The 72,089-nt window shown below is 46.2% G+C and overlaps 2 protein-coding genes across 2 annotated transcripts; both read right to left on the bottom strand.

Annotated features, from left to right (window-relative positions):
• Positions 1-10,196: 10,196 nt before the first annotated feature.
• LOC139575137 (A-kinase anchor protein 13) lies at positions 10,197-18,804 on the bottom strand. Its single transcript, XM_071400140.1, has 6 exons — positions 18,772-18,804; positions 15,884-16,037; positions 13,047-13,198; positions 12,755-12,920; positions 11,894-12,071; positions 10,197-10,395 (listed from the first exon to the last, which is right to left on the bottom strand). The coding sequence occupies exons 1-6, from the start codon at positions 18,802-18,804 to the stop codon at positions 10,197-10,199; spliced, it is 882 nt and encodes a 293-aa protein (XP_071256241.1).
• A 15,353-nt stretch (positions 18,805-34,157) lies between these two features.
• sv2ba (synaptic vesicle glycoprotein 2Ba) lies at positions 34,158-64,327 on the bottom strand. Its single transcript, XM_071400171.1, has 12 exons — positions 63,568-64,327; positions 50,694-50,874; positions 46,941-47,092; positions 44,509-44,642; positions 42,460-42,549; positions 41,307-41,420; positions 38,069-38,157; positions 37,665-37,829; positions 37,405-37,538; positions 35,402-35,605; positions 34,979-35,138; positions 34,158-34,677 (listed from the first exon to the last, which is right to left on the bottom strand). The coding sequence occupies exons 1-12, from the start codon at positions 64,043-64,045 to the stop codon at positions 34,494-34,496; spliced, it is 2,085 nt and encodes a 694-aa protein (XP_071256272.1). The 5' UTR covers positions 64,046-64,327; the 3' UTR covers positions 34,158-34,493.
• Positions 64,328-72,089: the final 7,762 nt, after the last annotated feature.

Here is a 72,089-nt window from a genome sequence, read left to right as displayed (position 1 = left end):
GTGTAACAGGCTTCCTGACAGCTGTCTGCTTCCCTCCCCACATAGCTCTTACCTTCCTGGAGACACTCCTTCAGGTCTGTGTCTGAGTGATCTGAGTTAGCCTCGTCTCCCAGGGACTGAGTGTGTCCCATGTCTTCTGTTGTCGCTGTGTCTCCACCGAGGCCAGATGGATCTCTGTGATCTGTGTCTCCACCGAGGCCAGAAGGATCTCTGTGATCTGTGTCTCCACCGAGGCCAGATGGATCTCTGTGATCTGTGTCTCCACCGAGGCCAGATGGATCTCTGTGATCTGTGTCTCCACCGAGGCCAGATGGATCTCTGTGATCTGTGTCTCCACCGAGGCCAGATGGATCTCTGTGATCTGTGTCTCCACCGAGGCCAGATGGATCTCTGTGATCTGTGTCTCCACCGAGGCCAGATGGATCTCTGTGATCTGTGTCTCCACCGAGGCCAGATGGATCTCTGTGATCTGTGTCTCCACCGGGGCCAGATGGATCTCTGTGATCTGTGTCTCCACCGAGGCCAGATGGATCTCTGTGAACTTTGTCTCCACCGAGGCCAGATGGATCTCTGTGATCTGTGTCTCCACCGAGGCCAGATGGATCTCTGTGATCTGTGTCTCCACCGAGGCCAGATGGATCTCTGTGATCTGTGTCTTTCTCCTCCTCCCCCCTTCCAACTGTGCTCTCCTCATCTCCTTCCTGGATCTGCTGTTCCTGGTAAGGTAACAAGGTACCAGGGGTAGAGGTAGAGTAGTGTTAGGGTGGTAAGGTACCAGGGGTAGAGTAGTGTTAGGGTGGTAAGGTACCAGGGTAGAGTAGTGTTAGGGTGGTAAGGTACCAGGGGTAGAGTAGTGTTAGGGTGGTAAGGTACCAGGGGTAGAGTAGTGTTAGGGTGGTAAGGTACCAGGGGTAGAGTAGTGTTAGGGTGGTAAGGTACCAGAGGTAGAGTAGTGTTAGGGTGGTAAGGTACCAGGGGTAGAGTAGTGTTAGGGTGGTAAGGTACCAGGGGTAGAGTAGTGTTAGGGTAGGAGTACCAGGGGTAGAGTAGTGTTAGGGTGGTAAGGTACCAGGGGTAGAGTAGTGTTAGGGTGGTAAGGTACCAGGGGTAGAGTAGTGTTAGGGTGGTAAGGTACCAGGGGTAGAGTAGTGTTAGGGTGGTAAGGTACCAGGGTAGAGTAGTGTTAGGGTGGTAAGGTACCAGGGGTAGAGTAGTGTTAGGTTGGTGAGGTACCAGGGTAGAGTAGTGTTAGGGTGGTAAGGTACCAGGGGTAGAGTAGTGTTAGGGTGGTAAGGTACCAGGGGTAGAGTAGTGTTAGGGTGGTAAGGTACCAGGGGTAGAGTAGTGTTAGGGTGGTAAGGTACCAGGGTAGAGTAGTGTTAGGGTGGTAAGGTACCAGGGGTAGAGTAGTGTTAGGGTGGTAAGGTACCAGAGGTAGAGTAGTGTTAGGGTGGTGAGGTACCAGGGGTAGAGTAGTGTTAGGGTGGTAAGGTACCAGGGGTAGAGGTAGAGTAGTGTTAGGGTGGTAAGGTACCAGGGTAGAGTAGTGTTAGGGTGGTAAGGTACCAGGGGTAGAGTAGTGTTAGGGTGGTAAGGTACCAGGGGTAGAGTAGTGTTAGGGTGGTAAGGTACCAGGGGTAGAGTAGTGTTAGGTTGGTGAGGTACCAGGGTAGAGTAGTGTTAGGGTGGTAAGGTACCAGGGGTAGAGTAGTGTTAGGGTGGTAAGGTACCAGGGGTAGAGTAGTGTTAGGGTGGTAAGGTACCAGGGGTAGAGTAGTGTTAGGGTGGTAAGGTACCAGGGTAGAGTAGTGTTAGGGTGGTAAGGTACCAGGGGTAGAGTAGTGTTAGGGTGGTAAGGTACCAGAGGTAGAGTAGTGTTAGGGTGGTGAGGTACCAGGGGTAGAGTAGTGTTAGGGTGGTAAGGTACCAGGGGTAGAGGTAGAGTAGTGTTAGGGTGGTAAGGTACCAGGGTAGAGTAGTGTTAGGGTGGTAAGGTACCAGGGGTAGAGTAGTGTTAGGGTGGTAAGGTACCAGGGGTAGAGTAGTGTTAGGGTGGTAAGGTACCAGGGGTAGAGTAGTGTTAGGGTGGTAAGGTACCAGAGGTAGAGTAGTGTTAGGGTGGTAAGGTACCAGGGGTAGAGTAGTGTTAGGGTGGTAAGGTACCAGGGGTAGAGTAGTGTTAGGGTGGTGAGGTACCAGGGGTAGAGTAGTGTTAGGGTGGTGAGGTACCAGGGGTAGAGTAGTGTTAGGGTGGTAAGATACCAGGGGTAGAGTAGTGTTAGGGTGGTAAGGTACCAGGGGTAGAGTAGTGTTAGGGTGGTATGGTACCAGGGGTAGAGTAGTGTTAGGGTGGTAAGGTACCAGGGGTAGAGTAGTGTTAGGGTGGTAAGGTACCAGGGGTAGAGGTAGAGTAGTGTTAGGGTGGTAAGGTACCAGGGGTAGAGGTAGAGTAGTGTTAGGGGGGTAAGGTACCAGGGGTAGAGTAGTGTTAGGGTGGTAAGGTACCAGGGGTAGAGGTAGAGTAGTGTTAGGGGGGTAAGGTACCAGGGGTAGAGTAGTGTTAGGGTGGTAAGGTACCAGGGGTAGAGTAGTGTTAGGGTGGTAAGGTACCAGGGGTAGAGTAGTGTTAGGGTGGTAAGGTACCAGAGGTAGAGTAGTGTTAGGGGGGTAAGGTACCAGGGGTAGAGGTAGAGTAGTGTTAGGGTGGTAAGGTACCAGGGGTAGAGGTAGAGTAGTGTTAGGGTGGTGAGGTACCAGGGGTAGAGTAGTGTTAGGATGGTAAGGTACCAAGGGTAGAGTAGTGTTCGGGTGGTAAGGTACCAGGGGTAGAGTAGTGTTAGGGTGGTAAGGTACCAGGGGTAGAGTAGTGTTAGGGTGGTAAGGTACCAGGGGTAGAGGTAGAGTAGTGTTAGGGTGGTAAGGTACCAGGGGTAGAGGTAGAGTAGTGTTAGGGTGGTGATGTACCAGGGGTAGAGTAGTGTTAGGATGGTAAGGTACAAAGGGTAGAGTAGTGTTAGGGTGGTAAGGTACCAGGGGTAGAGTAGTGTTAGGGTGGTAAGGTACCAGGGGTAGAGTAGTGTTAGGGTGGTAAGGTACCAGGGGTAGAGTAGTGTTAGGGTGGTAAGGTACCAGAGGTAGAGTAGTGTTAGGGGGGTAAGGTACCAGGGGTAGAGGTAGAGTAGTGTTAGGGTGGTAAGGTACCAGGGGTAGAGGTAGAGTAGTGTTAGGGTGGTAAGGTACCAGGGGTAGAGGTAGAGTAGTGTTAGGGTGGGAAGGTACCAGGGGTAGAGTAGTGTTAGGGTGGTAAGGTACCAGGGGTAGAGTAGTGTTAGGGTGGTAAGGTACCAGGGGTAGAGGTAGAGTAGTGTTAGGGTGGTAAGGTACCAGGGGTAGAGTAGTGTTAGGGTGGTAAGGTACCAGGGGTAGAGTAGTAGGGTGGTAAGGTACCAGGGGTAGAGTAGTGATAGGGTGGTAAGGTACCAGGGGTAGAGTAGTGTTAGGGTGGTAAGGTACCAGGGGTAGAGTAGTGTTAGGGTGGTAAGGTACCAGGGGTAGAGTAGTGTTAGGTTGGTAAGGTACCAGGGTAGAGTAGTGTTAGGGTGGTAAGGTACCAGAGGTAGAGTAGTGTTAGGGTGGTAAGGTACCAGGGGTAGAGTAGTGTTAGGGTGGTAAGGTACCAGGGGTAGAGGTAGAGTAGTGTTAGGGTGGTAAGGTACCAGGGGTAGAGTAGTGTTAGGGTGGTAAGGTACCAGGGGTAGAGTAGTGTTAGGGTGGTAAGGTACCAGGGTAGAGTAGTGTTAGGGTGGTAAGGTACCAGGGGTAGAGTAGTGTTAGGGTGGTAAGGTACCAGGGGTAGAGTAGTGTTAGGGTGGTAAGGTACCAGGGGTAGAGTAGTGTTAGGGTGGTAAGGTACCAGGAGTAGAGGTAGAGTAGTGTTAGGGTGGTAAGGTACCAGGGGTAGAGTAGTGTTAGGGTGGTAAGGTACCAGGGATAGAGTAGTGTTAGGGTGGTAAGGTACCAGGGGTAGAGTAGTGTTAGGGTAGTAAGGTACCAGGGGTAGAGTAGTGTCAGGGTGGTAAGGTACCAGGGGTAGAGTAGTGTTAGGGTGGTAAGGTACCAGGGATAGAGTAGTGTTAGGGTGGTAAGGTACCAGGGGTAGAGTAGTGTTAGGGTAGGAGTACCAGGGGTAGAGTAGTGTTAGGGTGGTAAGGTACCAGGGGTAGAGTAGTGTTAGGGTGGTAAGGTACCAGGGGTAGAGTAGTGTTAGGGTGGTAAGGTACCAGGGTAGAGTAGTGTTAGGGTGGTAAGGTACCAGGGGTAGAGTAGTGTTAGGGTGGTAAGGTACCAGGGGTAGAGTAGTGTTAGGGTGGTAAGGGACCAGGGTAGAGTAGTGTTAGGGTGGTAAGGTACCAGGGGTAGAGTAGTGTTAGGGTGGTAAGGTACCAGGGGTAGAGGTAGAGTAGTGTTAGGGTGGTAAGGTACCAGGGGTAGAGGTAGAGTAGTGTTAGGGGGGTAAGGTACCAGGGGTAGAGTAGTGTTAGGGTGGTAAGGTACCAGGGGTAGAGGTAGAGTAGTGTTAGGGGGGTAAGGTACCAGGGGTAGAGTAGTGTTAGGGTGGTAAGGTACCAGGGGTAGAGTAGTGTTAGGGTGGTAAGGTACCAGGGGTAGAGTAGTGTTAGGGTGGTAAGGTACCAGAGGTAGAGTAGTGTTAGGGGGGTAAGGTACCAGGGGTAGAGGTAGAGTAGTGTTAGGGTGGTAAGGTACCAGGGGTAGAGGTAGAGTAGTGTTAGGGTGGTGAGGTACCAGGGGTAGAGTAGTGTTAGGATGGTAAGGTACCAAGGGTAGAGTAGTGTTCGGGTGGTAAGGTACCAGGGGTAGAGTAGTGTTAGGGTGGTAAGGTACCAGGGGTAGAGTAGTGTTAGGGTGGTAAGGTACCAGGGGTAGAGGTAGAGTAGTGTTAGGGTGGTAAGGTACCAGGGGTAGAGGTAGAGTAGTGTTAGGGTGGTGATGTACCAGGGGTAGAGTAGTGTTAGGATGGTAAGGTACAAAGGGTAGAGTAGTGTTAGGGTGGTAAGGTACCAGGGGTAGAGTAGTGTTAGGGTGGTAAGGTACCAGGGGTAGAGTAGTGTTAGGGTGGTAAGGTACCAGGGGTAGAGTAGTGTTAGGGTGGTAAGGTACCAGAGGTAGAGTAGTGTTAGGGGGGTAAGGTACCAGGGGTAGAGGTAGAGTAGTGTTAGGGTGGTAAGGTACCAGGGGTAGAGGTAGAGTAGTGTTAGGGTGGTAAGGTACCAGGGGTAGAGGTAGAGTAGTGTTAGGGTGGGAAGGTACCAGGGGTAGAGTAGTGTTAGGGTGGTAAGGTACCAGGGGTAGAGTAGTGTTAGGGTGGTAAGGTACCAGGGGTAGAGGTAGAGTAGTGTTAGGGTGGTAAGGTACCAGGGGTAGAGTAGTGTTAGGGTGGTAAGGTACCAGGGGTAGAGTAGTAGGGTGGTAAGGTACCAGGGGTAGAGTAGTGATAGGGTGGTAAGGTACCAGGGGTAGAGTAGTGTTAGGGTGGTAAGGTACCAGGGGTAGAGTAGTGTTAGGGTGGTAAGGTACCAGGGGTAGAGTAGTGTTAGGTTGGTAAGGTACCAGGGTAGAGTAGTGTTAGGGTGGTAAGGTACCAGAGGTAGAGTAGTGTTAGGGTGGTAAGGTACCAGGGGTAGAGTAGTGTTAGGGTGGTAAGGTACCAGGGGTAGAGGTAGAGTAGTGTTAGGGTGGTAAGGTACCAGGGGTAGAGTAGTGTTAGGGTGGTAAGGTACCAGGGGTAGAGTAGTGTTAGGGTGGTAAGGTACCAGGGTAGAGTAGTGTTAGGGTGGTAAGGTACCAGGGGTAGAGTAGTGTTAGGGTGGTAAGGTACCAGGGGTAGAGTAGTGTTAGGGTGGTAAGGTACCAGGGGTAGAGTAGTGTTAGGGTGGTAAGGTACCAGGAGTAGAGGTAGAGTAGTGTTAGGGTGGTAAGGTACCAGGGGTAGAGTAGTGTTAGGGTGGTAAGGTACCAGGGATAGAGTAGTGTTAGGGTGGTAAGGTACCAGGGGTAGAGTAGTGTTAGGGTAGTAAGGTACCAGGGGTAGAGTAGTGTCAGGGTGGTAAGGTACCAGGGGTAGAGTAGTGTTAGGGTGGTAAGGTACCAGGGATAGAGTAGTGTTAGGGTGGTAAGGTACCAGGGGTAGAGTAGTGTTAGGGTAGGAGTACCAGGGGTAGAGTAGTGTTAGGGTGGTAAGGTACCAGGGGTAGAGTAGTGTTAGGGTGGTAAGGTACCAGGGGTAGAGTAGTGTTAGGGTGGTAAGGTACCAGGGTAGAGTAGTGTTAGGGTGGTAAGGTACCAGGGGTAGAGTAGTGTTAGGGTGGTAAGGTACCAGGGGTAGAGTAGTGTTAGGGTGGTAAGGGACCAGGGTAGAGTAGTGTTAGGGTGGTAAGGTACCAGGGGTAGAGGTAGAGTAGTGTTAGGGTGGTAAGGTACCAGGGGTAGAGTAGTGTTAGGGTGGTAAGGTAACAGGGGTAGAGTAGTGTTAGGGTGGTAAGGTACCAGAGGTAGAGTAGTGTTAGGGTGGTAAGGTACCAGGGGTAGAGAAGTGTTAGGGTGGTAAGGTACCAGGGGTAGAGTAGTGTTAGGGTGGTAAGGTACCAGGGGTAGAGTAGTGTTAGGGTGGTAAGGTACCAGAGGTAGAGTAGTGTTAGGGTGGTGAGGTACCAGGGTAGAGTAGTGTTAGGGTGGTGAGGTACCAGGGGTAGAGTAGTGTTAGGGTGGTAAGGTACCAGGGGTAGAGTAGTGTTAGGGTGGTAAGGTACCAGGGGTAGAGTAGTGTTAGGGTGGTAAGGTACCAGGGGTAGAGTAGTGTTAGGGTGGTAAGGTACCAGGGGTAGAGGTAGAGTAGTGTTAGGGTGGTAAGGTACCAGGGGTAGAGTAGTGTTAGGGTGGTGAGGTACCAGGGTAGAGGTAGAGTAGTGTTAGGGTGGTAAGGTACCAGGGGTAGAGGTAGAGTAGTGTTAGGGTGGTAAGGTACCAGGGGTAGAGTAGTGTTAGGGTGGTAAGGTACCAGAGGTAGAGTAGTGTTAGGGTGGTAAGGTACCAGGGGTAGAGTAGTGTTAGGGTGGTAAGGTACCAGGGGTAGAGTAGTGTTAGGGTGGTAAGGTACCAGGGGTAGAGTAGTGTTAGGGTAGTAAGGTACCAGGGGTAGAGTAGTGTTAGGGTAGTAAGGTACCAGAGGTAGAGTAGTGTTAGGGTGGTAAGGTACCAGGGGTAGAGTAGTGTTAGGGTGGTAAGGTACCAGGGGTAGAGTAGTGTTAGGGTGGTAAGGTACCCGAGGTAGAGTAGTGTTAGGGTGGTAAGGTACCAGGGGTAGAGTAGTGTTCGGGTGGTAAGGTACCAGGGGTAGAGTAGTGTTAGGGTGGTAAGGTACCAGGGGTAGAGTAGTGTTAGGGTGGTAAGGTACCAGGGGTAGAGTAGTGTTAGGGTGGTAAGGTACCAGGGTAGAGTAGTGTTAGGGTGGTAAGGTACCAGGGGTAGAGTAGTGTTAGGGTGGTAAGGTACCAGGGGTAGAGTAGTGTTAGGGTGGTAAGGTACCAGGAGTAGAGGTAGAGTAGTGTTAGGGTGGTAAGGTACCAGGGGTAGAGTAGTGTTAGGGTGGTAAGGTATCAGGGGTAGAGGTAGAGTAGTGTTAGGGTGGTAAGGTACCAAGGGTGAAGTAGTGTTAGGGTGGTAAGGTACCAGGGGTAGAGTAGTGTTAGGGTGGTAAGGTACCAGAGGTAGAGTAGTGTTAGGGTGGTAAGGTACCAGGGTAGAGTAGTGTTAGGGTGGTGAGGTACCAGGGGTAGAGTAGTGTTAGGGTGGTAAGGTACCAGGGTAGAGTAGTGTTAGGGTGGTGACGTACCAGGGGTAGAGTAGTGTTAGGGTGGTAAGGTACCAAAGGTAGAGTAGTGTTAGGGTGGTAAGGTACCAGGGGTAGAGTAGTGTTAGGGTGGTAAGGTACCAGAGGTAGAGTAGTGTTAGGGTGGTAAGGTACCAGGGGTAGAGTAGTGTTAGGGTGGTGAGGTACCAGGGGTAGAGGTAGAGTAGTGTTAGGGTGGTAAGGTACCAGGGGTAGAGTAGTGTTAGGGTGGTAAGGTTCCAGGGGTAGAGTAGTGTTAGGGTGGTAAGGTACCAGGGTAGAGTAGTGTTAGGGTGGTAAGGTACCAGGGGTAGAGTAGTGTTAGGGTGGTAAGGTACCAGGGGTAGAGTAGTGTTAGGGTGGTAAGGTACCAGGGGTAGAGTAGTGTTAGGTTGGTAAGGTACCAGGGTAGAGTAGTGTTAGGGTGGTAAGGTACCAGGGTAGAGTAGTGTTAGGGTGGTAAGGTACCAGGGGTAGAGTAGTGTTAGGGTGGTAAGGTACCAGGGTAGAGTAGTGTTAGGGTGGTAAGGTACCAGGGGTAGAGTAGTGTTAGGTTGGTAAGGTACCAGGGTAGAGTAGTGTTAGGGTGGTAAGGTACCAGGGTAGAGTAGTGTTAGGTTGGTAAGGTACCAGGGTAGAGTAGTGTTAGGTTGGTAAGGTACCAGGGTAGAGTAGTGTTAGGGTGGTAAGGTACCAGGGGTAGAGTAGTGTTAGGGTGGTAAGGTACCAGGGGTAGAGTAGTGTTAGGTTGGTAAGGTACCAGGGTAGAGTAGTGTTAGGGTGGTAAGGTACCAGGGTAGAGTAGTGTTAGGGTGGTAAGGTACCAGGGGTAGAGGTAGAGTAGTGTTAGGGTGGTAAGGTACCAGGGGTAGAGTAGTGTTAGGGTGGTAAGGTACCAGGGGTAGAGTAGTGTTAGGGTGGTAAGGTACCAGGGGTCGAGTAGTGTTAGGGTGGTAAGGTACAAGGGTAGAGTAGTGTTAGGGTGGTAAGGTACCAGGGGTAGAGTAGTGTTAGGGTGGTAAGGTACCAGGGGTAGAGTAGTGTTAGGGTGGTAAGGTACCAGGGGTCGAGTAGTGTTAGGGTGGTAAGGTACCAGGGGTAGAGTAGTGTTAGGGTGGTAAGGTACCAGGGGTAGAGTAGTGTTAGGGTGGTAAGGTACCAGGGTAGAGTAGTGTTAGGGTGGTAAGGTACCAGGGGTAGAGTAGTGTTAGGGTGGTAAGGTACCAGGGTAGAGTAGTGTTAGGGTGGTAAGGTACCAGAGGTAGAGTAGTGTTAGGGTGGTAAGGTACCAGGGTAGAGTAGTGTTAGGGTGGTAAGGTACCAGGGGTAGAGTAGTGTTAGGTTGGTAAGGTACCAGGGTAGAGTAGTGTTAGGGTGGTAAGGTACCAGGGTAGAGTAGTGTTAGGGTGGTAAGGTACCAGGGTAGAGTAGTGTTAGGGTGGTAAGGTACCAGGGTAGAGTAGTGTTAGGTTGGTAAGGTACCAGGGTAGAGTAGTGTTAGGTTGGTAAGGTACCAGGGTAGAGTAGTGTTAGGGTGGTAAGGTACCAGGGGTAGAGTAGTGTTAGGGTGGTAAGGTACCAGGGGTAGAGTAGTGTTAGGTTGGTAAGGTACCAGGGTAGAGTAGTGTTAGGGTGGTAAGGTACCAGGGTAGAGTAGTGTTAGGGTGGTAAGGTACCAGGGGTAGAGGTAGAGTAGTGTTAGGGTGGTAAGGTACCAGGGGTAGAGTAGTGTTAGGGTGGTAAGGTACCAGGGGTAGAGTAGTGTTAGGGTGGTAAGGTACCAGGGGTAGAGTAGTGTTAGGGTGGTAAGGTACCAGGGGTAGAGGTAGAGTAGTGTTAGGGTGGTAAGGTACCAGGGGTAGAGTAGTGTTAGGGTGGTAAGGTACCAGGGGTAGAGTAGTGTTAGGGTGGTAAGGTACCAGGGTAGAGTAGTGTTAGGGTGGTAAGGTACCAGGGGTAGAGTAGTGTTAGGGTGGTAAGGTACCAGGGTAGAGTAGTGTTAGGGTGGTAAGGTACCAGGGGTAGAGTAGTGTTAGGGTGGTAAGGTACCAGGGTAGAGTAGTGTTAGGGTGGTAAGGTACCAGAGGTAGAGTAGTGTTAGGGTGGTAAGGTACCAGGGGTAGAGTAGTGTTAGGGTGGTAAGGTACCAGGGGTAGAGTAGTGTTAGGGTGGTGAGGTACCAGGGGTAGAGTAGTGTTAGGGTGGTAAGGTACCAGGGGTAGAGTAGTGTTAGGGTGGTAAGGTACCAGGGGTAGAGTAGTGTTATGGTGCTACCAGGGGTAGAGTAGTGTTAGGGTGCTACCAGGGGTTCACAGCTCACCCTGACCAGGGGTCTCAGCTCCTCCACCAGTCTCTGGAGGGTAGGGGGGGCTGTGCCCGGTGCTGTGCCCACTGTCAGGGTGTGGGTGTTCAGCCTGGGAAGGTTACACACCACCCTGGAGCCGGTAGAGGATGGATGGACCTTCCCTCTGTATGTCTTTGTCTCCGCTCTGTGTGGACCAAAATAAACAACAGGAAGACTCTGGGTCATGTGATTGGCCAACACAGCGGGGGAGGTCATGTGATAGGCCAACACAGCGAGGGGAGGTCATGTGATAGGCCAACACAACGAAGGAAGGTCATGTGATTGGCCAACACAGCGTGGCAGGTCATGTGGACGGATCACCACCTCAAGCTGAACCTTGACCAAGCTGAACCTCGGCAAGACGGAGCTGCTCTTCCTCCCGGGGAAGGACTGCCCGTTCCATGATCTCGCCATCACGGTTGACAACTCCATTGTGTCCTCCTCCCAGAGCGCTAAGAACCTTGGCGTGATCCTGGACAACACCCTGTCGTTCTCAACTAACATCAAGGCGGTGGCCCGTTCCTGTAGGTTCATGCTCTACAACATCCGCAGAGTACGACCCTGCCTCACACAGGAAGCGGCGCAGGTCCTAACCCAGGCACTTGTCATCTCCCGTCTGGATTACTGCAACTCGCTGTTGGCTGGGCTCCCTGCCTGTGCCATTAAACCCCTACAACTCATCCAGAACGCCGCAGCCCGTCTGGTGTTCAACCTTCCCAAGTTCTCTCACGTCACCCCGCTCCTCCGCTCTCTCCACTGGCTTCCAGTTGAAGCTCGCATCCGCTACAAGACCATGGTGCTTGCCTACGGAGCTGTGAGGGGAACGGCACCTCAGTACCTTCAGGCTCTGATCAGGCCCTACACCCAAACAAGGGCACTGCGTTCATCCACCTCTGGCCTGCTCGCCTCCCTACCACTGAGGAAGTACAGTTCCCGCTCAGCCCAGTCAAAACTGTTCGCTGCTCTGGCCCCCCAATGGTGGAACAAACTCCCTCACGACGCCAGGACAGCGGAGTCAATCACCACCTTCCGGAGACACCTGAAACCCCACCTCTTTAAGGAATACCTAGGATAGGATAAAGTAATCCTTCTGACCCCCCCCCCCCCCTTAAAAGATTTAGATGCACTATTGTAAAGTGGCTGTTCCACTGGATGTCATAAGGTGAATGCACCAATTTGTAAGTCGCTCTGGATAAGAGCGTCTGCTAAATGACTTAAATGTAATGTAAATGTAAATGTGATTGGACAACACAGCGGGGCAGGTCATGTGATTGGACAATACAGTGGGGCAGGTCATGTGATTGACCAACACAGCGGGGCAGGTCATGTGATTGACCAACACAGTGGGGGGAGGTCATGTGATTGGCCAAAACAGTGTGGGGAGGTCATTTGAAATGCCAATACATCAGGGGGAAGGTCACGTGATTCTCCAACACAGCGTGAGGAGGTCATATGATTGGCCAACACATAGTGGGAAGGTCGTGTGATTAGCCAACACAGCGCAGGTCAGCAGCCAGCAAGTAGTGTTATTAATTGTCTGGTTTTACTGGGATTCTGTCCGTTAGTCTGACTGGGATTCTCTAAATTGTCAGACATCACCACAACATCCAGCTGGGAGAAACAACAACACCATCTGTCCTTACTTTGTGAGGAGGCTGTGCAGGTCTCGGTGGCTCCGCTGCTGAGCGATGCTTGCAGGTGTGGCCCCCTGTCTGTTGGTCAGTCTGAGGGCTTCAGGGGCCCCTGGTTGCAGTAGGAGCCACACAGCTACCCTCTTAAGACCCCGCCGTGCTGCAAAGTGGACCAAAGTCTCCTGGGGCTCTGCAGGGATGGAGAGAGGGAAGGAATGAGACAAAGGGGAGGGAGAGGTCAAATATACTTCATCAAACCATTTGTCATTGTTGTTCATTTTCTTAGATTGTCTGCTTGACATTTTTAGATTTGATAGGGAAGGTGAGAGGTCAAATATACTGTTTACGTTTTCTACTGCCAAGTTTACACCTTCACTATTACAGTGAAACATTTAGTCCAGGAAATTGTCGAGAAGGGATTGAATTTGTTGTTGCCCAATTGTTTTTAGGTAGGTTTCCAAACTACTTTCCTTCCATCTATAGCATTTCTTAATATTATTCAGGTCATTTGTGCCCGTGTGAATGATGATGTGGCTGGGGGACCCTAGTCTGTCCTCTGACAACAGCTCGAGGGCATGCTTAGTGTTTAGGCACCTGAGTTTAGCCACTTTGTGTTTGGGAAAAAGTTAGTCCTCTTGAATGTATTTGCCATTTGAATCAATGAGGGTCTCTCTCTCTCTCTCTCTCTCTCTCTCTCTCTCTCTCTCTCTCTCTCTCTCTCTCTCTCTCTCTCTCTCTCTCTCTCTCTCTCTCGCTCTCGCTCTCTCGCTCTCTCGCTCTCTCTGATAAACCAAGTAAATGTTGACTGCGATGTTATACTGTAGGTGCTACCTTGAAATACATACAGTCCCTCCCTCCCTCTCTCACCCGTGCTGTTCCTGAGGTGTGTCCCCAGTAGGTTCCACCCATCAGGCAGGTCCAGGTGTCTCAGTGCCAGGGACAGACTCTCATCCAGTCTCTCACATTCCTCCAGAGGTATCTGACATTCATCGAGTAACAGCGCCCCCTCAAGGCCGTCTGGCCTCCCTGCAGTGCTCACCTAGGTTGAAGACACCAGGACAATGTTATATTAGCGTGCAGAAAGCTTTAATAAACAGATTCATGGGACCAGCTTTGTTCTAAATACTCTTGACTCAATCTTGATATTTTCAACCTTGATGCTCACCAGAAACTGGGCCATGTCGAAGGCCAGGTCCTGGACGAAGTTGAACCGCTGCTCCGCCACCGCCACCACAGACACCGGGGGGTCACAGGCCGGGGGGTGGCCGGGTCGGGCCCTGCACAGGGTGACCTGCACCGCCTCACAGCAGTCATGGGCTGGGGGACAGAGATGAGGAGAGTGTTAGAGATGAGGATAGGAGAGAGGAGAGAGACATATGGGGGAAGAAATATGAGGAGAGGAGAGAGACATATGGGGGAAGAGAGATGAGGAGAGTGTTAGAGATGAGGATAGGAGAGAGACATAGGGGGGAAGAGAGATGAAGAGAGGAGAGAGACATATGGAGGAATAGATATGAGGAGAGAGACATATGGTGGAAGAGAGATGAGGAGAGAGACATACGGAGGAAGAGAGATGGAGAGAGACATACGGAGGAAGACAGATGAGGAGAGAGACATATGGTGGAAGAGAGATGAGGAGAGAGACATACGGAGGAAGACAGATGAGGAGAGGAGAGAGGAGAGAGACATACGGAGGAAGAGAGATGAGGAGAGAGACATATGGTGGAAGAGAGATGAGGAGAGAGACATACGGAGGAAGAGAGATGAAGAGAGGAGAGAGGAGAGAGACATACGGGGGAAGAGAGATGAGGAGAGTGTTAGAGATGAGGATAGGAGAGAGGAGAGTGGAGAGAGGAGAGAGACATATGGGGGAGAGAGGAGGAGGAGAGGAGAGAGGCATATGGGGAAATAGATGAGGACAGGAGAGAGGAGAGTATTTATTCCTCATATTATAACTTTTCTATTATTTCTCTTTTTCTCTCTCTGTATTTGTATTTATTATGGATCCCCATTAGTTCCTGTCAAGGCAGCAGCTACTCTTCCTGGGGTTTATTATGGATCCCCATTAGTTCCTGCCAAGGCAGCAGCTACTCTTCCTGGGGTTTATTATGGATCCCCATTAGTTCCTGCCAAGGCAGCAGCTACTCTTCCTGGGGTTTATTATGGATCCCCATTAGTTCCTGCCAAGGCAGCAGCTACTCTTCCTGGGGTTTATTATGGATCCCCGTTAGTTCCTGCCAAGGCAGCAGCTACTCTTCCTGGGGTTTATTATGGATCCCCATTAGTTCCTGTCAAGGCAGCAGCTACTCTTCCTGGGGTTTATTATGGATCCTCATTAGTTCCTGCCAAGGCAGCAGCTACTCTTCCTGGGGTTTATTATGGATCCCCATTAGTTCCTGCCAAGGCAGCAGCTACTCTTCCTGGGGTTTATTATGGATCCTCATTAGTTCCTGCCAAGGCAGCAGCTACTCTTCCTGGGGTTTATTATGGATCCTCATTAGTTCCTGCCAAGGCATCAGCTACTCTTCCTGGGGTTACATCACACAGTGCATTCGGAAAGTATTCAGACCTATTGACAATTTCCAATTTGTTTTTACATTACAGCCTAATTCTAAAATGGATCAAATAATTAAAAAATCCTCAGCAATCTACACACAATACCCAATGATGACAAAGCAAAAACTGGTTAAATTTTTTTGGCAAATGTATTAATAATAAAAAACAGATATACCTTATTTACATAAGTATTCAGACACTTTGCTATGAGACTCAACATTGAGCTCAGGTGCATATTGTTTCCATTGATCATCCTTCAGATGTTTCTACAACTTGATTGGAGATCACCTGTGGTAAATTCAATTGATTGAACATGATTTGGAAAGGCACACACCTGTCTATATACAGTCCCACAGTTGACAGTGCATGTCAGAGCAAAAACCAAGCCATGAGGTCGAAGGAATTGTCCGTTGAGCTCCGAGACAGGAATGTGTTGAGGCACCGATCTGGGGAAGGGTACCAAAACATTTCTGCAGCATTGAAGGACCCCATCATTATATCATTCTTAAATGGAAGACGTTTGGAACCAGCAAGACTCTACTTAGAGCTGGCCGCCCGGCCAAACTGAGCAGTTGGAGGAGAAGGGCCTTGGTCAGGGAGGTGACCAAGAACCCAATGGTCACCTTGACAGAGCTCTGGAGTTCCTCTGAGGAGATGGGAGAATCTTCCAGAAGGACAACCATCTCTGCAGCACTCCATCAATCAGGGCTTTATGGTAGAGTGGCCAGACGGAAGCCACTCCTCAGTAAAAGGCACATGACAGCCCGCTTGGTGTTTGCCCAAAAACCTAAAGACTCTTAGACCATTAGAAACAAGATTTTCTATTCTGATGAAATCAAGATTAAACTCTTTGGCCTGAATGCCAAGTGTCACGTCTGGAAGAAACCTGGCATTATCCCTACGGTGAAGCATGGAGGTGGCAGTATCTTGCTGTGGGTTCGTTTTTCAGCGGTAGGGACTGGGAGACTAGTCAGGATCGAGGGAAAGATGAACGGAGCAAAGTAGAGAGATCCTTGATGAAAACCTGCTCCAGAGCGCTCAGGACCTCAGACTGGGGCAAAGGTTCACCTTCCAACAGGACAACGACCCTAAGCACACAGCCAAGACAACGCAGTTGTAGCTTCGGGACAAGTGTCTGAATATCCTTGAGTGGCTCAGCCAGAGCCAGGACTTGACCCAAATCAAACATCTCTGGAGAGACCTGAAAATAGCTGTGCAGCAACACTCCCCATCCAACTTGACAGAGCTTGAGAGGACCTGCAGAGAAGAATGAGAGAAACTCCCCAAATACAGGTGTGCCAAGCTTGTAGCGTCATACTCAAGAAGACTCAAGGCTGTAATCGCTGCCAAAGGTGCTTCAACAGAGTTATGAGTAAAGGGTCTGAATACTTATGTAATAATTATGTAATGGTCTGTGTGATTAATAAAGTGTATTCAAAGTCTTACCGGGACAGAGGGTGCGCAGGGTGTCATGGCCGCTCCACAAGGCACTGGTCAGGTGACTCTGGGAGGACCCAGAGAACAACAGGAAGTACTCCTCACCCTCCTCATCCTCAGTCTGCTCTTCATCACATAGCTGTACTGTTATCACAACCTTACCCTGCAGAGAAGGAGAGGACGGGTTAAGGTTACCTTGCTTGACTGCTTAAAAGTGCAGAAATGCCAATGAGATTTTACAGTTGGTTTTTGTAAGTTTTCCACAAAAAATGTGAGAGCTGTTTAGCTGACAGAAAATGTCCTGTTGTGATTAAATTTTTCATTTTATTCAGATATTTTTTAGCCTAAGTTAGAAAAACAAAAAAAGCAAAGTAAAAGCACAAAAACACAAACAAAGATCCTATTACCTATACATATTACGAGTTAAATCCCCCAGCTCCTCCCCCCTCCACCCACTTAGGAATTTTAATACATAACACAAACTCAGCAAAAAAAGAAACGTCCTCTCACTGTCAAATGTGTTTATTTTCAGCAAACTTAACATGTGTAAATATTTGTATGAACATAACAAGATTGAACAACTGAGACATAAACTGAACAAGTTCCACAGACATGTGACTAACAGAAATGGAATAATGTGTCCCTGAACGAATGGGGGGGTCAAAATCAAAAGTAACAGTCAGTATCTGGTGTGGCCACCAGCTGCATTAAGTACTGCAGTGCATCTCCTCCTCATGGACTGCACCAGATTTGACAGTTCTTGCTGTGAGATGTTACCCCACTCTTCCACCAAGGCACCTGCAAGTTCCCGGACATTTCTTGGGGGAATGGCCCTAGCCCTCACCCTCCGATCCAACAGGTCCCAGACGTGCTCAATGGGATTGAGATCCGGGCTCTTCGCTGACCATGGCAGAACACTGACATTCCTGTCTTGCAGGAAATCACGCACAGAATGAGCAGTGTGGCTAGTGGCATTGTCATGCTGGAGGGTCATGTCAGGATGAGCCTGCAGGAAGGGTACCACATGAGGGAGGAGGATGTCTTCCCTGTAACGCACAGCGTTGAGATTGCCTGCAATGACAACAAGCTCAGTCCGATGATGCTGTGACACATCTATTTAGATGACATCCTGATTTTTTCCACGGACCCTGAGGCTCAACAGCAACACGTTCGCCAAGTTCTTCAACGGGTGTTGGAGAATAAGCTTTTTCTTAAAGCTGAAAAATGTGAGTTCTATGCTGCCATAGTGTCCTTCCTGGGATATATCATTGCACAGGGACAGTTATATATGGACCTGGGATATATCATTAGACAGGGACAGTTACATATGGACCTGGGATATATCATTACACAGGGACAGTTACATATGGACCTGGGATATATCATTGCACAGGGACAGTTACATATGGACCTGGGATATATCATTACACAGGGACAGTTACATATGGACCTGGGATATATCATTACACAGGGACAGTTACATATGGACCTGGGATATATCATTACACAGGGACAGTTACATATGGACCTGGGATATATCATTACACAGGGACAGTTACATATGGACCTGGGATATATCATTAGACAGGGACAGTTACATATGGACCTGGGATATATCATTACACAGGGACAGTTACATATGGACCTGGGATATATCATTAGACAGGGACAGTTACATATGGACCTGGGATATATCATTACACAGGGACAGTTACTGCAGCCACCCCAGACCCTATTCACACTACTAATATACTACAGCCACCCCAGACCCTATTCACACTACTAATATACTACAGCCACCCCAGACCCTATTCACACTACTAATATACTACAGCCACCCCAGACCCTATTCACACTACTAATATACTACAGCCACCCCAGACCCTATTCACACTACTAATATACTACAGCCACCCCAGACCCTATTCACACTACTAATATACTACAGCCACCCCAGACCCTATTCACACTACTAATATACTACAGCCACCCCAGACCCTATTCACACTACTAATATACTACAGCCACCCCAGACCCTATTCACACTACTAATATACTACAGCCACCCCAGACCCTATTCACACTACTAATATACTGCAGCCACCCCAGACCCTATTCACACTACTAATATACTACAGCCACCCCAGACCCTATTCACACTACTAATATACTACAGCCACCCCAGACCCTATTCACACTACTAATATACTGCAGCCACCCCAGACCCTATTCACACTACTAATATACTGCAGCCACCCCAGACCCTATTCACACTACTAATATACTACAGCCACCCCAGACCCTATTCACACTACTAATATACTACAGCCACCCCAGACCCTATTCACACTACTAATATACTACAGCCACCCCAGACCCTATTCACACTACTAATATACTACAGCCACCCCAGACCCTATTCACACTACTAATATACTACAGCCACCCCAGACCCTATTCACACTACTAATATACTACAGCCACCCCAGACCCTATTCACACTACTAATATACTACAGCCACCCCAGACCCTATTCACACTACTAATATACTACAGCCACCCCAGACCCTATTCACACTACTAATATACTACAGCCACCCCAGACCCTATTCACACTACTAATATACTGCAGCCACCCCAGACCCTATTCACACTACTAATATACTACAGCCACCCCAGACCCTATTCACACTACTAATATACTACAGCCACCCCAGACCCTATTCACACTACTAATATACTACAGCCACCCCAGACCCTATTCACACACTACTAAAATACTGCAGCCACCCCAGACCCTATTCACACTACTAATATACTACAGCCACCCCAGACCCTATTCACACACTTCATGGGATCAAAGACCAGGAGTAATATACTAGTACTATAATACTTACATATAACGGAGCTTGATGTGGATTCAGTTTCATGACACTGGAAAGAATGAAAACAAAATCAGTTGATCATACAGAAAAACGTTGGTATCTTTCTACCTTGATAAGGAACCCAGGTATCACCTGTCTACCTGGTATCACCTGTCTACCTGGTAACACATGACCAGAGCCTAAAACCCCTGTTAAAGTTGGGATCGTCCTACCTTAAGAAACCCAGGTATCACCTGTCTACCTGGTAACACATGACCAGAGCCTAACAACCCTGTTAAAGTTGGGATCGTCCTACCTTAAGGAACCCAGGTATCACCTGTCTACCTGGTAACACATGACCAGAGCCTAACACCCCTGTTAAAGTTGGGATCGTCCTACCTTAAGGAACCCAGGTATCACCTGTCTACCTGGTAACACATGACCAGAGCCTAACACCCCTGTTAAAGTTGGGATCGTCCTACCTTAAGGAACCCAGGTATCACCTGTCTACCTGGTATCACATGACCAGAGCCAAACACCCCTGTTACACTGTCATGGTTTTGTCAGGTATGACACTGGATTTAACAATCAAAGAGGACTGTCTGTTTGTTGCCTCCTCCCCCTCCTCCTCCTCCTCCTACAGTCTGAGCCGGCCAGTCTATTGGGATATAGCCAAGTCTCAGCCTGTCCTAATTCGCTCCCTAGCCCTCCCCCTTGGCCCTATCCCTTCGACGTGGGATGTCTCTAAGGTGTATTAGCATGAGTTTTACCAATACACTGCTTAGACCTATCTAGAGACCCTTGAGATCTGCAAACATTGAAGGGTAAGGGCCAAGGGGAAGAGGTAGAGAATGACTTGGGATCAGCTGGCAGCGGCCTAGTCTCCTACAGGACAGTGTCCCACTAAACAGACTGGAATATTCCTCTGGCTGAAGTCACAGTGGAGAGAAATACAGTCCTCCTTGTGCTCTGAACTGAAGAGAGACAGTTGGTTTGACAAGACGATACCTTCCTGTTCGGTGTGTCTGTTGTCAGACGATACCGTCTTGTTTGATGTGTCTGTTGTCAGACGATACCGTCCTGTTTGGTGTGTCTGTTGTCAGACGATACCGTCCTGTGTTCGGTGTGTCTGTTGTCAGACGATACCGTACTATGTTCGGTGTGTCTGTTGTCAGACGATACCGTTCTATGTTCAATGTGTCTGTTGTCAGACGATACTGTCCTGTTCGGTGTGTCTGTTGTCAGACGATACCGTCCTGTTCGGTGTGTCTGTTGTCAGACGATACCGTCCTGTTCGGTGTGTCTGTTGTCAGACGATACTGTCCTGTTCGGTGTGTCTGTTGTCAGACGATACCGTCCTGTTCGGTGTGTCTGTTCTCAGGAGAGATTTTAAAAAGGAACATGGACTGCTTATGAGGCCAGCTAATACAGAGCATGAGGACAAGTCAAGACAGTACAGGTTATTACTTATGAGGCCAGCTAATACAGAGCATGAGGACAAGTCAAGACAGTACAGGTTATTACTTATGAGGCCAGCTAATACAGAGCATGAGGACAAGTCAAGACAGTACAGGTTATTACTTATGAGGCCAGCTAATACAGAGCATGAGGACAAGTCAAGACAGTACAGGTTATTACTTATGAGGCCAGCTAATACAGAGCATGAGGACAAGTTAAGACCGTACAGGTTATTACTTATGAGGCCAGCTAATACAGAGCATGAGGACAAGTCAAGACAGTACAGGTTATTACTTATGAGGCCAGCTAATACAGAGCATGAGGACAAGTCAAGACAGTACAGGTTATTACTTATGAGGCCAGCTAATACAGAGCATGAGGACAAGTCAAGACAGTACAGGTTATTACTTATGAGGCCAGCTAATACAGAGCATGAGGACAAGTCAAGACAGTACAGGTTATTACTTATGAGGCCAGCTAATACAGAGCATGAGGACAAGTCAAGACAGTACAGGTTATTACTTATGAGGCCAGCTAATACAGAGCATGAGGACAAGTCAAGACAGTACAGGTTATTACTTATGAGGCCAGCTAATACAGAGCATGAGGACAAGTCAAGACAGTACAGGTTATTACTTATGAGGCCAGCTAATACAGAGCATGAGGACAAGTCAAGACAGTACAGGTTATTACTTATGAGGCCAGCTAGTACAGAGCATGAGGACAAGTCAAGACAGTACAGGTTATTACTTATGAGGCCAGCTAGTACAGAGCATGAGGACAAGTCAAGACAGTACAGGTTATTACTTATGAGGCCAGCTAATACAGAGCATGAGGACAAGTCAAGACAGTACAGGTTATTACTTTTGAGGCCAGCTAATACAGAGCATGAGGACAAGTCAAGACAGTACAGGTTATTACTTATGAGGCCAGCTAATACAGAGCATGAGGACAAGTCAAGACAGTACAGGTTATTACTTATGAGGCCAGCTAATACAGAGCATGAGGACAAGTCAAGACAGTACAGGTTATTACTTATGAGGCCAGCTAATACAGAGCATGAGGACAAGTCAAGACAGTACAGGTTATTACTTTTGAGGCCAGCTAATACAGAGCATGAGGACAAGTCAAGACAGTACAGGTTATTACTTATGAGGCCAGCTAATACAGAGCATGAGGACAAGTCAAGACAGTACAGGTTATTACTTATGAGGCCAGCTAATACAGAGCATGAGGACAAGTCAAGACAGTACAGGTTATTACTTATGAGGCCAGCTAATACAGAGCATGAGGACAAGTCAAGACAGTACAGGTTATTACTTATGAGGCCAGCTAATACAGAGCATGAGGACAAGTCAAGACCGTACAGGTTATTACTTATGAGGCCAGCTAATACAGAGCATGAGGACAAGTCAAGACAGTACAGGTTATTACTTATGAGGCCAGCTAGTACAGAGCATGAGGACAAGTCAAGACAGTACAGGTTATTACTTATGAGGCCAGCTAATACAGAGCATGAGGACAAGTCAAGACAGTACAGGTTATTACTTATGAGGCCAGCTAATACAGAGCATGAGGACAAGTCAAGACAGTACAGGTTATTACTTATGAGGCCAGCTAGTACAGAGCATGAGGACAAGTCAAGACAGTACAGGTTATTACTTATGAGGCCAGCTAATACAGAGCATCAGGACAAGTCAAGACAGTACAGGTTATTACTTATGAGGCCAGCTAATAGGAACGCTCTGTAACAAACAAGACTGACCACAAATGATTACAGCAAATAGGATGAGATACAGTACATAGGAGTCATGACAGGCTCATGAGGACAAATAATATGATATGACATGATGTCTTTATTGTCCTCGAGAGGGGAAAGTAGGACAGTGAAGGGTGGACACACAGCTGGTAACAGGAACAGGAACAACCAGCTTTCATATTCACAAAACAATCTGGACAGGAGCCTGTAAAAAATTGGATCCACTAACAACTGTAAATCGCTCTGGATAAGAGCCTGGATAAGAGCCTGGATAAGAGTCTGTAACATGTTTTAAATGTAAAGTAGAAGTGTAATTGTTTGGCTGTGCCCATAGCGATGTTAGAAGAAGAGGTTGGATAAATCAATAGAGAAAGCTTACCCCCAAAGTTTTCCAGAGAACAATGAACAGAGATCCTTAACTATATCCACATTAGACACAGCAGGTGTGTTGATAATGCGGGTAATGTGTGTTTCCTAGTATTAGACCACCTGTTAGTCAGGCCTCTCTCCCCTGGCTCATGGCTCATTACTGGGAGATAAATCTATCTTTGTGCTGCTCGCGGCCGGAGACGGTGGGGGGGGGGGGGGGATAAAAGACGGATTAAAGCTGTGATGTCACAAGTGGAGGGAGGAGCAGGGGAGAGGAGCAGACTACAGGTCAGGTGTCTCTGTACATACAGGGAACTGCTACAGAGATGCCCCACCTAGCCTCCTTCACTGTCTATGTAACAACATGTTAGTGTTATGTGGTTACTAGGGAGCTGCTCCACCTAGCCTCCTTCACTGTCTATGTAACAACATGTTGGTGTTATGTTGTTACTAGGGAGCTGCTCCACCTAGCCTCCTTCACTGTCTATGTAACAACATGTTGGTGTTATGTTGTTACTAGGGAGCTGCTCCACCTAGCCTCCTTCACTGTCTATGTAACAACATGTTGGTGTTATGTTGTTACTAGGGAGCTGCTACATCTAGCCTCCTTCACTGTCTATGTAACAACATGTTGGTGTTATGTTGTTACTAGGGAGCTGCTCCACCTAGCCTCCTTCACTGTCTATGTAACAACATGTTGGTGTTATGTTGTTACTAGGGAGCTGCTCCACCTAGCCTCCTTCACTGTCTATGTAACAACATGGTGTTATGTTGTAACTAGGGAGCTGCTCCACCTAGCCTCCTTCACTGTCTATGTAACAACATGTTGGTGTTATGTTGTTACTAGGGAGCTGCTCCACCTAGCCTCCTTCACTGTCTATGTAACAACATGTTAGTGTTATGTTGTTACTAGGGAGCTGCTCCACCTAGCCTCCTTCACTGTCTATGTAACAACATGTTAGTGTTATGTTGTTACTAGGGAGCTGCACCACCTAGCCTCCTTCACTGTCTATGTAACAACATGTTGGTGTTATGTTGTTACTAGGGAGCTGCTCCACCTAGCCTCCTTCACTGTCTATGTAACAACATGTTAGTGTTATGTTGTTACTAGGGAGCTGCTCCACCTAGCCTCCTTCACTGTCTATGTAACAACATGTTAGTGTTATGTTGTTACTAGGGAGCTGCTCCACCTAGCCTCCTTCACTGTCTATGTAACAACATGTTGGTGTTATGTTGTTACTAGGGAGCTGCTCCACCTAGCCTCCTTCACTGTCTATGTAACAACATGTTGGTGTTATGTTGTAACTAGGGAACTGCTCCACCTAGCCTCCTTCACTGTCTATGTAACAACATGGTGTTATGTTGTAACTAGGGAGCTGCTCCACCTAGCCTCCTTCACTGTCTATGTAACAACATGTTGGTGTTATGTTGTTACTAGGGAGCTGCTCCACCTAGCCTCCTTCACTGTCTATGTAACAACGTGTTAGTGTTATGTTGTTACTAGGGAGCTGCTCCACCTAGCCTCCTTCACTGTCTATGTAACAACATGTTAGTGTTATGTTTTTACTAGGGAGCTGCTCCACCTAGCCTCCTTCACTGTCTATGTAACAACATGTTAGTGTTATGTTGTTACTAGGGAGCTGCTCCACCTAGCCTCCTTCACTGTCTATGTAACAACATGTTAGTGTTATGTTGTAACTAGGGAGCTGCTCCACCTAGCCTCCTTCACTGTCTATGTAACAACATGTTAGTGTTATGTTGTTACTAGGGAGCTGCTCCACCTAGCCTCCTTCACTGTCTATGTAACAACATGTTGGTGTTATGTTGTTACTAGGGAGCTGCTCCATCTAGCCTCCTTCACTGTCTATGTAACAACATGTTAGTGTTATGTTGTTACTAGGGAGCTGCTCCACCTAGCCTCCTTCACTGTCTATGTAACAACATGTTGGTGTTATGTTGTTACTAGGGAGCTGCTCCACCTAGCCTCCTTCACTGTCTATGTAACAACATGTTAGTGTTATGTTGTTACTAGGGAGCTGCTCCACCTAGCCTCCTTCACTGTCTATGTAACAACATGTTAGTGTTATGTTGTTACTAGGGAGCTGCCCCACCTAGCCTCCTTCACTGTCTATGTAACAACATGTTAGTGTTATGTTGTTACTAGGGAGATGCTCCACCTAGCCTCCTTCACTGTCTATGTAACAACATGTTAGTGTTATGTTGTTACTAGGGAGCTGCTCCACCTAGCGTCCTTCACTGTCTATGTAACAACATGTTAGTGTTATGTTGTTACTAGGGAGCTGCTCCACCTAGGCTCCTTCACTGTCTATGTAACAACATGTTAGTGTTATGTTGTTACTAGGGAGCTGCTCCACCTAGCCTCCTTCACTGTCTATGTAACAACATGTTGGTGTTATGTTGTTACTAGGGAGCTGCTCCACCTAGCCTCCTTCACTGTCTATGTAACAACATGTTAGTGTTATGTTGTTACTAGGGAGCTGCTCCACCTAGCCTCCTTCACTGTCTATGTAACAACATGTTGGTGTTATGTTGTTACTAGGGAGCTGCTCCACCTAGCCTCCTTCACTGTCTATGTAACAACATGTTGGTGTTATGTTGTTACTAGGGAGCTGCTCCACCTAGCCTCCTTCACTGTCTATGTAACAACATGTTAGTGTTATGTTGTTACTAGGGAGCTGCTCCACCTAGCCTCCTTCACTGTCTATGTAACAACATGTTGGTGTTATGTTGTTACTAGGGAGCTGCTCCACCTAGCCTCCTTCACTGTCTATGTAACAACATGTTAGTGTTATGTTGTTACTAGGGAGCTGCCCCACCTAGCCTCCTTCACTGTCTATGTAACAACATGTTGGTGTTATGTTGTTACTAGGGAGCTGCTCCACCTAGCCTCCTTCACTGTCTATGTAACAACCTGTTAGTGTTATGTTGTTACTAGGGAGCTGCCCCACCTAGCCTCCTTCACTGTCTATGTAACAACATGTTAGTGTTATGTTGTTACTAGGGAGCTGCTCCACCTAGCCTCCTTCACTGTCTATGTAACAACATGTTAGTGTTATGTTGTTACTAGGGAGCTGCTCCACCTAGCCTCCTTCACTGTCTATTGTAACGGTTTTGACTTGAGGTTATTTATAGGGGTGCCAGGTAGGTTGTGCCTACCAGAGAAAGCATTGGTTTCTCCTTTTAGTTTGGGAGGGAATGAGTCCCATCTGGTCCGTCAAGTCACACCAATACAAAGGACTTATGTAAAAGTCAAGATGGAAATATACTTTTCATAAACCCCTTAAAACATTGGAAAGAACTTCAAACAAGTGTATTCTTTTGCGTGGTTGTATTAACAACATAAATGATCACACACACAACAATATAACAAATCAATGCACTTATGTTCATTTAGAAATGTCCTGTACCTCGGGCATAAAAAGAGTCCAGCCCGGTAAAAAAGTTCAGTGACTCAAGTGACCTTAGTCACGCAACGTTTGTCCGTAGCATAAACCCAGTATATTCATACACTCAAAATAACACTTATTTTGCAACACAACTAGAAAGCGTATCAAAGACTAATCAAAGAATAATACGTCTTAACAACTAGATAAGTCACAGTATACATCACCCCAAACAAATGAAATACCGTGTACAAAAAGTTGTAGTCAGTCGGTCAGTCAGACAATCCGCCAACAGATCTCCAGCGGAGAAAAGGCCCCGAAAACCAACGGAGAGTTGTAGTCCACAGACGCACAGAGTGGATCCAATCCTGGGTAAACTCGTTTTAAGGCTACAAAACACACTGCAAGGCAACAAACAAACGTAATAGCGTAATAACTCTGATGCTATCTGTATGGATGTGTGATCTCTGTGGTAACTGATGATAACTCTGATGCTATCTGTATGATCTCTGTGGTAACTGATGATAACTCTGATGCTATCTGTATGGATGTGTGATCTCTGTGGTAACTGATGATAACTCTGATGCTATCTGTATGGTCTCTGTGGTAACTGAGGATAACTCTGATGCTATCTGTATGGATGTATGATCTCTGTGGTAACTGATGATAACTCTGATGCTATCTGTATGATCTATGTGGTAACTGATGATAACTCTGATGCTATCTGTATGGATGTATGATCTCTGTGGTAACTGATGATAACTCTGATGCTATCTGTATGGATGTGTGATCTCTGTGGTAACTGATGATAACTCTGATGCTATCTGTGTGATCTCTGTGGTAACTGATGATAACTCTGATGCTATCTATATGATCTCTGTGGTAACTGATGATAACTCTGATGCTATCTGTATGATCTCTGTGGTAACTGATGATAACTCTGATGCTATCTGTATGATCTCTGTGGTAACTGATGATAACTCTGATGCTATCTGTATGGATGTATGATCTCTGTGGTAACTGATGATAACTCTGATGCTATCTGTATGGTCTCTGTGGTAACTGATGATAACTCTGATGCTATCTGTATGGATGTGTGATCTCTGTGGTAACTGATGATAACTCTGATGCTATCTGTATGATCTCTGTGGTAACTGATGATAACTCTGATGCTATCTGTATGGATGTATGATCTCTGTGGTAACTGATGATAACTCTGATGCTATCTGTATGGATGTGTGATCTCTGTGGTAACTGATGATAACTCTGATGCTATCTGTATGATCTCTGTGGTAACTGATGGTAACTCTGATGCTATCTATATGGATGTATGATCTCTGTGGTAACTGATGATAACTCTGATGCTATCTGTATGATCTCTATGGTAACTGATGATAACTCTGATGCTATCTATATGGATGTGTGATCTCTGTGGTAACTGATGATAACTCTGATGCTATCTGTATGGATGTGTGATCTCTGTGGTAACTGATGATAACTCTGATGCTATCTGTATGGATGTGTGATCTCTGTGGTAACTGATGATAACTCTGATGCTATCTATATGATCTCTGTGGTAACTGATGATAACTCTGATGCTATCTGTATGGTCTCTGTGGTAACTGAGGATAACTCTGATGCTATCTGTATGGATGTATGATCTCTGTGGTAACTGATGATAACTCTGATGCTATCTGTATGGATGTGTGATCTCTGTGGTAACTGATGATAACTCTGATGCTATCTGTATGATCTATGTGGTAACTGATGATAACTCTGATGCTATCTGTATGGATGTGTGATCTCTGTGGTAACTGATGATAACTCTGATGCTATCTGTATGATCTCTGTGGTAACTGATGATAACTCTGATGCTATCTATATGGATGTATGATCTCTGTGGTAACTGATGATAACTCTGATGCTATCTGTATGGTCTCTGTGGTAACTGATGATAACTCTGATGCTATCTGTATGATCTCTGTGGTAACTGATGTTAACTCTGATGCTATCTGTATGGATGTGTGATCTCTGTGGTAACTGATGATAACTCTGATGCTATCTGTATGGATGTGTGATCTCTGTGGTAACTGATGATAACTCTGATGCTATCTGTATGGATGTGTGATCTCTGTGGTAACTGATGATAACTCTGATGCTATCTGTATGGATGTGTGATCTCTGTGGTAACTGATGATAACTCTGATGCTATCTGTATGATCTCTGTGGTAACTGATGATAACTCTGATGCTATCTGTATGGATGTGTGATCTCTGTGGTAACTGATGATAACTCTGATGCTATCTGTATGGTCTCTGTGGTAACTGATGATAACTCTGATGCTATCTGTATGATCTCTGTGGTAACTGATGATAACTCTGATGCTATCTATATGGATGTATGATCTCTGTGGTAACTGATGATAACTCTGATGCTATCTGTATGATCTCTGTGGTAACTGATGATAACTCTGATGCTATCTGTATGGATGTGTGATCTCTGTGGTAACTGATGATAACTCTGATGCTATCTGTATGGATGTGTGATCTCTGTGGTAACTGATGATAACTCTGATGCTATCTGTATGATCTCTTTGGTAACTGATGATAACTCTGATGCTATCTGTATGGATGTGTGATCTCTGTGGTAACTGATGATAACTCTGATGCTATCTGTATGGATGTGTGATCTCTGTGGTAACTGATGATAACTCTGATGCTATCTGTATGATCTCTGTGGTAACTGATGATAACTCTGATGCTATCTGTATGGATGTGTGATCTCTGTGGTAACTGATGATAATGTGGTAACTTGTATCTGTACAGGGGGAACTCTGATGCTGTCTGTATGGATGTGTGATCTCTGTGGTAACTTGTATCTGTACAGGGGGAACTCCCAATGACTCTATTAGGCAAAGGGGTTTTATTGTCCTCTAAGGAGTTATGTCTTATTTCCATTGGTCTCATCCCCTCATCACACAAGCCTTTAAACGCTGTCACACCCTATGGAGATTGGGCCTGGGAGTGTTTAGGTTACTGGAAACTAGGTCTCGTTTCATTTGTTCATGCTTAGAATGCCTTGTATTGCTTATTAATCATGCCTTGTATCTTATGCTTTATGACTTGTATCTTATGCTTTACGACTTGTATATTATGCTTTATGACTTGTATATTATGCTTTATGACTTGTATGTGAGTCCATTGGTTTTACAAAGTAATTAAATCCACTTGTATTTAGACTCCAGTCTCAGACCTTTCTTCATCGTCTATTACTGCATCTCAACCATAGTCTCTGGTATATTGCTAATTATCTTTATGGAGTCAGATAAACATTTTTATATAGACCAATTGCTTAGTCTTATTACGAGTGGCACGTGAGGTACAGTATTTATAATATCATACATACTGTATATACACATTTTAAACACATTACTGCCCACTAGAATGATGGATAAGCTCCAGACATACTACAGCATTTCAACTCCACAGAGACAGAAACGAGACACACATTACAACACAATTTAATTGTTTTACCATCACAAAACAAAACAAAACAAAAGGTTAGTATGTTTTCTTGTCTACCATCTCATAGTGGTCCTTCCTTGGGGTCGGGGGGGGGGGGGGGTTCTGCAGGTCAGGGTTATAATAATGGGTTAAGGCTGACTCCAAATAACACATCTGGCTGCAGCTATCCTGAAGAAACTAGCTATTACCTAAAAAGACGATGTTTGTTAATGTAAAGTTGAGTTCTGTCCTGAAGAAACTAGCTATTACCTTTAAAAGATGAGGTTTGTTATAGTCAACTTTAGTTCTGTACTGAACTTCCCTCCTTTTACTAGGACGCTGTTGTTCCTTTTGTGAATCAAGACATTGAGTAAAGTGAAGTGAATGTGTCCTGATATGACTAAAGTGAACAGATGTGTCCTGATATGACTGTACCACCATGAAGGGTTGATGTGACTTATATCATACAGCTTTTATTTTACAACTGGTCTAATATTGTACAACAACAAATACAACATTGGTCGTCAAACTAAAGTATTTACTAAAACAGACAGCATTTGGATTTAAAATACACACACACACACACACACACACACACACACACACACACACACACACACACACACACACACACACAGCTCAATCAAGTCAAAAAGTACCATTCTCCTTAGAAATGTGGATACAGGTTTTTGATGTAAATATAGCATCAACAACCTGGGGTGTACTGGAGGACCAGGGTTGGGGGTACAGAAGGACGAGGGTTGGGGGTACAGGAAGACCAGAGTTGGGGGGTACTGGAGGACCATGGTTGAGATGTTGGGGTGTACTGGAGGACCAGGGTTGAGATGTTGGGGTGTACTAGAGGACCAGGGTTGGGGGGTACTGGAGGACCAGGGTTGGGGGGTACTGGAGGACCAGGGTTGGGGGGTACTAGAGGACCAGGGTTGGGGGGTACTGGAGGACCAGGGTTGGGGGGTACTGGAGGACCAGGGTTGGGGGTACTGGAGGACCAGGGTTGGGGGTACTGGAGGACCAGGGTTGGGGGTACTGGAGGACCAGGGTTGGGGGGTACTGGAAGACCAGGGTTGGGGGTACTGGAGGACCAGGGTTGGGGGGTACTGGAGGACCAGCGTTGGGGGGTACTGGTGGACCAGGGTTGGGGGGTACTGGAGGACCAGGGTTGGGGGTACAGGAAGACCAGGGTTGGGGGTACAGGAGGACCAGGGTTGGGGGTACAGGAGGACCAGGGTTGGGGGGTAATGGAAGACCAGGGTTGGGGGTACTGGAGGACCAGGGTTGGGGGTACAGGAGGACCAGGGTTGGGGGTACTGGAGGACCAGGGTTGGGGGTACAGGAGGACCATGGTTGGGGGTACAGGAGGACCAGGGTTGGGGGTACAGGAGGACCAGGGTTGGGGGTACAGGAGGACCAGGGTTGGGGGTACTGGAGGACCAGGGTTGGGGGTACTGGAGGACCAGGGTTGGGGGTACTGGAGGACCAGGGTTGGGGGGTACTGGAGGACCAGGGTTGGGGGTACTGGAGGACCAGGGTTGGGGGGTACAGGAAGACCAGAGTCGAGATGTTGGGGTGTACTGGAGGACCAGGGTTGGGGGGTACAGGAAGACCAGGGATGGGGGTACAGGAGGACCAGGGTTGGGGGTACAGGAAGACCAGAGTTGAGATGTTGGGGGGTACTGGAGGACCAGGATTGGGGGTACAGGAGGACCAGGGTTGGGGGTACAGGAGGACCAGGGTTGGGGGGTACTGGAGGACCAGGGATGGGGGTACAGGAGGACCAGGGTTGGGGGTACAGGAAGACCAGAGTTGAGATGTTGGGGGGTACTGGAGGACCAGGGTTGGGGGTACAGGAGGACCAGAGTTGAGATGTTGGGGGGTACTGGAGGACCAGGGCTGGGGGTACAGGAGGACCAGAGTTGAGATGTTGGGGGGTACTGGAGGACCAGGGTTGGGGGGTACAGGAGGACCAGAGTTGGGGGTACTGGAGGACCAGGGTTGGGGGTACTGGAGGACCAGGGTTGGGGGTACTGGAGGACCAGGGTTGGGGGTACTGGAAGACCAGGGTTGGGGGTACTGGAGGACCAGGGTTGGGGGGGTACAGGAAGACCAGGGTTGGGGGGTACTGGAGGACCAGGGTTGGGGGTACTGGAGGACCAGGGTTGGGGGGGTACTGGAGGACCAGGGTTGGGGGTACTGGAGGACCAGGGTTGGGGGGTGCTGGAGGACCAGGGTTGGGGGGGTACTGGAGGACCAGGGTCGGGGGGTACTGGAAGACCAGGGTTGGGGGGTACTGGAGGACCAGGGTTGGGGGGTACTGGAGGACCAGGGTTGGGGGGTACTGGAAGACCAGGGTTGGGGGGTACTGGAGGACCAGGGTTGGGGGGTACTGGAGGACCAGGGTTGGGGGGTACTGGAAGACCAGGGTTGGGGGTACTGGAGGACCAGGGTTGGGGGTACTGGGTAAATGATACTTAGGGACTTTAAAAATAGAGTAAAATATAATCATGTCTAAACTCACATTTTCACATAATTATTGAAAAGAAAATATCTTACATTGTCATGGCAACCAAGACAGGATTTAATAGAATCAGTATCTAGAACACAGCTCTTCTGGAAAAGGAGAGACTGAACACAGACTAGACAGGATTTAACAGAATCAATATCGTTCTACTGGAAAAGGAGAGACTGAACACAGACTAGACAGGATTTAACAGAATCAATATCGTTCTACTGGAAAAGGAGAGACTGAACACAGACTAGACAGGATTTAACAGAATCAATATCGCTCTACTGGAAAAGGAGAGACTGAACACAAACAATACAACAAACATATTGGTATGTCAACAGATGCATCCACTGTACAGCAGATGATCGTCCTGGTTAACTTGTTATGGCTGCAGGGGGCGTATTGAGTAACTGGAAAGAGGTGACCATTTTCAAACGGCCTCGTACTCAATTCTTGCTCGTACAATATGCATATTATTATTACTATTGGATAGAAAACACTCTCTAGTTTCTAAAACCGTTTGAATTATTTCTCTAAGTGAAACAGAACTCTTTTTACAGCCCATTTCCTATCCGGAAGTGAGATTTCCAAAAGCGAGGTCTCTCTTCAAGAGCTTGTCTATAAAAGGGCATGTCACTTATGACTGTAGAAACACGTCATACACCTTCCCCTGGGTGTCATGCGGAAGTGAGAGCAGAAATGACTTGATTATCTCGTTCTGGGATTGAATACAACCTCTTGGAGTGAGAGGTCCGCCATTATTTTTTTTTGGAAGGCGCGAAGTTGGACCTGGAATCGCCTCCTGGAAAACCGTCGTTATAGGTGAATATGATCTCCGGCTTCGATTTTATTTGATACATGTCACAATATCATCCTAAAGTATGTTTTTTCAATATAGTTTAATTATATTATTGAAATTTATTCGGGACTTTAGACGTGATACGTTGCAAGAATTTGTTCAAGAAGGAGAGGTTAGCGCCGCACGGCCAGTGTGCTTGCTAATTCAAGAGGGAAATAGTTCGTTCTGGATCCAAACAAAGACGGTTCTGAACAAAGGACCCCTTGTACAACATTCTGATGGAAGATCAACAAAGATAAGGACCCAATTTGGGATGCTATTTCATATATCTGTCGAACTGTGCTATCACTACCGTTTGCCCTGAATCAATGCTGCTGTGTGTTAGCTATTGTAGTAAGCTAATATAACGATATATTGTGTTTTCGCTGTAAAACACTTAAAAAATCTGAAATATTGGCTGTATTCACAAGATCTTTGTCTTTCATTAGCTATCCACCATATATTTTTCTGAAATGTTTTATGATGAGTAATTAGACGTTGGTGTCTGTATTTACTCTGGCTACTCCCGTGCGATTTCTGACTGTAGCTATGATGGTAGCTATGATGGTAGCAGTAATGTAAAACTGATTTATAGCTCAAATATGCACATTTTTCGAACAAAACATAGATTTATTGTGTAACATGTTATAGGACTGTCATCTGAGGGAGTTTTTTCTAGGTTATTTAGGTTGGTTCTAGGTTAGTTAGGTTGGCTTTGTGCATGCTACCTGCATGCTACCGTTGCTGTGAAAAATGTCTGTCCTCTTTTGTATTTGGTGGTGAGCTAACATAAATATACGTGGTGTTTTCGCTGTAAAACATTTTAAAAATCGGACATGTTGGCTGGATTCACAAGATGTTTATCTTTCAAATGCTGTATTGGACTTGTTAATGTGTGAAAGTTAAATATTTAAAAAAAATAGATTTTGAATTTCGCGCCCTGCACTTGAGCTGGATGTTGTCATAAGTGTACCGGTGTCGGGCTTGCAGCCATAACAGTTAATAGATACAACAGGAGATGAAGATGCTGAGCGATACAAAGGGATGAATATATATAACTAGAGTCCTTGGAGAGAAGAGGGATGTGGAATAGAACAGAGGGGATTCTGGACCACATTCAGTGTCATGACCAGCTGGGAAGTTAAGGGCAAAGAGGAAATGGGACAATTCAAACACCTGGCTGCCCTGGATGAAAGCTCTTATCACAAAATGGAATGGAACAAGGACAATTCAAACACCTGGCTGCCCTGGATGAAAGCTCTTACCACAAAATGGAATGGAACAAGGACACTGGGAAATTGGTTCTGAATCGTACAATAGCGTTCCGTTGAAACCTTAGCCGTCGTTGAATTCCAACCCGAATGTCAACCCAATACCTTTCCTGAACTGTTGGTTTCAAATCAAAAGCACAACATGGTTCAACTGGCTGTCGTCTTCCAAGTAGATATATTCCTCATCTCTCCTATTCTTTCATTTTCATTTAAAATAATTTAAAACACATTTTAAAACATACCAAATACAGAGTGACTTGTCCTGCACTAATGGGGGAGTGGTATTTTAAGGTGCACAGAAGAGAAACACAATTTCAAACAATGTAAAATGGTGACAAGTCTTGATGAGGGTACCATTCGTTCTTTACATCCCCATGGGAACAGAAAGCCCATCCCCTTATTCTGTCACACACACAGCTCACATCACATGTGGAAGTCTCCCAACTGGACCACTCTATATGTACAGACAGCTTTATTTGGCCGTGACGTTGTAAAGGTTTGCAAAATTCCACTAACTTTCCCCAAATCCCCACGTTTAAGCAGGAAGTCCTCCAACCAAGATGTTTTGAAAACCTGTGGAAAGTTACAGGAATTTTACAACCCTTGATGCCGTAGATGTTTGTCTGTTTTCACTCCAGGATCTTCTCCCGCGTGTCGGGTAGTTTAGTGGCCAACAGACCTCCGCAGGCCAGCGCTGCGAACGCCAGGAAAATGGGGACGATCTTTGTGATGCCGATGAACTTGGCAAAGACGACGCTGCCAATAATGGCTGCCAGCTTACAGGTACCGTTCAGCACTCCGAACGCTGTGCATCTGAGGAAGAGAAAGGTACAGACATCGGTGGGTTTAGGACGGGTGCTTAAAGGACAGTTTACAACAGTGGTTCTCAACCGGTGGGTCGGGAGGTTTTCAATGGATCACGGGTGTCTGAGTAAAAACTACCTGGTTCAATTTCAAACAGCCTGAAAACCTTTGGTTTATAGTATTTATCCACAAAACTCTTTCAATTATTCACAATTTCCAAAGACCACCTAAATCCCTCATCATGACTGACACTGACATCAGTCTGATACCAGGACATTGACATGGGGATTGGGATTGTGGTTCTCTGTACCTTTTAGCAGAAGGGTAGATTTCTACTGTGATAACCTCCAGTCCGTTCCAGGCCGCGACGCTGGTAGCGTAGAAAAGGCACTGAAATAATATAACTGCCCCCTGACTGAAGCTGAGGAGCAGGAGGAACGTACAGACTGCTGAGATCAGCATAGAACCACCTGGTGGAGAGAGAGAGGAGGGAGAGAGAGAGAGAGTGAGGGAGAGAGAGAGACAGACCGAGAGAGAGGGAGGGGACAGAGAGGGAAACAGAGAGTGAAAGAGACAGAGAGGGAAAGAGACAGAGAGTGAAAGAGACAGAGAGGGAGAGAGAGAGAGAGAGAGAGAGAGAGAATGATTTCAGAGTTGCTGCCATAGTTTCAGTTTGTTTTGTACCATTGATTATTTTCCCATTGAGCCACATACGTGTCTTCACTTCCCTCACCTATAATTTTGATCCTTCCTATCTTGTCCATGAAGAGGGCTGACAGGATGTTGCCTGGCAGTGTCGCTAGACTCCCCAGGAAGCTGACCATGTAGATGACAATGTCGTTCTCCTCCTGGAAGTTCAGATGGCAGCCTTTCTTCGGATGGAGAAACGTGGCGTTCTCCATCCGACAGTCTATAAACTTAGAGTCTTCCCAAAGGTCTGCCAATCACAGAGATAAAGGACAAATGAGATCATAAGGGGGATCTGTGCTATGTTCAATGTCCACATCTCATTTACATTCAGAAAGAATTCAGACCCCTTAACTTTTTCTACATTGTGTTACATTACAGCATTATTCTACAATATGTTTTTAATTCCCTGGTCAATCTACACACAATACACCAGAATTACAAAGCAAAAACAGGTTTTAAGAAATCTTTGCAAATGTCTTAAAATTAAAAAATGGAAATATCACATTTACCTAATTATTCAGACCCTTTACTCAGTACTTTGTTGAAGCACCTTTGGCAGTGATTACAGCCTTGACTTGTCTTGGGTATAAAGCGCTTGGCACACCTGTATTTGGGGAGTTTTTTCTCTGCATATCCTCTCAAGTTCTGTCAGGTTGGATGGGGAGTGTTGCTGCTCAGCTATTTTCAGGTCTCTCCAGAGATGTGAGTTCAGGTTCAAGTCTGGGCTCTGGCTGGGCCACTCAAGGACATTCAGAGACTTGTCCCCGAAGCCACCCCTGCATTGTCTTGGCTGTGTGCTTAGGGTCGTTGTCCTGTTGGAAGGTGAACCTTTGCCCCAGTGTGAGGTCCTGAGCACTCTGGAGCAGGTTTTCATCAAGGATCTCTCTGTACTTATCTCAGTTCATCTTTCCCTCGATCCTAACTAGTCTCCCAGTCTCTGCCGCTGAAAAACATCCCCAGAGCATGATGCTGCCACCACCATGCTTCACCGTAGGGATGGTGCCAGGTTTCCTCCAGACGTGACGCTTGGCACTCAAGCCAAAGAGTTCAATCTTGGTTTCATCAGACAGGGGAATCTTGTTTCTCATCGTCTGAAAGTCTTTAGGCGCCTTTTGGCAAACTCCAAGTGGGCTGTCATGTGCCTTTTACTGAGGAGTGGCTTCCGTCTGGCCACTCTACCTTAAAGGCCTGATTGGGAAAGTGCTGCAGAGATGGTTGTCCTCCTGGAAGGTTCTCCCATCTCCACATAGAAACTATGGAGCTCTGCCAGAGTCAGGTTCTTGGTCACCTCCCTGACCAAGGTCCTTCTCCCACGATTGCTCAGTTTGACTGGGCGGCCAGATCTAGGAACAGTCTTGGTGGTTCCAAACTTCTTCGATTTAAGAATGATGGAGGCCACTGTGTCCTTGGGGACCTTCAATGCTGCAGAAGGGTTTTTGTACCCTTCCCCAGAACTGTGCCTCAACACAACCCTGTCTCGGAGCTCTACGGACAATTCCTTCAACCTCATGGTTTGGTTTTTGCTCTGACATGCACTGTCAACTGTGGGACCTTATATAAACTGGTGTGTGCCTTTCCAAATCATTTCAAATGTGTAGAATTTTCCACAGGTGGACTTCAATCAAGTTGTAGGAACATCTCCAGGATGATCAAACAGGATGGACCTGAGCTCAATTTCGAGTGTCATAGCAAAGAATCTGAATACTTATGTAAATAAGGTATTTATTATTTATAAATTAGCAAACATTTCTAAAAACATGTTTCCGCTTTCTCATTATGAGGTATTTTATTTTGATGAGGATTTTTTTTATTTCTAATCCATTTTAGAATAGGGTTGTAACGTAACAAAATGCGAAAACATTTGAGAGGTCTGAATACCTTCCAAATGCACTGTACATCACATCCATAATACACCTCACATATCCAGATAGTCTCAGAAAGAGGTTCAATGGCTAAGGTGAACAGGTACAACCTTGTCTGGTCTCTCTGTGGCGCTTGAATCAGGGACAAATTAATTGAGAATCGTTGCACAGATATAACACCTACCTGTGTTATAGAAGACCGTGTTCTTGATGGTGCAGTTCTCGAAGTACGTGTTGGTCGACCTGACGTCCTCAAAGTAGCAGTTCTCAAACAGGGAATCTTCAAACTTCACAGACTTAATCTCTATATCCATGAACCTAGACGAGAGATAGCACAAGTCTTTTTTAGAGAGAACAGCCCTGCTTCAGTGGAGACGTCTGACAACATTGTAACGTACTAGTTGTCCAGTCAAAATATCCCATCGTGTCATCACTGTGACATACTTGTCGTGGACATATTCTCCCTCTTTGTGGATCTGGTTGACCAGGGAGAAGTTGAAGTGGAATCGCTCCACTCGTTCTCGATGGAAGAGTTTCACTTTGGACTCGTACTCCTCATACTGCATGTACTTGATCATGTCGGGGAACCACACCGACAGTCCGTGGTAGCTGAGAAACAGAAGTAACAGTCAACCCGTCATGATTGACACGTCCAATAGTGACTGAACAGTGCTCTCGACAAGTAGCAAGCTATCACGTGTTAGTTTTAGATATGCAGACGTTCACCATCTGGATAGCTTTCACTGGATTGGATATCTCCTGTGTTGGTTGAGGAGCACCTGACGGAATAACAGGGGGATTTGTTGAATTGTTAAACTCACAACAAAAGGTTACTACTGTTTGTTTACCTGAAGGCCATGGTGAACCAGACGATAGCCAGGAAGAGACCCTGCAGTCTGAGGTCTGGTGCTGCCAGTGACATCACGTTCTGCATCACCTGGAGAAGAAACAACACAAACCATCCTCCTGGTTCAGACACACTCTTATCAGCAGTGTTATTGACAGTTTAACACACTCTTATCAGCAGTGTTATTGACCGTTTTCAACACACTCTTATCAGCAGTGTTATTGACAGTTTTCAACACACTCTTATCAGCAGTGTTATTGACAGTTTAACACACTCTTATCAGCAGTGTTATTGACAGTTTAACACACTCTTATCAGCAGTGTTATTGACAGTTTAACACACTCTTATCAGCAGTGTTATTGACCGTTTTCAACGCACTCTTATCAGCAGTGTTATTTACAGTTTTCAACGCACTCTTATCAGCAGTGTTATTTACAGTTTTCAACGCACTCTTATCAGCAGTGTTATTTACAGTTTTCAACACACTCTTATCAGCAGTGCTATTGACAGTTTAAGTGTTATTGACAGTTTAACTTCTCACGAGTCACCAACCCTGATCCGGTAGCACCCCCCACCCCCCCCCCCCCACTGAGTAGCATAGCTAGCATAGCGTCACAAGTAACTTGTAGCATCTAAATATCATTAAATCACAAGTCCAAGACACCAGATGAAAGATACAGGTCTTGTGAATAAAGCCACCATTTCAGATTTTTAAAATGTTTTACAGGGAAGACACAATATGTAAATCTATTAGCTAACCACGTTAGCAAAGGACACGATTTTTTTACTCCCAATAGTTTTTTCCTGCGTCAGTAGCTATCACTAATTCGACTAAATAAAAATATATATAGCCACTAACCAAGAAACAACTTCATAAGATGACAGTCTGATAACATATTTATGGTATAGCATAGTTTTTTTTGGGAAAAATGTGCATTTTTCAGGTATAAATCACAGTTCTACATTGCAGCTGCAATCTGAAATAGTGCTGACCCAGCCAGAACAATTACAGAGACCAACGTCATATAACGAATTACTCATCTTAAAACATTTCAGAAAAATACACAGCGTACAGATATTGAAAGCCCAACATCTGGTGAATCCAAACAATATTTCAGATTTATTAAATGTTTTATAACGAAAACAAAATGTAGCGCTAAATTAGCATAGCTATACCAGGCAGATTCGGCTAGGCGCCCACGGCCAGTTCACATGCACAACAGATATGATATAACATCGTAAATTGGGTCTTACTATGGCTGATCTTTCATCAGAATGTTGATCAAAGTGTCCTTTGTCAAGATGAGTCGTTGGTTCCGTTCAGAATTGTTCCTTTCCCACTCCATTTAGCACAGGTACTGGTCGAGTGGCACGGATCTCTCAAACGTAAATAAAATCAGACAACGGAACACCACAAAACTCCCGAAAAAATTCAAATAATCTGATTAAACTATATTGAAAAAACATACATTACGATGATATGGTCACATGTATCAAACAAAATTCGACACGGAGATAGTTTTCATCCATAACGCCAGCAAAACAGTACACAATCGCAGCTCCAACTCGTGCGAATCAGAAAACCGGAAGTTGTCGGTCACGCCAAAGAAATAGGTCTTATTTCACGTCAGTACCAGATAAACAAAGAATTTCTCCTCTGACGTCCTCTTGACACCCAGAGGAAGGCGAATGAAGTGTGTTTCTGGTCATAGGGGTCATGACCATATATAGGCAGAGCGTTGAAGCGAGCATAGACTTCTTGCATTCTACTTCTTGGTCAGGGAAAGTGCTGTCAAATGACTTGTGTATCACTCAGAGACAAAATTGAAACGGTTTTAGAAACTAGAGATTGTTTTCTTTCCAATGGTATTATTTATATGCATATAGTAAGAGCAATAATTGAATAAGAGGCAGTTTAATCTGTAGAGCAAATTATGCTAATGGGAAAATAGCACCCCCTGTATTCTCAAGAAGTTAACACACTCTTATGAGCAGTGTTATTGACAGTTTTCAACACACTCTTATGAGCAGTGTTATTGACAGTCTAACACACTCTTATCAGCAGTGTTATTGACAGTTTTCAACAAACTCTCTAACATTTTGAATCAAGAACATGTATTGTAGCAATCTAAATCCATAACCTAGCGTCCTCCTAGGGTTTAGGATCTCTTGGTGTCTGAAGTTTTGTGTTGACATTCGCTGGATGCTGATTGATTCCCGGTTGGGGCTCCTCCCTGAAATGGCTCCTATATGTTACCTGTTTGAGGAGGTTGGTGTGTCTGACAGTCCAGCTGTTACCTGTTTGAGGAGGTTGGTGTGTCTGACAGTCCAGCTGTTACCTGTTTGAGGAGGTTGGTGTGTCTGACGGTCCAGCTGTTACCTGTTTGAGGAGGTTGGTGTGTCTGACAGTCCAGCTGTTACCTGTTTGAGGAGGTTGGTGTGTCTGACGGTCCAGCTGTTACCTGTTTGAGGAGGTTGGTGTGTCTGACAGTCCAGCTGTTACCTGTTTGAGGAGGTTGGTGTGTCTGACAGTCCAGCTGTTACCTGTTTGAGGAGGTTGGTGTGTCTGACGGTCCAGATGTTACCTGTTTGAGGAGGTTGGTGTGTCTGACAGTCCAGCTGTTACCTGTTTGAGGAGGTTGGTGTGTCTGGTGGTCCAGCTGTTACCTGTTTGAGGAGGTTGGTGTGTCTGACAGTCCAGCTGTTACCTGTTTGAGGAGGTTGGTGTGTCTGACGGTCCAGCTGTTACCTGTTTGAGGAGGTTGGTGTGTCTGACGGTCCAGCTGTTACCTGTTTGAGGAGGTTGGTGTGTCTGACGGTCCAGCTGTTACCTGTTTGAGGAGGTTGGTGTGTCTGACGGTCCAGCTGTTACCTGTTTGAGGAGGTTGGTGTGTCTGACAGTCCAGATGTTACCTGTTTGAGGAGGTTGGTGTGTCTGACGGTCCAGCTGTTACCTGTTTGAGGAGGTTGGTGTCTGACAGTCCAGCTGTTACCTGTTTGAGGAGGTTGGTGTGTCTGACGGTCCAGATGTTACCTGTTTGAGGAGGTTGGTGTGTCTGACGGTCCAGCTGTTACCTGTTTGAGGAGTTTGGTGTGTCTGACGGTCCAGATGTTACCTGTTTGAGGAGGTTGGTGTGTCTGACAGTCCAGCTGTAACCTGTTTGAGGAGGTTGGTGTGTCTGACAGTCCAGCTGTTACCTGTTTGAGGAGGTTGGTGTGTCTGATGGTCCAGATGTTACCTGTTTGAGGAGGTTGGTGTGTCTGACGGTCCAGCGCTGGAAGGCTGTTCCAGTGTCACTCTGGATCTCAATGAACTCATCCTCCTGGGTCTTAGGAGTCGTGATGTTGGACACCTGACAGCAAGGACAGGAGAGACTATATCACATCATAGTGTTGTAGAACTACGTGATTACATAACATTACATTGTTGGACACCTGACAGGAGGGACAGGAGAGACTATATCACATCATATTGTTGTCGAACTACGTGATTACATAACATTACATTGTTGGACACCTGACAGGAGGGACAGGAGAGACTTTATCCCATCATATTGTTGTAGAACTAAGTGATTATATAACATTATATTGTTGGACACCTGACAGGAGGGACAGGAGAGACTATATCACATCATATTGTTGTAGAACTACGTGATTACATAACATTACATTGTTGGACACCTGCCAGGAAGGATAGGACAGACTATATCGCATCATATTGTAAACTAATAGGGAGTATATAACATTATATTGTTGGACACCTGACAGGAGGGACAGGAGAGACTATATCACATCATATTGTTGTAGAACTACGTGATTACATAACATTATATTGTTGGACACCTGACAGGAGGGACAGGAGAGACTATATCACATCATATTGTTGTAGAACTAAGTGATTATATAACATTATATTGATATAGAACTAATAGTGATTAAATAACATTATCTTGTTATAGAACTAATAGTGATTATATAACAGTATCTTCATATAGAACTAATAGTGATTAAATAACATTATATTGTTGTAGAACTAATAGTGATTCTATAACATTATATTGATATAGAACTAGTAGTGATTATATAACATTGGATTGAACTAATAGTGATTATATAACATTAGATTGAACTTGGAGTATGGTCCTCATGACTGTACTAGAGGAGAGTTGTTGGTTTGACCGGTGGTGTACTCACAGTGAACACCCTCTCTGGTTGACTGTACTAGAGGAGAGTTGTTGGTTTGACCGGTGGTGTACTCACAGTGAACACCCTCTCTGGTTGACTGTACTAGAGGAGAGTTGTTGGTTTGACCGGTGGTGTACTCACAGTGAACACCCTCTCTGGTTGACTGTACTAGAGGAGAGTTGTTGGTTTGACCGGTGGTGTACTCACCGTGAACACCCTCTCTGGTTCTCCCTTGGCCTTCCAGTTGGTATCATGGACCTGTCTCAGAATCATCCAGGCCTCGTCATGTCTCCCATTCTGACAGAGACAGACAGAAACATCTGTCAGCCTATCACATGTAGCGACTGGAATATACAGCTACACTTTTAGAAAAAAGGTGCTATCTAGAACCTCAAAGGGTTCTTCAGCTGTCCCCATAGGACAACCCCTTTTTAGTTCAAGGTAGAACCGTTTTTGGTTCCAGAGAGAACTCTTTTGGGTTCCATGTAGGAACTGTCCCCATAGGAGAACCCTTTGGAGAACCCTTTGGAGAACCCTTTGGAGAACCCTTTTTGCTTATAGGTGGAATCATTTTGGTTCTACATAGAACCCGAAAGAGTTCTACCTGGAACCAAAAAGGGTTCTACCTGGAACCAAAAGTGTTTATCCTATGGGGAAAGCCGAATAACCTTTTTGGAACCCTTTTTTCTAAGAGTGTAGAATACCATGTAAAAGGGCCTGGGGGAGATGTTTCAACTGTTTCAACTCTGTGTGAAACAACACAGCAGTGGGATTTAGTTCTTGTTTTATTATGAGAGGCAGAATGCTATGTGGCTGCTGAGTCATCATAATATCAGAATGCTATGTGGCTGCTGAGTCATCATAATATCAGAATGCTATGTGGCTGCTGAGTCATCATAATATCAGAATGCTATGTGGCTGCTGAGTCATCATAATATCAGAATGCTATGTGGCTGCTGAGTCATCATAATATCAGAATGCTATGTGGCTGCTGAGTCATCATAATATCAGAATGCTATGTGGCTGCTGAGTCATCATAATATCAGAATGCTATGTGGCTGCTGAGTCATCATAATATCAGAATGCTATGTGGCTGCTGAGTCATTATAATATCAGAATGCTATGTGGCTGCTGAGTCATTATAATATCAGAATGCTATGTGGCTGCTGAGTCATCATAATATCAGAATGCTATGTGGCTGCTGAGTCATTATAATATCAGAATGCTATGTGGCTGCTGAGTCATTATAATATCAGAATGCTATCTGGCTGCTGAGTCATCATAATATCAGAATGCTATGTGGCTGCTGAGTCATCATAATATCAGAATGCTATGTGGCTGCTGAGTCATTATAATATCAGAATGCTATCTGGCTGCTGAGTCATCATAATATCAGAATGCTATGTGACTGCTGAGTCGTCATAATATCAGAATGCTATGTGGCTGCTGAGTCATTATAATATCAGAATGCTATCTGGCTGCTGAGTCATCATAATATCAGAATGCTATGTGGCTGCTGAGTCATCATAATATCAGAATGCTATGTGACTGCTGAGTCATCATAATATCAGAATGCTATGTGGCTGCTGAGTCATCATAATATCAGAATGCTTTCTGACTGCTGAGTCATCATAATATCAGAATGCTTTCTGGCTGCTGAGTCATCATAATATCAGAATGCTATGTGACTGCTGAGTCATCATAATATCAGAATGCTATGTGGCTGCTGAGTCATCATAATATCAGAATGCTATGTGGCTGCTGAGTCATCATAATATCAGAATGCTATGTGGCTGCTGAGTCATTATAATATCAGAATGCTATCTGGCTGCTGAGTCATCATAATATCAGAATGATATGTGGCTGCTGAGTCGTCATAATATCAACAATCTCATCCTGATTCTTCCAATTGGTTCATTCATCCCCCCTCCTCTCCCCTGTAACTATTCCCCAGGTTGTTGCTGTAAATGAGAATGTGTTCTCAGTCAACTTACCTGGTCAAATAAAGGTAAAAAAATAAGCTGCATACTGCATACTGCATACTGCATACTGCATACTGCACACACACACACACACACACACACACACACACACACACACACACACACACACACACACACACACACACACACACACACACACACACACACACACACACACACACACACACACACACACACACACACACACACACACACACACACACACACACACACACACACACACACACACACACACACACACACAGTCTGTTACCTCCAGGAAGAAGCGTGGGCTCTCTGGCATGAAGACCAGTCCAATGAGGGCAATGATGGCTGGAAACATACACACCAGGATGAATATTCTCCAGGTGTGGATCTGGTACTGTGTCCCCAGGCTGATCCCCCAGCCTGCAACAACAACATAATCATCAACAACAACATCATCAACAACAACAACATACACCACCGTTCAAAAGTTTGGGGTCACTTAGAAATGTCCTTGTTTTTGAAAGGAAAGCACATTATTTGTCCGTTAAAATAACATCAAATTGATCAGAAATACAGTGTAAACATTGTTAATGTCGTAAATGACTATTGAAGCTGGAAACGGCAGATTCTTTTATGGAATATCTACATAGGCGTAGAGAGGCCCATTTTCAGCAACCATCACTCCTGTGGTCCAATGGCACGTTGTGTTAGCTAATCCAAGTTTATCATTTTAAAAGGCTAATTGATCATTAGTAGATCCTTTTGATTCGATTACAGGCTCAAAATGGCCAGAAACAAAGCACTTTCTTCTGAAACTCGTCAGTCTATTCTTGTTCTGAGAAATGAAGGCTTTTCCATGCGCGAAATTGCCTCTGTACGCCTATGTATATTTCCCATAAAAAATCAGCCGTTTCCAGCTACAATAGTCATTTACAACATTAACAATGTCTACACTGTATTTCTGATCAATTTGATGTTATTTTAATAGACAAAAAATAAGCTTTTCTTTCAAAAACAAGGACATTTCTAAGTGACACCAAACTTTTGAACGGTGGTGTACATCAACAACAACAACAACATCAACAATAATAATGATTATAAAATCATCCTCACCATCATCATCCTCATTACCATCATCACCAACATCATCATCACTAACATCATCATCACCATCATCACCATCACCACCATCACCACCATCATCACCACCATCACCACCATCATCATCCTCACCATCACCATCATCACCATCATCATCACTAACATCATCATCACCATCATCACCATCACCACCATCACCACCATCATCACCACCATCACCACCATCATCATCCTCACCATCACCATCATCACCATCATCATCACCACCATCATCACCACCATCACCATCATCACCACCATCATCACCATCACCACCAACATCATCACCACCACCACCATCATCACCATCACCACCACCATCAATCATCATCATCATCATCACCATCATCACCACCACCATCATCACCACCACCACCATCACCATCATCACCACCATCACCATCATCACCACCATCATCATCATCACTATCACCATTACCACCATCATCACCACATCATCATCATCATCACCATCACCATCATCATCACCATCATCACCATCATCACCACCACCACCATCATCACCATCACCACCACCATCACCACCATCACCACCATCATCATCATCACCATCATCATCACCACCATCACCACCACCATCATCACCACCACCACCATCATCACCATCACCACCACAATCATCACCACCACCATCATCATCACCATCATCACCACCATCATCATCATCATCATCATCATCATCACCATCATCACCATCATCACCATCATCAATATCACCACCATCACCATCACCACCATCATCATCACCACCATCACCATCATCATCATCACCACCATCACCATCACCACCATCACCATCAACACCATCATCACCACCATCATCATCACCACCATCACCACATCATCATCATCACCATCATCATCAGCATCACCATCATCATCACCATCATTACCACCATCACCATCACCACCATCACCTTCATCACCATCAACACCATCACCATCAACACCATCATCACCACCATCATCACCACCATCACCATCACTATCATCACCACCATCACCACCACCATCACCACCATCATCATCATCCTCACCATCATCATCATCATCACCACCATCATCATCATCCTCACCATCATCATCATCATCACCACCATCATCATCATCATCACCACCATCATCATCACCATCATCACCATCATCACCATCACCATCATCATTACCATCATCACCATCATCATCATCACCACCATCACCACCATCACTGCCATCATCATCATCATCACCATCATCCTCACCATCATCATCATCACCATCATCACCACCATCATCATCACCATCACCACCATCACCACCACCATCATCACCACCACCACCACCATCATCACCACCATCATCACCATCATCACCACCATCATCACCATCATCACCACCATCACCACCATCATCACCACCATCATCATCAATAACAACAACAACAGCACAGTCAGGTCCATTACCTGCTGGGTGACGTTACAGCTGAGCTCAAAGAGTGCATCAGATCAAGCCCAAACCGCTCAATTAATCTAGTATGACATTCATAAAGTATTACATAACAGCAATATGGCTTGGTACCGTAGTGAGGGATGATTCCCCAGGCGGTGAAGGAGGCGTAGAGTCCACCAAACATCCAGAACATACACAGCCAGCTAAGGTGCTCCCCTCTCCTGTCCATCTGGAGGAACTCTGCGAAGTAGGTGTACACGATGGGGATAGTCCCTCCGATCCTGGTGGAACAATACACCAGATATTAGAGACATTTAAACACGCTGAATATATTCTTTAAGATGAGCAGGAATGTTGAAACAGTGAAATGAGGTGGGAATCCTCTTGAGGAGGTATTTTCTGCCTGTTCTGTGGACTTTGTTTGAAATAGATTAAGAACAGCTCTTCTGTTGCTTCATAACTAACATGGGACTCGTTCACGTTCCAACCACACAAAACCCCAGCTCTTCTGTTGCTTCGTAACTAACATGGGACTCGTTCACGTTCCAACCACACAAAACCCCAGACACCTGGACCTGTTCTCTTTGGCTCCCTGTAAAGGGTTCTGTTAAGATGTGTGTCCAAGTGTCACCTATTCCCTTTGTAATGCACCACTTCTGACCAGATCCCAGAGGAAGGGAACTTCTGACCAGATCCCAGAGGAAGTGAACTTCTGACCAGATCCCAGAGGAAGGGAACTTCTGACCAGAGCCCAGAGGAAGGGAACTTCTGACCAGATCCCAGAGGAAGGGAACTTCTGACCAGAGCCCAGAGGAAGGGAACTTCTGACCAGAGCCCAGAGGAAGGGAACTTCTGACCAGAGCTCAGAGGAAGGGAACTTCTGACCAGAGCCCAGAGGAAGGGAACTTCAGACCAGAGCCCAGAGGAAGGGAACTTCTGACCAGAGCCCACAGGAAGGGAACTTCTGACCAGAGCCCAGAGGAAGGGAACTTCTGATCAGAGCCCAGAGGAAGGGAACTTCTGACCAGAGCCCAGAGGAAGTGATCTTCTGACCAGAGCCCAGAGGAAGTGAACTTCATAGGGAATAGGCTGCCATTTGGGACTGGACCATGATGTTATGATCTTCGGGCCTTGGCTGGGTTAGGGCTGTCCTCCAGACAGAGCTGGGCTCAGGGCGTCCTCCAGACAGAGCTGGGCTCAGGGGGCGTCCTCCAGACAGGGATCAGGGGGCGTCCTCCAGACAGATCTGGGATCAGGGCGTCCTCCAGACAGGACTGGGCTCAGGGGGCGTCCTCCAGACAGATCTGGGCTCAGGGCGTCCTCCAGACAGAGCTGGGTTCAGGACGTCCTCCAGACAGAGCTGGGCTCAGGGCGTCCTCCAGACAGAGCTGGGCTCAGGGCGTCCTCCAGACAGAGCTGGGTTCAGGACGTCCTCCAGACAGAGCTGGGCTCAGAGCATCCTCCAGACAGAGCTGGGCTCAGGGCATCCTCCAGACAGAGCTGGGCTCAGGGCGTCCTCCAGACAGAGCTGGAATCAGGGGGTCCTCCAGACAGAGCTGGGCTCAGGCGGCGTCCTCCAGACAGGGCTCAGGGGGCGTCCTCCAGACAGATCTGGGCTCAGGGCGTCCTCCAGACAGGGCTGGGCTCAGGGCGTCCTCCAGACAGGGCTGGGCTCAGGACGTCCTCCAGACAGGGCTGGGCTCAGGACGTCCTCCAGAAAGAGCTGGGCTCAGGGCGTCCTCCAGACAGAGCTGGGCTCAGGGCTTCCTCCAGACAGAGCTGGGTTCAGGGCGTCCTCCAGACAGAGCTGGGCTCAGGGGGCGTCCTCCAGACAGAGCTGGGCTCAGGGCGTCCTCCAGACAGAGCTGGGCTCAGGGGGCGTCCTCCAGACAGAGCTGGGCTCAGGGCGTCCTCCAGACAGAGCTGGGCTCAGGGGGCGTCCTCCAGACAGAGCTGGGCTCAGGAGGCGTCCTCCAGACAGAGCTGGGCTCATGGGGCGTCCTCCAGACAGAGCTGGGCTCAGGGCGTATTCCAGACAGGGCTCAGGGGGCGTCCTCCAGACAGATCTGGGCTCAGATCGTCCTCCAGACAGAGCTGGGCTCAGAGCGTCCTCCAGACAGAGCTGGGCTCAGGGCGTCCTCCAGACAGAGCTGGGCTCAGAGCGTCCTCCAGACAGAGCTGGGCTCAGAGCGTCCTCCAGACAGAGCTGGGCTCAGGACGTCCTCCAGACAGTGCTGGGCTCAGAGCGTCCTCCAGACAGAGCTGGGCTCAGGGCGTCCTCCAGACAGAGCTGGGCTCAGGGCGTCCTCCAGACAGATCTGGGCTCAGGGGGCGTCCTCCAGACAGGGCTCAGGGCGTCCTCCAGACAGATCTGGGCTCAGGGGGCGTCCTCCAGACAGGGCTCAGGGCGTCCTCCAGACAGGGCTCAGGGCGTCCTCCAGACAGGGCTCAGGGCGTCCTCCAGACAGATCTGGGCTCAGGGGGCATCCTCCAGACAGAGCTGGGCTCAGGGCGTCCTCCAGACAGAGCTGGGCTCAGGGGGCGTCCTCCAGACAGATCTGGGCTCAGGGGGCGTCCTCCAGACAGATCTGGGCTCAGGGCGTCCTCCAGACAGAGCTGGGCTCAGGGCGTCCTCCAGACAGAGCTGGGTTCAGGGCGTCCTCCAGACAGAGCTGGGCTCAGGGGGCGTCCTCCAGACAGAGCTGGGCTCAGGGGGCGTCCTCCAGACAGAGCTGGGCTCAGGGCGTCCTCCAGACAGAGCTGGGCTCATGGGGCGTCCTCCAGACAGAGCTGGGCTCAGGGCGTCCTCCAGACAGAGCTGGGCTCAGGGCGTCCTCCAGACAGAGCTCAGGGCGTCCTCCAGACAGAGCTGGGATCAGGGCGTCCTCCAGACAGAGCTGGGCTCAGGGCGTCCTCCAGACGGAGCTGGGCTCAGGGCGTCCTCCAGACAGAGCTCAGGGCGTCCTCCAGACGTAGCTGGGCTCAGGGCGTCCTCCAGACGGAGCTGGGCTCAGGGCGTCCTCCATACAGAGCTGGGCTCAGGGCGTCCTCCAGACAGAGCTGGGCTCAGGGCGTCCTCCAGACAGAGCTCAGGGCGTCCTCCAGACGGAGCTGGGCTCAGGGCGTCCTCCAGACGGAGCTGGGCTCAGGGCGTCCTCCAGACGGAGCTGGGTTCAGGGCGTTCACCAGACAGAGCTGGGCTCAGGGCGTCCTCCAGACAGAGCTGGGCTCAGGGCGTCCTCCAGACAGAGCTGGGCTCAGGGCGTCCTCCAGACAGAGCTGGGCTCAGGGCGTCCTCCAGACAGAGCTGGGCTCAGGGCGTCCTCCAGACAGAGCTGGGCTCAGGGCGTCCTCCAGACAGAGCTAGCCTGCAGTAATCATTATGAAAGCACTGTGTTCTGTGACCTTTATGTTGATGTGAGAAGGTAGTGGTGCTCACCCCATAAGGCTGACTGACCCACAGGACACCAGGGTCACATCAGGGACTTCCTTATTCCTTTCAATACGATCCAGGAACATTTGATTGGCCGGTCAGCCAGCCAGTCACAAATACCCCTTATATCTGAACCATTAGTTTCCATCTAACATCCCTCTCTCTCTCCATCTCTCTCTCTATCCCACTCTCTCCATTACTCTCTCCATCCCTCTCTCTCCATCTTTCTCTCCATCTCTCTCTCCATTCTTCTCTCTCCATCCCTCTCTCCATCCCTTTCTCCATCCCTCTCTCCATCCCTCTCTCCATCCCTCTCTCTCCATCCCTCTCTCTACATCCATCTCTCTCCATCTCTCTCTCAATCCCTCTCTCCATTCCTCTCTCACCATATCTCTCTCCATCTCTCTCTCCATCTCTCTCTCCATCTCAGCAACAGAGTGTCATCTCACCCGAAGCCGGAGCAGAACCTGAAGAAGATGAAGAATCCGTATCCCTGAGCGAAGCAGGACAGGAAGCTGAAGACACAGTCGATGGCCAGACAGTAGATCAGACATTTCCTACGGCCCATCTTATCCGCCAGGCTGCCCCACACGATTGCCCCCACCATCATCGACACGTACACCAACAGACCTGTTAACAGAGAGAGAGAGAAACACAGCTCTGTCAATAAAGGCAGAGACTCTGGAGGATTGATAATTTGGTACAAATCCGAACTACAACATCAGACATTCACAGCCCAGTAAGCTGTACAACATCAGACATTCATACAGATGGGCCCAAAACAGCACAGAAGAAAACCAGAAAGCAACCAGTAACCAAATTATCCAAACACTCTGAGATAACTTTCTGGATAGCACATTCACTCACAGTAAAGTAGGCATCAATCAGTACAAAACATCAACTATATATTCAGGCAAACGGCAAAAGAAGCACAATGGAAATTGATAAAAAAAAACGAAACAAAAAAGGCCATAGATGACAACTGGTTTGATGCAGATTGTAAAAGTATAAGGAAAAAACTTAGAACACTATCAAACCAAAAGTACAGAGACCCAAATAATGGTGAATTACGCCTTCATTGCTGTGAGACTTTAAAACTATATAAACGTACACTCAGAACCAAAAAAGCACAGCACAACAGCTGACGCTATTTAGATTTATTTATTTAACTAAGTCAGTTAAGAACAAACTCTTATTTACAGTGACAGCCTAGGAACAGTGGGTTAACTGCCTTGACAGATTTTTACCTTGTCAGCTTGGGGATTAGATCTAGCCCAACGCTCTAACCACTAGGCTACCTGCAGTACCCCCTCTAACCACTAGGCTACCTGCCGCCCCAGTCCATAAACACAAACAACTTCTGGAAAAATTGGAAAACCCCCCCAAAAAAATTGAATACAGGAGGAATTAGTGATATACAATCTTGACATATGGACAACCCATTTTAAAACACTCTATAACACCGTTAAAAGTGATGCAGAACAATGCCAGATAGAAAGGACAATCAAAATCCATTGGACTGCCCAATTACTGACCAGGAGCTCTATAATGCTTTATTTAACCAAGCAAGTCAGTTAAGAACAAATTCTTATTTACAATGACAGCCTAAACAGGCCAAACCCGGGCTGATTGTGCGCCGCCCTATGGGACTGGAATTGAACCAGAAAGGACAATAGAAAGGACAATCAGTGACGCCTCTAGCACTGAGATGCAGTGCCTTAGACCACTGCACCACTCAGGAGCCCAAACTCCCAGCGTGTGGCAAACTATTTGACCAAGGTTACTGATCAAAACCTTAGAAAAACCTTGACAAAGTACAGGCTCAGTGAGCACAGCCTTGCCATTGAGAAGGGTAGACACAGGAAAACATGGCTCCCTGTAGAGGAAAGGCTGTGCAAACACTGCACCACAGCAGAACCCGAGACAAAATGTAAAAGATAAAAAACAATTAGAGAGTTTCATTTCTCAAAATGTAAAACTCTTATTCAAGGTTTCAAAGACCTCTCTGATGAGGATAGGCTACCTGTCCTCTTGGGGGAGGACGCAGAGAGCTGTGGGTTGGCAGAGCACTACATTGCTGCCTGCCATAAGTTGAGGGACAGTGTCTGACAGACCAATCAACCTGCACATGTACTCTACTGTATGCTTATTGTTATTGTTCAGCATATGGTTATTTTGACCCTTGGTTATTGTTATTATTGTTGTCCTGTTGACAATATTCGCCAATATGTACAGTACATTGTTACGTCATGCCAATAAAGCAAATTGAATTGAATTGAGAGAGAGAGCGAGAGAGACAGAGAGAGACAGAGAGACAGAAAGACAGAGAAAGAGACAGAGGTATTAGTACTGCCAGGGACATAAACAGACAGACAGATATACATGAGCCAGTAGTACATTGACACTACAGTAACAAATCCGCAGGGACACAGACGGACGGATGGACCAACGGACAGACGGACAGACAGTATATCATCCCCACACCTAATCTCATTCTGTCAGTCTGTCAATCAAGCCTCATAGTACAGTAATGTTGTGCTGCCAGACTTTACACAGTGGCTCAAGGCTCATAGTACAGTAATGTTATGCTGCCAGACTTTACACAGTGGCTCAAGGCTCATAGTACAGTAATGTTGTGCTGCCAGACTTTACACAGTGGCTCAAGGCCCATAGTACAGTAATGTTGTGCTGCCAGACTTTACACAGTGGCTCAAGGCTCATAGTACAGTAATGTTGTGCTGCCAGACTTTACACAGTGGCTCAAGGCTCATAGTACAGTAATGTTGTGCTGCCAGACTTTAAACAGTGGCTCAAGGCTCATAGTACAGTAATGTTGTGCTGCCAGACTTTACACAGTGGCTCAAGGCTCATAGTACAGTAATGTTGTGCTGCCAGACTTTACACAGTGGCTCAAGGCTCATAGTACAGTAATGTTGTACTGCCAGACTTTACACAGTGGCTCAAGGCTCATAGTACAGTAATGTTATGTTGCCAGACTTTACACAGTGGCTCAAGGCTCATAGTACAGTAATGTTGTACTGCCAGACTTTACACAGTGGCTCAAGGCTCATAGTACAGTAATGTTGTGCTGCCAGACTTTACACAGTGGCTCAAGGCTCATAGTACAGTAATGTTGTACTGCCAGACTTTACACAGTGGCTCAAGGCTCATAGTACAGTAATGTTGTACTGCCAGACTTTACACAGTGGCTCAAGGCTCATAGTACAGTAATGTTATGCTGCCAGACTGTACACAGTGGCTCAAGGCTCATAGTACAGTAATGTTGTGCTGCCAGACTTTACACAGTGGCTCAAGGCTCATAGAACAGTAATGTTGTGCTTCCAGACTTTACACAGTGGCTCAAGGCTCATAGTACAGTAATGTTGTGCTGCCAGACTTTACACAGTGGCTCAAGGCTCATAGTACAGTAATGTTGTGCTCCCAGACTTTACACAGTGGCTCAAGGCTCATAGTACAGTAATGTTGTGCTTCCAGAATTTACACAGTGGCTCAAGGCTCATAGTACAGTAATGTTGTGCTGCCAGACTTTACACAGTGGCTCAAGGCTCATAGTACAGTAATGTTGTGCTGCCAGACTTTAAACAGTGGCTCAAGGCTCATAGTACAGTAATGTTGTGCTGCCAGACTTTACACAGTGACTCAAGGCTCATAGTACAGTAATGTTGTGCTGCCAGACTTTACACAGTGGCTCAAGGCTCATAGTACAGTAATGTTGTACTGCCAGACTTTACACAGTGGCTCAAGGCTCATAGTACAGTAATGTTATGTTGCCAGACTTTACACAGTGGCTCAAGGCTCATAGTACAGTAATGTTGTACTGCCAGACTTTACACAGTGGCTCAAGGCTCATAGTACAGTAATGTTGTGCTGCAAGACTTTACACAGTGGCTCAAGGCTCATAGTACAGTAATGTTGTACTGCCAGACTTTACACAGTGGCTCAAGGCTCATAGTACAGTAATGTTGTACTGCCAGACTTTACACAGTGGCTCAAGGCTCATAGTACAGTAATGTTATGTTGCCAGACTTTACACAGTGGCTCAAGGCTCATAGTACAGTAATGTGGTGCTGCCAGACTTTACACAGTGGCTCAAGGCTCATAGTACAGTAATGTTGTGCTTCCAGAATTTACACAGTGGCTCAAGGCTCATAGTACAGTAATGTTGTGCTGCCAGACTTTACACAGTGGCTCAAGGCTCATAGTACAGTAATGTTGTGCTGCCAGACTTTACACAGTGGCTCAAGGCTCATAGTACAGTAATGATGTGCTGCCAGACTTTACACAGTGGCTCAAGGCTCATAGTACAGTAATGTTATGTTGCCAGACTTTACACAGTGGCTCAAGGCTCATAGTACAGTAATGTGGTGCTGCCAGACTTTACACAGTGGCTCAAGGCTCATAGTACAGTAATGTTATGTTGCCAGACTTTAAACAGTGGCTCAAGGCTCATAGTACAGTAATGGTGTGCTGCCAGACTTTACACAGGGGCTCAAGGCTCATAGCAGAGTGGACGTCCTCTCCTCCACTAGGTGGCTCACTTTGACACGTTGTCCTATTGACCTGGTCTTACTGAATTAGGAAACAGGGAAAGTCATTTTTCAAGATATCCACTCTGCTATGAGCCTTGAGCCCCCACATTCACTGAACTGAATCATGTGTGAAGTCAAAGCACAGTGACATAATCTAGCAATACACAGTGACATAATCTGGGTCAAAAAACACCTTCTAAATGAAGACAGAGGGATCCATTTGGATGTTAACACACTGACAACAACTTCTAAATGAAGACAGAGGGATCCATTTGGATGTTAACATAGTAACAACAACTTCTAAATGAAGACAGAGGGATCCATTTGGATGTTAACATAGTAACAACAACTTCTAAATGAAGACAGAGGGATCCATTTGGATGTTAACACAGTGACAACAACTTCTAAATGAAGACAGAGGGATCCATTTGGATGTTAACATAGTAACAACAACTTCTAAATGAAGACAGAGGGATCCATTTGGATGTTAACATAGTAACAACAACTTCTAAATGAAGACAGAGGGATCCATGTGGATGTTAACACAGTGACAACAACTTCTAAATGAAGACAGAGGGATCCATGTGGATGTTAACACACTAACACACTACAGTCCTAATTACAGTGGAGTAAGCAGCTACAGTATATGTCTCATGTCTCTAGGGCCTCCACTGTCCTGGGTTTATACTACAGTCCTAATTACAGTGGAGTAAGCAGCTACAGTATATGTCTCATGTCTCTAGGGCCTCCACTGTCCTGGGTTTATACTACAGTCCTAATTACAGTGGAGTAAGCAGCTACAGTATATGTCTCATGTCTCTAAGACCTCCACTGTCCTGGGTTTATACTACAGTCCTAATTACAGTGGAGTAAGCAGCTACAGTATATGTCTCATGTCTCTAGGACCTCCACTGTCCTGGGTTTATACTACAGTCCTAATTACAGTGGAGTAAGCAGCTACAGTATATGTCTCATGTCTCTAGGGCCTCCATTGTCCTGGGTTTATACTACAGTCCTAATTACAGTGGAGTAAGCAGCTACAGTATATGTCTCATGTCTCTAGGGCCTCCACTGTCCTGGGTTTATACTACAGTCCTAATTACAGTGGAGTAAGCAGCTACAGTATATGTCTCATGTCTCTAGGGCCTCCACTGTCCTGGGTTTATACTACAGTCCTAATTACAGTGGAGTAAGCAGCTACAGTATATGTCTCATGTCTCTAGGGCCTCCACTGTCCTGGGTTTATACTACAGTCCTAATTACAGTGGAGTAAGCAGCTACAGTATATGTCTCATGTCTCTAGGACCTCCACTGTCCTGGGTTTATACTACAGTCCTAATTACAGTGGAGTAAGCAGCTACAGTATATGTCTCATGTCTCTAGGACCTCCACTGTCCTGGGTTTATACTAGAGTCCTAATTACAGTGGAGTAAGCAGCTACAGTATATGTCTCATGTCTCTAGGGTCTCCACTGTCCTGGGTTTATACTACAGTCCTAATTACAGTGGAGTAAGCAGCTACAGTATATGTCTCATGTCTCTAGGGCCTCCACTGTCCTGGGTTTATACTACAGTCCTAATTACAGTGGAGTAAGCAGCTACAGTATATGTCTCATGTCTCTAGGGCCTCCACTGTCCTGGGTTTATACTACAGTCCTAATTACAGTGGAGTAAGCAGCTACAGTATATGTCTCATGTCTCTAGGACCTCCACTGTCCTGGGTTTATACTACAGTCCTAATTACAGTGGAGTAAGCAGCTACAGTATATGTCTCATGTCTCTAGGGCCTCCACTGTCCTGGGTTTATACTAGAGTCCTAATTACAGTGGAGTAAGCAGCTACAGTATATGTCTCATGTCTCCAGGACCTCCACTGTCCTGGGTTTATACTACAGTCCTAATTACAGTGGAGTAAGCAGCTACAGTATATGTCTCATGTCTCTAGGGCCTCCACTGTCCTGGGTTTATACTACAGTCCTAATTACAGTGGAGTCAGCAGCTACAGTATATGTCTCATGTCTCTAGGGCCTCCACTGTCCTGGGTTTATACTACAGTCCTAATTACAGTGGAGTAAGCAGCTACAGTATATGTCTCATGTCTCTAGGGCCTCCACTGTCCTGGGTTTATACTACAGTCCTAATTACAGTGGAGTCAGCAGCTACAGTATATGTCTCATGTCTCTAGGGCCTCCACTGTCCTGGGTTTATACTACAGTCCTAATTACAGTGGAGTAAGCAGCTACAGTATATGTCTCATGTCTCTAGGGCCTCCACTGTCCTGGGTTTATACTACAGTCCTAATTACAGTGGAGTCAGCAGCTACAGTATATGTCTCATGTCTCTAGGGCCTCCACTGTCCTGGGTTTATACTACAGTCCTAATTACAGTGGAGTCAGCAGCTACAGTATATGTCTCATGTCTCTAGGACCTCCACTGTCCTGGGTTTATACTACAGTCCTAATTACAGTGGAGTAAGCAGCTACAGTATATGTCTCATGTCTCTAGGGCCTCCACTGTCCTGGGTTTATACTACAGTCCTAATTACAGTGGAGTAGGCAGCTACAGTATATGTCTCATGTCTCTAGGGCCTCCACTGTCCTGGGTTTATACTACAGTCCTAATTACAGTGGAGTAAGCAGCTACAGTATATGTCTCATGTCTCTAGGGTCTCCACTGTCCTGGGTTTATACTACAGTCCTAATTACAGTGGAGTAAGCAGCTACAGTATATGTCTCATGTCTCTAGGACCTCCACTGTCCTGGGTTTATACTACAGTCCTAATTACAGTGGAGTAAGCAGCTACAGTATATGTCTCATGTCTCTAGGGCCTCCACTGTCCTGGGTTTATACTACAGTCCTAATTACAGTGGAGTAAGCAGCTACAGTATATGTCTCATGTCTCTAGGGCCTCCACTGTCCTGGGTTTATACTACAGTCCTAATTACAGTGGATAAGCAGCTACAGTATATGTCTCATGTCTCTAGGGCCTCCACTGTCCTGGGTTTATACTACAGTCCTAATTACAGTGGAGTAGGCAGCTACAGTATATGTCTCATGTCTCTAGGACCTCCACTGTCCTGGGTTTATACTACAGTCCTAATTACAGTGGAGTAAGCAGCTACAGTATATGTCTCATGTCTCTAGGGCCTCCACTGTCCTGGGTTTATACTACAGTCCTAATTACAGTGGATAAGCAGCTTAGACTAGCGGCATGTGTTGCTGTGGTGGGCTGTCAGTGCACCTCACTGTGGATTAGTATCCTTCGAAACGCTACCCCTCTACAAACGGTATGTCCTTGTACCAGGCCTCAGGCATCACAGTTAGCCTTCAACCAGGTCACAGCTCAGTCACAGCTGGAGGTGCTGGGGGAGTGGCTGGGGGAGGGGCTGGGGGAGTGGCTGGGGGAGGGGCTGGGGGAGTGGCTGGGGGTGAGAAACACAATGAATGGGTCTGTTCTGGTGTCAGGGTCTTGTTAACTCAGTTGGAGGGTCTGGATAACACAATGAATGGGTCTGTTCTGGTGTCAGGGTCTTGTTAACTCAGTTGGAGGGGCTGGATAACACAATGAATGGGTCTGTTCTGGTGTCAGGGTCTTGTTAACTCAGTTGGAGGGTCTGGATAACACAATGAATGGGTCTGTTCTGGTGTCAGGGTATTGTTAACTCAGTTGGAGGGTCTGGGGCTGGATAACACAATGAATGGGTCTGTTCTGGTGACAGGGTCTTGTTAACTCAGTTGGAGGGGCTGGATAACACAATGAATGGGTCTGTTCTGGTATCAGGGTCTTGTTAACTCAGTTGGAGGGTCTGGATAACACAATTAATGGGTCTGTTCTGGTATCAGGGTCTTGTTAACTCAGTTGGAGGGGCTGGATAACACAATGAATGGGTCTGTTCTGGTGACAGGGTCTTGTTAACTCAGTTGGAGGGGCTGGATAACACAATGAATGGGTCTGTTCTGGTGTCAGGGTCTTGTTAACTCAGTTGGAGGGTCTGGATAACACAATGAATGGGTCTGTTCTGGTGTCAGGGTCTTGTTAACTCAGTTGGAGGGGCTGGATAACACAATGAATGGATCTGTTCTGGTGTCAGGGTCTAGTTAACTCAGTTGGAGGGTCTGGATAACACAATGAATGGGTCTGTTCTGGTGTCAGGGTCATGTTAACTCAGTTGGAGGGTCTGGATAACACAATGAATGGCTCTGTTCTGGTGTCAGGGTCTTGTTAACTCAGTTGGAGGGTCTGGGGCTGGATAACACAATGAATGGGTCTGTTCTGGTGTCAGGGTCTTGTTAACTCAGTTGGAGGGTCTGGATAACACAATGAATGGATCTGTTCTGGTGTCAGGGTCTTGTTAACTCAGTTGGAGGGTCTGGGGCTGGATAACACAATGAATGGGTCTGTTCTGGTGTCAGGGTCTTGTTAACTCAGTTGAAGGGGCTGGATTACACAATGAATGGATCTGTTCTGGTGTCAGGGTCTTGTTAACTCAGTTGAAGGGGCTGGATAACACAATGAATGGATCTGTTCTGGTGTCAGGGTCTTGTTAACTCAGTTGGAGGGTCTGGGGCTGGATAACACAATGAATGGGTCTGTTCTGGTGTCAGGGTCTTGTTAACTCAGTTGGAGGGTCTGGATAACACAATGAATCGGTCTGTTCTGGTGTCAGGGTCTTGTTAACTCAGTTGGAGGGTCTGGGGCTGGATAACACAATGAATGGGTCTGTTCTGGTGTCAGGTTCTTGTTAACTCAGTTGGAGGGGCTGGATAACACAATGAATGGGTCTGTTCTTGTGTCAGGGTCTTGTTAACTCAGTTGAAGGGGCTGGATAACACAATGAATGGGTCTGTTCTGGTGTCAGGGTCTTGTTAACTCAGTTGGAGGGGCTGGATAACACAATGAATGGGTCTGTTCTGGTGTCAGGGTCTTGTTAACTCAGTTGGAGGGGCTGGATAACACAATGAATGGGTCTGTTCTGGTGTCAGGGTCTTGTTAACTCAGTTGGAGGGTCTGGGGCTGGATAACACAATGAATGGATCTGTTCTGGTGACATGGTCTTGTTAACTCAGTTGGAGGGTCTGGATAACACAATGAATCGGTCTGTTCTGGTGTCAGGGTCTTGTTAACTCAGTTGGAGGGTCTGGATAACACAATGAATGGGTCTGTTCTGGTGTCAGGGTCTTGTTAACTCAGTTGGAGGGGCTGGATAACACAATGAATGGGTCTGTTCTGGTGTCAGGGTCTTGTTAACTCAGTTGGAGGGGCTGGATAACACAATGAATGGGTCTGTTCTGGTGTCAGGGTCTTGTTAACTCAGTTGGAAGGTCTGGATAACACAATGAATGGGTCTGTTCTGGTGTCAGGGTCTTGTTAACTCAGTTGGAGGGTCTGGATAACACAATGAATGGGTCTGTTCTGGTGTCAGGGTCTTGTTAACTCAGTTGGAGGGTCTGGGGCTGGATAACACAATGAATGGATCTGTTCTGGTGTCAAGGTCTTGTTAACTCAGTTGGAGGGTCTGGGGCTGGATAACACAATGAATGGGTCTGTTCTGGTGTCAGGGTCTTGTTAACTCAGTTGGAGGGTCTGGATAACACAATGAATGCGTCTGTTCTGGTGTCAGGGTCTTGTTAACTCAGTTGGAGGGTCTGGATAACACAATGAATGGGTCTGTTCTGGTGTCAGGGTCTTGTTAACTCAGTTGGAAGGTCTGGGGCTGGATAACACGATGAATGGGTCTGTTCTGGTGTCAGGGTCTTGTTAACTCAGTTGGAGGGTCTGGGGCTGGATAACATATTGACGTTCTGGATGGTAACAGCATATCTGATAACTGTAGACTTTATAACACGTTCTGGATGGTAACAGCATATCTGATAACTGTAGACGTTATAACACGTTCTGGATGGTTACAGCATAACTGATAACTGTAGACGTTATAACACGTTCTGGATGGTAACAGCATATCTGATAACTGTAGACGTTATAACACGTTCTGGGTGGTAACAGCATTACTGATAACTGTAGACGTTATAACACGTTCTGGATGGTTACAGCATAACTGTAGACGTTATAACACGTTCTGGGTGGTAACAGCATAACTGATAACTGTAGAGGTTATAACACGTTCTGGATGGTAACAGCATATCTGATAACTGTAGACGTTATAACACGTTCTGGATGGTTACAGCATAACTGATAACTGTAGAGGTTATAACACGTTCTGGGTGGTAACAGCATTACTGATAACTGTAGACGTTATAACACGTTCTGGATGGTTACAGCATAACTGATAACTGTAGACGTTATAACACGTTCTGGGTGGTTACAGCATTACTGATAACTGTAGACGTTATAACACGTTCTGGATGGTTACAGCATAACTGTAGACGTTATAACACGTTCTGGGTGGTAACAGCATAACTGATAACTGTAGAGGTTATAACACGTTCTGGATGGTTACAGCATAACTGTAGAGGTTATAACACGTTCTGGGTGGTTACAGCATAACTGATAACTGTAGACGTTATAACACGTTCTGGGTGGTAACAGCATAACTGTAGACGTTATAACACGTTCTGGGTGGTTACAGCATAACTGATAACTGTAGATGTTATAACACGTTCTGGGTGGTAACAGCATAACTGTAGACGTTATAACACGTTCTGGATGGTTACAGCATAACTGTAGACGTTATAACACGTTCTGGGTGGTTACAGCATAACTGTAGAGGTTATAACACGTTCTGGGTGGTTACAGCACAACTGATAACTGTAGACGTTATAACACGTTCTGGATGGTAACAGCATAACTGATAACTGTAGACGTTATAACACGTTCTGGGTGGTAACAGCATAACTGTAGACGTTATAACACGTTCTGGATGGTAACAGCATAACTGATAACTGTAGACGTTATAACACGTTCTGGATGGTAACAGCATAACTGTAGACGTTATAACACGTTCTGGGTGGTAACAGCATAACTGTAGACGTTATAACACGTTCTGGATGGTAACAGCATTACTGATAACTGTAGACGTTATAACACGTTCTGGATGGTAACAGCATAACTGATAACTGTAGACGTTATAACACGTTCTGGGTGGTAACAGCATAACTGTAGACGTTATAACACGTTCTGGATGGTAACAGCATAACTGATAACTGTAGAGGTTATAACACGTTCTGGGTGGTAACAGCATTACCGATAACTGTAGATGTTATAACACGTTCTGGGTGGTAACAGCATAACTGATAACTGTAGACGTTAGAACACGTTCTGGATGGTTACAGCATAACTGTAGAGGTTATAACACGTTCTGGATGGTTACAGCATAACTGATATCTGTAGACGTTATAACACGTTCTGGATGGTAACAGCATAACTGATAACTGTAGACGTTATAACACGTTCTGGATGGTTACAGCATAACTGATATCTGTAGACGTTATAACACGTTCTGGATGGTAACAGCATATCTGATAACTGTAGACGTTATAACACGTTCTGGATGGTTACAGCATAACTGATATCTGTAGACGTTATAACACATTCTGGATGGTAACAGCATAACTGATAACTGTAGACGTTATAACACGTTCTGGATGGTTACAGCATAACTGTAGAGGTTATAACACGTTCTGGGTGGTTACAGCGTAACTGATAACTGTAGAGGTTATAACACTTTCTGGATGGTTACAGCACAACTGATAACTGTAGACGTTATAACATGTTCTGGGTGGTTACAGCATAACTGATAACTGTAGAGGTTATAACACGTTCTGGGTGGTAACAGCATAACTGATAACTGTAGACGTTATAACACGTTCTGGGTGGTTATAGCATAACTGATAACTGTAGAGGTTATAACACGTTCTGGGTGGTTATAGCATAACTGATAACTGTAAAGGTTATAACACGTTCTGGGTGGTAACAGCATAACTGATAACTGTAGACGTTATAACACGTTCTGGGTGGTTATAGCATAACTGATAACTGTAGAGGTTATAACACGTTCTGGGTGGTTATAGCATAACTGATAACTGTAGAGGTTATAACACGTTCTGGGTGGTTACAGCATAACTGATAACTGTAGAGGTTATAACACGTTCTGGATGGTTACAGCATATCTTTAGACGTTACATCACATTCTGGGTGGTTATAGCATAACTGATGACTGTAGAGGTTATAACACGTTCTGGGTGGTTATAGCATAACTGATGACTGTAGACTAACGTCAAGCAGACAGTGTAGAAGGGCAGTATTCAGTGTGCTCTGTTACAACAGGATGTAGCTTCAGTGCTTTGGCAGGTCGGTGGCATGAGAGGGAGCTATAGCAGAAGCCCCAAGGACAAGCCACTAAACCCATCTCTGTCTCTTGATTTGATTTAGCTGAAGATCAGGGAAAACTGAGACTGATCATTGTAGAGCCAGGTAGGTCTACTTCTCCTTCGTGCAAGCAGATACTGTCTTCATTTTAGTCAGGCCTTAGGCATCTTCATGGGTGTCAGAGACAGAAGGACCCCATGGTGTTTGACTGACAGCTACATGCCCAACACTACAGGGTAGACTCTCTGATTAGCTGGACACAGGCTGAACACAAGGAAGCAGGCAGCAGTCCATCCAATACAGTATACCTATTAGTATGTAGAGACTATCATAAACAGTTTAGTATGTAGAGACTATCATAAACAGTTTAGAAGAACCATTCTCAGAAGGTGTTCCATAACAACAGGTTTTATTGAACCGCCCCCAAATAACTTTTACCTGTGACTTACCCAGCATGCCCTTGTTGGCGTTGGATAAGCACATGTCCTTCTCGGCGCTAGGCAACACGAAGCCCACCACAAATCCGTCCACGCCATCCGCCATCAGCGCCATGCCCAGCACGATGAACAGGGTCCACTGGAAGCGGCCATGCCCACAGTCCTCCATGATGTTCTCGTACTGTTCTGCCAGGTCCTCCTCATCCGGCATCGCTGCTGCCAGCCGGGCCTTCTTCCTGGCCTCGGCCCTGGCCGCCCGCTGGGCCGCCTTGATCTCGTCAGGGTGGGGGATCCCCTGGTACTCTCCTTCGTACATGGCCTCTGCGTCCTCGTCGTGACCCTCCGTGGCATCGCTCCTGGCATCCTCGTCTCCCCCTCCTTCCTGCTGAGGGAAGTCAGCCTGGTAGGGGTACTCCTGGCCGCCTCCCTCCCCGTAGGTGGGGATCTCAGTGCCCTGCTGGTTCACATTGTTCTGCCAATGGTCGTCCATGGTTACTGCTGGAGAGGGACTGCGTTAGCACCTCTAGAGTGGTTGTCTGCTGGAGATACTGAGGAGGCTATATTGGCATAATCCTTGGCAGGGACTCTTGTCTTGCTCTCAATGACTTCTGGTCCTTTTCTCCAGACAACTGAAACTGTCAGGTTGTTATTAATGGACTCAGCTGGTGGTTCCTCTGCAGAATGGTCCTGATACAGTGTTAGATAAGGCCTCAGTATCTGTAGTTGCAGGACTCTATCTCTGGTGACAAGGCTCTCTCTCCTGGTAAACAGATGTGCAAGGCCTCGTGCTGGACCTGGAAAAGAGAGAAAACATCATATTTATAATTCATGACGAGGCAAACATCAAATCTCATCAATTATGCCTCAGCATGACTAGAGAAATTTAGTTGAACACTTTTCATCATACATCAGACAGACCTGTCCAAACTGTACACCAGACAGACCTGTCCAAACTGTACACCAGACAGACCTGTCCAAACTGTACACCAGACAGACCTGTCAAAACTGTACACCAGAAAGACCTGTCCAAACTGTACACCAGACAGACCTGTCCAAACTGTACATCAGACAGACCTGTCCAAACTGTACATCATACATCAGACAGACCTGTCCACACTGTACATCAGACAGACCTGTCCAAACTGTACATCAGACAGACCTGTCCACACTGTACACCAGACAGACCTGTCCAAACTGTACATTATACATCATATAGACCTGTCCAAACTGTACACCAGACAGACTTGTCCAAACTGTACATCATACATCAGACAGACCTGTCCACACTGTACACCAGACAGACCTGTCCAAACTGTACATCAGACAGACCTGTCCAAACTGTACATCATACATCAGACAGACCTGTCCAAACTGTACATCAGACAGACCTGTCCACACTGTACATCAGACAGACCTGTCCAAACTGTACACCAGACAGACCTGTCCAAACTGTCCATCAGACAGACCTGTCCAAACTGTACATCAGACAGACCTGTCCAAACTGTACATCATACATCAGACAGACCTGTCCAAACTGTACATCATACATCAGACAGACCTGTCCAAACTGTACATCAGACAGACCTGTCCAAACTGTATATCAGACAGACCTGTCCAAACTGTACATCATACATCAGACAGACCTGTCCAAACTGTACATCATACATCAGACAGACCTGTCCAAACTGTACACCATACAGACCTGTCCAAACTGTACATCAGACAGACCTGTCCAAACTGTACACCAGACAGACCTGTCCAAACTGTACACCAGACAGACCTGTCCAAACTGTACACCAGACAGACCTGTCCAAACTGTACATCTTACATCAGACAGACCTGTCCGAACTGTACATCAGACAGACCTGTCCAAACTGTACATCAGACAGACCTGACCAAACTGTACATCAGACAGACCTGTCCGAACTGTACATCAGACAGACCTGTCCAAACTGTACACCAGACAGACCTGTCCAAACTGTACATCAGACAGACCTGTCCGAACTGTACATCAGACAGACCTGTCCAAACTGTACATCATATATCAGACAGACCTGTCCACACTGTACATCAGACAGACCTGTCCACACTGTACACCAGACAGACCTGTCCAAACTGTACATTATACATCATACAGACCTGTCCAAACTGTACATCAGACAAACCTGTCCAAACTGTACATCAGACAGACCTGTCCAAACTGTACATCATACATCAGACAGACCTGTCCAAACTGTACACCAGACAGACCTGTCCACACTGTACATCATACAGACCTGTCCACACTGTACATCATACATCAGACAGACCTGTCCAAACTGTACATCAGACAGACCTGTCCACACTGTACATCAGACAGACCTGTCCAATCTGTACATCAGACAGACCTGTCCAAACTGTACATCAGACAGACCTGTCCAAACGGTACACCAGACAGACCTGTCCAAACTACACCAGACAGACCTGTCCACACTGTACATCAGACAGACCTGTCCAAACTGTACACCAGACAGACCTGTCCAAACTGTACACCAGACAGACCTGTCCAAACTGTACATCAAACAGACCTGTCCAAACTGTACATTATACATCAGACAGACCTGTCCAAACTGTACATCAGACAGACCTGTCCAAACTGTACATCAGACAGACCTGTCCAAACTGTACACCAGACAGACCTGTCCAAACTACACCAGACAGACCTGTCCAAACTGTACATTATACATCAGACAGACCTGTCCAAACTGTACATCAGACAGACCTGTCCAAACTGTACATCAGACAGACCTGTCCAAACTGTACACCAGACAGACCTGTCCAAACTGTACATTATACATCATACAGACCTGTCCAAACTGTACATCAGACAAACCTGTCCAAACTGTACATCAGACAGACCTGTCCAAACTGTACACCAGACAGACCTGTCCACACTGTACATCATACAGACCTGTCCACACTGTACATCATACATCAGACAGACCTGTCCAAACTGTACATCAGACAGACCTGTCCACACTGTACATCAGACAGACCTGTCCAATCTGTACATCAGACAGACCTGTCCAAACTGTACATCAGACAGACCTGTCCAAACGGTACACCAGACAGACCTGTCCAAACTACACCAGACAGACCTGTCCACACTGTACATCAGACAGACCTGTCCAAACTGTACACCAGACAGACCTGTCCAAACTGTACACCAGACAGACCTGTCCAAACTGTACATCAAACAGACCTGTCCAAACTGTACATCAGACAGACCTGTCCAAACTGTACACCAGACAGACCTGTCCAAACTACACCAGACAGACCTGTCCAAACTGTACATTATACATCAGACAGACCTGTCCAAACTGTACATCAGACAGACCTGTCCAAACTGTACATCAGACAGACCTGTCCAAACTGTACACCAGACATACCTGTCCAAACTGTACATCAGATAAACCTGTCCAAACTGTACATCAGACAGACCTGTCCAAACTGTACATCAGACAGACCTGTCCAAACTGTACATTATACATCAGACAGACCTGTCCAAACTGTACATCATACACCAGACAGACCTGTCCAAGCTGTACATCAGACAGACCTGTCCACACTGTACATCAGACAGACCTGTCCAAACTGTACACCAGACAGACCTGTCCAAACTGTACATTATACATCAGACAGACCTGTCCAAACTGTACATCAGACAGACCTGTCCAAACTGTATATCAGACAGACCTGTCCAAACTGTACATCATACATCAGACAGACCTGTCCACACTGTACATCAGACAGACCTGTCCAAACTGTACATCAGACCGACCTGTCCACACTGTACACCAGACAGTCCTGTCCAAACTGTACATTATACATCATACAGACCTGTCCAAACTGTACACCAGACAGACTTGTCCAAACTGTACATCATACATCAGACAGACCTGTCCACACTGTACACCAGACAGACCTGTCCAAACTGTACATCAGACAGACCTGTCCAAACTGTACATCATACATCAGACAGACCTGTCCAAACTGTACATCAGACAGACCTGTCCACACTGTACATCAGACAGACCTGTCCAAACTGTACACCAGACAGACCTGTCCAAACTGTCCATCAGACAGACCTGTCCAAACTGTACATCAGACAGACCTGTCCAAACTGTACATCATACATCAGACAGACCTGTCCAAACTGTACATCATACATCAGACAGACCTGTCCAAACTGTACATCAGACAGACCTGTCCAAACTGTATATCAGACAGACCTGTCCAAACTGTACATCATACATCAGACAGACCTGTCCAAACTGTACATCATACATCAGACAGACCTGTCCAAACTGTACACCATACAGACCTGTCCAAACTGTACATCAGACAGACCTGTCCAAACTGTACACCAGACAGACCTGTCCAAACTGTACACCAGACAGACCTGTCCAAACTGTACACCAGACAGACCTGTCCAAACTGTACATCTTACATCAGACAGACCTGCCCGAACTGTACATCAGACAGACCTGTCCAAACTGTACATCAGACAGACCTGACCAAACTGTACATCAGACAGACCTGTCCGAACTGTACATCAGACAGACCTGTCCAAACTGTACACCAGACAGACCTGTCCAAACTGTACATCAGACAGACCTGTCCGAACTGTACATCAGACAGACCTGTCCAAACTGTACATCATATATCAGACAGACCTGTCCACACTGTACATCAGACAGACCTGTCCACACTGTACACCAGACAGACCTGTCCAAACTGTACATTATACATCATACAGACCTGTCCAAACTGTACATCAGACAGACCTGTCCAAACTGTACACCAGACAGACCTGTCCAAACTGTCCATCAGACAGACCTGTCCAAACTGTACATCAGACAGACCTGTCCAAACTGTACATCATACACCAGACAGACCTGTAGAGGACAGTTCAGTACAGTAGAGAACAGTACAGTAGAGTAGAAAACAGTACAGGACAGTACAGTAGAGAACAGTAGAGTACAGTTCAGTACAGTAGATAATAGTAGAGAACAGTTCAGTACAGGACAGTAGAGAACAGTAGAGAACAGTTCAGTACAGTACAGTAGAGAACAGTTCAGTACAGGACAGTAGAGAACAGTAGAGAACAGTTCAGTACAGTACAGTAGAGAACAGTAGAGAACAGTTCAGTACAGTATAGTACAGTAGAGAACAGTAGAGAACAGTTCAGTACAGTAGAGTAGAGAACAGTAGAGAACAGTTCAGTACAGTACAGTAGAGAACAGTAGAGAACAGTTCAGTAGAGTACAGTAGAGAACAGTTCAGAACAGTAGAGAATAGTAGAGAACATTTCAGTACAGTAGAGAACAGTAGAGAACAGTTCAGTACAGTAGAAAACAGTAGAGAACAGTACAGTACAGTTCAGTACAGTACAGTAGAGAATAGTTCAGTACAGAACAGTAGAGAACAGTAGAGAATAGTTCAGTACAGTACAGTAGAAAACAGTAGAGAACAGTTCAGTACAGTAGAGAACAGTACAGTACAGTAGAGAATAGTAGAGTACAGTAGAGAACAGTAGAGAACAGTTCGGTACAGTACAGTAGAGAACAGTAGAGAACAGTTCAGTACAGTAGAGAACAGTAGAGAACAGTTCAGTACAGTAGAATATAGTAGAGTACAGTTTAGTACAGTAGAGAACAGTAGAGAACAGTTCAGTACAGTACAGTACAGGACAGTTCAGTACAGTACAGTAGAGAAGAGTAGAGAACAGGTCAGTACAGTAGAGAACAGTAGAGAACAGTTCAGTTCAGTACAGTAGAGAACAGTAGAGAACAGTACAGTGCAGTAGAGTACAGTAGAGTACAGTAGAGAACAGTTCAGTACAGTAGAGAACAGTAGAGTACAGTTTAGTACAGGACAGTAGAGAACAGTAGAGAACAGTTCAGTACAGTACAGTAGAGAACAGTAGAGAACAGTTCAGTACAGTATAGTACAGTAGAGAACAGTAGAGAACAGTTCAGTACAGTAGAGTAGAGAACTGTAGAGAACAGTTCAGTACAGTACAGTAGAGAACAGTAGAGAACAGTTCAGTAGAGTACAGTAGAGAACAGTTCAGAACAGTAGAGAATAGTAGAGAACATTTCAGTACAGTAGAGAACAGTAGAGAACAGTTCAGTACAGTAGAGAACAGTAGAGAACAGTACAGTACAGTTCAGTACAGTACAGTAGAGAATAGTTCAGTACAGAACAGTAGAGAACAGTAGAGAATAGTTCAGTACAGTACAGTAGAAAACAGTAGAGAACAGTTCAGTACAGTAGAGAACAGTACAGTACAGTAGAGAATAGTAGAGTACAGTAGAGAACAGTAGAGAACAGTTCGGTACAGTACAGTAGAGAACAGTAGAGAACAGTTCAGTACAGTAGAGAACAGTAGAGAACAGTTCAGTACAGTAGAATATAGTAGAGTACAGTTTAGTACAGTAGAGAACAGTAGAGAACAGTTCAGTACAGTACAGTACAGGACAGTTCAGTACAGTACAGTAGAGAAGAGAAGAGAACAGGTCAGTACAGTAGAGAACAGTAGAGAACAGTTCAGTTCAGTACAGTAGAGAACAGTAGAGAACAGTACATTGCAGTAGAGTACAGTAGAGTACAGTAGAGAACAGTTCAGTACAGTAGAGAACAGTAGAGTACAGTTTAGTACAGTAGAGAACAGTTCAGAAGAGTAGAGAACAGTTCAGTGCAGTGCAGTAGAGAACAGTAGAGAACAGTTCAGTACAGTACAGTAGACAACAGTAGAGAACAGTTCAGTACAGCAGAGAACAGTAGAGAACAGTACAGTACAGTAGAGAATAGTAGAGTACAGTAGAGTACAGTAGAGAACAGTTCCGTACAGTAGAGAACAGTTCAGTACAGTAGAGAACAGTAGAGAACAGTTCAGTACAGTAGAGAACAGTAGAGAACAGTAGAGAACAGTTCAGTACAGTAGAGAACAGTTCAGTACAGTAGAGAACAGTAGAGAACAGTTCAGTACAGTAGAGTTCAGTACAGTAGAGAAAAGTAGAGAACAGTTCAGTAGAGTAGAGAACAGTAGAGAACAGTTCAGTACAGTAGAGAACAGTTCAGTACAGTAGAGAACAGTAGAGAACAGTTCAGTACAGTAGAGAACAGTGGAGAACAGTAGAGAACAGTAGAGAACAGTTCAGAAGAGTAGAGAACAGTTCAGTGCAGTGCAGTAGAGAACAGTAGAGAACAGTTCAGTACAGTACAGTAGACAACAGTAGAGAACAGTTCAGTACAGCAGAGAACAGTAGAGAACAGTACAGTACAGTAGAGAATAGTAGAGTACAGTAGAGTACAGTAGAGAACAGTTCAGTACAGTAGAGAACAGTAGAGAACAGTACAGTACAGTAGAGAACAGTAGAGAACAGTTCAGTACAGTAGAGAACAGTAGAGAACAGTTCAGTACAGTAGAGAACAGTAGAGAACAGTTCAGTACAATAGAGAATAGGAGAGTACAGTTTAGTACAGTAGAGAACAGTAGAGAACAGTAGAGAACAGTTCAGTACAGTACAGTAGAGAACAGTAGAGAACAGTAGAGAACAGTTCAGTACAGTAGAGAACAGTAGAGAACAGTTCAGTACAGTAGAGAACAGTAGAGAACAGTAGAGAACAGTAGAGAACAGTTCAGTACAGTAGAGAACAGTTCAGTACAGTAGAGAACAGTAGAGAACAGTTCAGTACAGTAGAGAACAGTTCAGTACAGTAGAGAACAGTAGAGAACAGTTCAGTACAGTAGAGAACAGTTCAGTAAAATAGAGAACAGTAGAGAACAGTTCAGTACAGTAGAGAACAGTGGAGAACAGTAGAGAACAGTAGAGAACAGTTCAGTACAGTACAGTAGAGAACAGTAGAGAACAGTTCAGTACAGTATAGTACAGTAGAGAACAGTAGAGAACAGTTCAGTACAGTAGAGTAGAGAACTGTAGAGAACAGTTCAGTACAGTACAGTAGAGAACAGTAGAGAACAGTTCAGTACAGTAGAGAACAGTAGAGAACAGTACAGTACAGTTCAGTACAGTACAGTAGAGAATAGTTCAGTACAGAACAGTAGAGAACAGTAGAGAATAGTTCAGTACAGTACAGTAGAAAACAGTAGAGAACAGTTCAGTACAGTAGAGAACAGTACAGTACAGTAGAGAATAGTAGAGTACAGTAGAGAACAGTAGAGAACAGTTCGGTACAGTACAGTAGAGAACAGTAGAGAACAGTTCAGTACAGTAGAGAACAGTAGAGAACAGTTCAGTACAGTAGAATATAGTAGAGTACAGTTTAGTACAGTAGAGAACAGTAGAGAACAGTTCAGTACAGTACAGTACAGGACAGTTCAGTACAGTACAGTAGAGAAGAGTAGAGAACAGGTCAGTACAGTAGAGAACAGTAGAGAACAGTTCAGTTCAGTACAGTAGAGAACAGTAGAGAACAGTACAGTGCAGTAGAGTACAGTAGAGTACAGTAGAGAACAGTTCAGTACA

The sequence above is a fragment of the Salvelinus alpinus genome, chromosome 5 (genome assembly GCF_045679555.1).
Source record: "Salvelinus alpinus chromosome 5, SLU_Salpinus.1, whole genome shotgun sequence".
Lineage (NCBI taxonomy): Eukaryota > Metazoa > Chordata > Actinopteri > Salmoniformes > Salmonidae > Salvelinus > Salvelinus alpinus.
Note: the sequence above shows the minus strand (reverse complement) of the source record. Positions and strands in the feature narration are given on the sequence as shown.

What these genes read in the sequence shown, in the direction of transcription:
- sv2ba (XM_071400171.1), bottom strand. Translation starts at nt 64,045, where the DNA reads ATGGACGACCATTGGCAGAACAATGTGAACCAGCAGGGCACTGAGATC. An exon ending in CGCCAACAAGGGCATGCTGG is followed by an intron (nt 50,875 to 63,567) that starts GTAAGTCACAGG and finishes CTCTGTTAACAG; the next exon opens with GTCTGTTGGTGTACGTGTCG. An exon ending in AACCAGAGAGGGTGTTCACG is followed by an intron (nt 41,421 to 42,459) that starts GTGAGTACACCA and finishes CCTTGCTGTCAG; the next exon opens with GTGTCCAACATCACGACTCC.
- LOC139575137 (XM_071400140.1), bottom strand. Translation starts at nt 18,804, where the DNA reads ATGAAACTGAATCCACATCAAGCTCCGTTATAT. An exon ending in CCTGCGCACCCTCTGTCCCG is followed by an intron (nt 13,199 to 15,883) that starts GTAAGACTTTGA and finishes TCTGTCCCCCAG; the next exon opens with CCCATGACTGCTGTGAGGCG. An exon ending in TCGACATGGCCCAGTTTCTG is followed by an intron (nt 12,921 to 13,046) that starts GTGAGCATCAAG and finishes TCTTCAACCTAG; the next exon opens with GTGAGCACTGCAGGGAGGCC.